At 35.9% G+C, this 72,089-nt stretch overlaps 1 long non-coding RNA gene across 1 annotated transcript; it reads right to left on the bottom strand.

Moving 5' to 3' along the window:
- Positions 1–41,469: 41,469 nt before the first annotated feature.
- On the bottom strand, positions 41,470–69,305 carry LOC144377606 (uncharacterized). Its single transcript, XR_013438598.1, has 3 exons — positions 67,465–69,305; positions 66,223–66,301; positions 41,470–41,673 (listed from the first exon to the last, which is right to left on the bottom strand). It is a non-coding gene; the product is annotated as an uncharacterized LOC144377606 (long non-coding RNA).
- Between the last annotated feature and the right edge of the window lie 2,784 nt (positions 69,306–72,089).

The raw sequence follows: 72,089 nt of genomic DNA, 5'->3' as shown, positions 1-72,089 counted from the left end.
TCATAAAAATATTAAAAACTATCAATTTTCTATGTCTTTCTGTTTTTATTATGTGTCTTTAGAGATTAGAGAGAGTCCAATCATGATTATCCATAAGAACAAATCAGTTTCCAATTCCTCTGGCAGATTTCTAAGCAACCTTGCTTGAAAAACACCTGGTTAAAACATGCTTTCATTCAATTTCAGACAATTCAAAAGCAGCTGAAAGTCACTTAAGTGGAAACCCAACCATGATGCTGCTTTTCAAATCAAAAGCAAGAACTCGGCTCCACAGGATATGGCAGAGTGCCAGGTGTTTAATATTTGAGGGACAAGCACAGTGTTCAGAGCTTCTTTACATAATTGACAAACCAAAGCCCAACACACCAAGGTTAGCAATTCACTTCTTTGGGACCACAGAACTGGTATTGTGATATTCCTGCACTGCACATAAATCACTTTTGTAAAACAAGTACGGGTTGTTTTGAGTCCCTAAAAAACTAGCAATAAGCCTCCGAGTAGCTGAGCAATGTCAGAACAAGGTACAGCGAGGATTCAGGGTCACTTTGGAATCACCATCATTTTTCTTCTTTCTTGCTCCTGAAACTGCCAAATTGTTTTTGGCCCAAGAGCTATGCATTTAAATTCTATGCAGATGATAGCACAGATGTACGGTCACTCCACAGGTCTTTGATGGATTGGATTGGGACATCAAACATCAGCACATCTCCAGATGTCACAGAAAGCTTTGCAGAGGGTTTTCAGATTATGTTTTGCCAAACCATTTGAGCTGGAAGACAGGAGATGTTATACAAGCTGATCAGTGTGATCACAAATCACTGGTGGTCAGAGTTTGATGTGCCTTATTCTTCCTTGTGTGTGTGGCAAAGGACACGTCATTGATCTGCTATCAGAGGAAGGAAAACATAGAAAACTAACTCGAAAGTGTAAAACAGTCTATGTGAAATTTCTAAAGAGAAGACTGAATTACTACAAGTTGTTTTATACTTTTTTTCTTCTCTTGATGGGAGAAAATAAATCACAAATTGATATTTCTGAATGCCTATCATGTCAGTTCCTCTACAAATTTATATATTGGCATATATTTAACATAAAATTTATATCATTTATGTATATAATTAAATGTCTCATTTGACTCTCACAATCAATGCATGAAAAAAGGAGGAAAATGAAGTCCTTAGGATGTCAATAACTTGCCTAGGTTTACACAAAAACTAAAGTGAAATTATCGGCATTTAAAGAAAAGTTGTGATGACTTCCAAAGTATGATACTCTCACCCTTGCACCCCATGTTATATGGATTGTGATCCAGACCCGAAGCACACAAATTTTTTTCTTTTTCCAGATTTTTTTTTCTTTTAACTCATAAAACTTCTTGGCAGAGCTGTCTATTCATAAAACGATCCATGCTATGTTCAAGATTCTATTTGTCCAAAGCACAAGTGGGTTCTAACGATATGAAAAAGACACTGATTCTGCTTTTGATTTATTGTTTAGTGTGGGTTATTGCAACCAATTACAAAAATATCCTACACAGTGAAAGTTCCATGTACTTGTTAATATTTCAGCCAGACATTAAAGGATTAGTGGGGATAGGTGAAAAGAGCACCCTAAGTGGAACAGTATGGACAATCATAGTGCATGTCTAGAAGTGCAAAAATAACTCAACATTGCCAGGAGACAGGCTGCATGGACAGAATTGTAAACAACCCCCCCCCAAAAAAAGACATTGTGATCATATCAAAGTCTTTCATAAACATAAACAGGAAGTCTAGAGAAGGAGAATCTTGAGATTTGCAGATTATCTTAGTTCTTCACACCTTTCTCTATCCATGACCTTTGACTCAAAATTTGGCTAGGTCCTCTGCCTGGAAAGGGAGTGTGCCTTGTCCTGTCCTTTTATTTGAATTCAGACAAACACTCCTACCCCTCTGTTTCCATAACCTACACAACCAGTGGCCCATTCTTCATTACTAAAATTTTGTCATTTCAAGTAACTTATATAAATTTGAATAATATAATACATAACTTTTGGGTTTGGCTTCTGTATTTTTCCACTCAGCTTAATTCTCTGGAGATTCATTTAGTTGCATATATCAATGTTTTGTACCCTTTTTTTTTTTCTGAATGCTATTCTGTGGTAAAGATGTACCACAGTTAACCATTCACACATCTGGGTTGTTTAAAGTTTGAGGTAATTGTGGATAAAACTTCTCATCTGAATACAAGTAAATGTAAGTTTTTATTTCTTTGGGATTAAGATCTAAGAGTGCAATTGTGAGGCCACATTGTAGCTACAAGTTTGATGCTTTAAGGAACTGCCAAACTGTTTCCCAGAGTGGCAATACTATTTTGTATCCCTGCTAGCAGTCTGGAAGTGATCCAGGACTCTATATTATCCCTATTTTCAATTTTAGCCAATCTAATAGGTGTTTAATGAAATCTTATTGAGGCTACCTGCCTATAGTTTGCATTTCTCTGGTGCCTAATGATGGTAAACACCTTTTCATGTGATTATTTGTCATGTGTTTATTTTCTTTGATGAAACATTATATGTTATATTTTGCCTATGATTTGGTTGGATTATAAATATATTTCTTTTTAGAGAGATTAAAAGTGCAATATTTTTAATTTTACTGTCTGTGTTTTCAGAACTAATATACAAACATGTAATTGATCTTTGTTTTTCTTAAGTTCTGTTAAATTTCTGTACATATTAACTCTAGAAATTTTTTGGAGATTTCTTGGGGTTCTCCACAAAATATAATTGAGCCATCTGCAAAAGGGAGCCCATTCCTTTCCAATCTGGATGTATATTATTATCTCTTCTTGCTCTGCTCCACTGGGAAACACTTCTATCACTATATTTAATTGGAGTGGATAAAAGTGAAACAGCTTACCTTGATCCTAATGTTGTGTTAAAGAATTCATTCTTTTTACCTTTAAGTATAATGTTACTGTAGATTTTTCATAGACATTCTTTATCAAACTGAGAAATTTCCCACCTCTTCTTATCTTTTTGAGAGGGTTCTTTTTTAAAAAAAATCATAAGTGAGTAACTTAGTCTGTTAATACAGTTGATACACTGATTTCTAAATTTTGAAACAGTTCTGCATCCCTGAAATAAATCCCACTTAGTCATGGAGTATATATATTTTTTCATTTGTTGTTGGATTCTGCTAGGAAATGCTTTGTTAATGACTTTTGCACCTATATTGATGATTATTATTGATTTACTTTTTCTGATTTAAATCTTTCCTAGTCTGTCTTTTTTAATTAGGATAAGATTAGTTTCATAAAGAGAACTATAAAGTATTCTTACTCTTTTTATTTTCTTGAAAAATATTACATAGAATTGATACTCATTTTGGTAAAATCTTCTATTGAAGATATCCACACCTGAAACATTTCTCTTGGGGGAAGTTTAAATTACAAATGTAATTTCCTTAAAAGTTATAGGGCTCTTTAAATTATGAGTTTTATAATGAAATATTTAGGGTAGTTTCTAGATCCTGAGTAATAATTATCTAATTATCAAATATGTATGTGTACAGTTGTATTGGTCAGTGTTTTGTCATTGTGACAAGAACAACTTAAAGGAAGAAGAGTTTATTTTGGCTTATGATTTCAGAGGTTCAATTCATGCCTGGCAGACTCCATTGCTCTGGACCAAGGTGAGGCAGAACATCATGGTGGAAGGGCATGGCCGAGGAAAGCCATCACTAAATGACAGTCAGGAAGCAGCAGAGCGCTTGAGTGCAAGGAGCCAGGAATAATATAATTCCCAAGGCCATACCCCCCAGTGTCCTAATTCCTCCAGACATGCCCTATCTGTCTATAGTTACCACCCATAATCCATTTAAATTATTAAAACAGCGCATGGATTAATCCACTAATTAAGCATAACTCTCATAATCTAATCATTTGACCTCTGAGCATTGCTACCTGGTCTCACAGATAAGCTTTTGGGAAACACTTCATATTCAAACTATAACATTAGACCCCTGGCCCCCAAAAGCTCATGCCCATCTCACAATGCAAAATGCATTTAGTCCATTTCCAAGAGTTCCCTAGTCTTAACAGTTCTAGTATTGCCCAAAAGTCCAAGTTCAAAATCTCTTCTGAGATTCAAGGAAAACTCATGGCTGTGAGCCATAAAGATTAAAAGCAAATGACATATATCCAATATATAATGGCACAGAGTAAATATTTCTATTCCAAAAGGAAGAAATTGGGTCATAGAAGGAAGTCATAGGACCCAAACAAGACTGAAATCCAGCTGGGTAAATAAGTCCTATAGCTCCAGCACCTGGGGCACATGGCATTGTGATCTTCTCTCCAAAGGGCTTGTGTAGCTCTGCCCCTGGGACCTCACTGATTACAGCTCACATGGCCTCTCTCTCTCTTGGCTTCTTTCTGCTTGATTCCTGTGACTTTCCTCTGCAGATGTTCCACATTACTGGCAACTTTTAATTGCTTGGGTTTCTACTGCTGCTTCAGCTTCATTCTCACATCTTCACACATTGCCTTCTCCAGGGATGCCTAGAGGGATTCTATCCCTACTACACTCTGCCTGGCCTCCCGGGTCTTTTTTTGACATGCTGTTGGAAGCCTTCATGACCTCCTCACTGCGGCATCCAACATTCCTGTAGAGTCAGCACCCCAAGAGTGATACCATATTCTGCCACCAACTTGAGCACTACACAGCCCTCCCAGGACCGTGACTACAGTCACATCTGAGTGCCACTGTAGTATTAAAACAACAACAACAACAATAACAAAATACTTCCCTGTGTAAGATAGGTGCCCCAATACCCTCATCTCAAAAGAATTTTTACTTTTACACCCTTGATCCTCTGATGGGTGTGGTCCTGCCTATTTCTGAGACGCCCACAAGCCATATTTCCAATTGTGCCTTTGTAATGTACTTAACATCCTTTTATTGGCCAAATTGAAAGTTTAAAAAATCTTTCCACTCTACTTTCTGTTCTTGATTATCATAGTAAATTTGGCTAAAAGCCACCAACAATATCCATGCCGCCATGTAAATGCCATGCACCTTGACATTTCCTCCCCCATATTAGTCCATCACCTCTACATTCAGCTTCACACAGTCTCATGACATGGCCAAAATTTAGACAAGTGTGTTTCCACAATGTAATGCAAATATCCTCTAGTCCGATTCCCAACAGAGTCCTCTTTCCACCTGAAATCTCATGAGCACAGTCTACTGTCCACATTTCTACCTGCAATCTGATCTTTGAGGCTCCCAAAAGAATTAATTATTAAGCTCTGCTTACAGAATTCTAAGGCCACTCCAGCCTGCATCTCCAAACTTCAAACTCTTCTCACAAACCAGTTCCAAATGCTTCTTTTGAACCACACGATCAGGTTAGTCACAGAAACAACTCCACTTCTCGGTACTAATTTCTGTGTTAGTCAGAATTTCATCACTGTGACCAAAAAAACCTGACAAGAACAACTTAGAGAAGGAAAAGTTTATTTTGACTCATGATTTCAGAGGTTCAGTCCACAGTTAGCAAACTGTGTTGCTCTGGGTCCAAGATGAGGAAGGTCATGGCAGAGGAAAGCAGCACATGACATGAGAGTCAGGAAATAACAGACAGCTTGAGTGCAAGGATCTAGGGAAATTATAAATCCCTAAGGGTATACCCACAGTGATCACTTCCTTCAGCCATGCCCTCCCCACCTACAGTTACTGCTTATTAATCTATTTGAATCATTAATCCATCAGATGGATTAATTAATGAAATGGATTAATCTACGGACTGGGTTACAGTCTTCACAATCTAATCATTTCACCTCTGAGCATTCTTCATTGTCTTATACATGAATTTTGGGGGACACCTCATATTCAAACCATAATAACATTTGTTCCCTAATTATGCCTTTGATTTCTTCAATGACTGCAATGATAACCATTTCCTGGCCTCTTATTGTAACTCACGACTAATTTCTATTTTTTATTGCTGTGTTGTTTAAAATGTGTCTATTTTATTATTCTTGTCAAAAACCATCTTGTCTTTTCTCAGTGTGTGCTTTTCCATTAGTTATGGTTTATAATCCATTGATTTCCATTCTTAATTTCCTTTTGTCTCTTGTTTGGGTTTTTTTTTTTTTTTAGTTATTTTCATAGGTTATTGAGATGGGAGCTTAGGTGACTGATTTGAAGATTTTACCCTTTTCTAAAGTATGCATTTAGTGCTATAAATTTCCTTCTCAAACTGCTTTAGCTATCACCCTCACATTTTGATAGGTCTACTTTACTTTTTATTACACTGAAATTTTTTTGTCCCTTGGAACTTCTTCTTTGACCTAGGTAATTTTGAAAGGCATGCAAGTTTACTTTCAAGTAAAATTACTGTTATTGATCTGCAACTTTATTCACTGTAATTGGTGACTACTCTATGATTTCAAATCTGCTCAGGTATGTTTTCTTTGTTTCTTTGTTGTTGTTGTTTTTGCTCCTAGATATAGTCTATCTGGGTTTATATCCTATGATCTCTTAAAAATAACATATATTTTGAATAAAATGTCCTATGAATGTCAATTATATACCACTTAGTGCTATTTAGTTCTTCTTTATCCTTTCTTAGTTCTCTGTAATTAGTTCTCTAAATTCTTTTTTTTTTTAGATATTTATCTTTAGTTGTAGTTGGACACAATACCTTTATTTTATTCACTTTTATGTGGTGCTGAGGAGCAAACCCAGGGCCTCGCACGTGCTAGGCAAGTTCTCTAGCACTGAGCCACAACCCCAGCCCCATAGTTCTCTGAATTCTGGAGGGGTAGATGTTGAAACCTTCTACTATAATTGTAGGTTTGATGATTTCTCCTTTTCATTCCTTTTCTTTTTTTTTTAACTTCACATATTTTGCAATTTTCTTGTTTAGTGTATGTATATTTAGAATTGCTATGCTATTTTGGTTCACTGACCTTTTATCATATTAGACGCTCCTTTCTGTCTCTATTACTATTTGCCCTAAGGTAGACTTAATCTGATATTGATTCAGCTATTCTTTCTTTCCTTTGGTAATAATGTTTGCATCATTTATCATTTTTGTTCTTTTACCTTCAGTCAGTCTATACAGTTTTATTGGAAATGAGTTTAATTTAGAGAGCATTTATTTAGTCTTTCTTTTATCGAATGTGTCAATCTTTGTCCTTTAATTTATATTTAAATATATTGCAGTTAGTGTAAGTGTTGATATAATAGAGTTAAAGTTTGTCACTTTTTTGTTTGTTTAGTTTCTCTTTTCCATTTTTCTGATTCATCCTATGAGTTGCTAGATCATTTACTGAAATTCTAACTTGATTCATCTATTGTGCTTTTGAGTTTATTTCTCTTTCGATAAAGCCATTTTGTGTCATATTCTATTGTTATTCTCATTTTGACAGTTTACATTAGCATAGACAACTTATCTTTCTTTACATCACTTATCCTTTCCCATTAATAGCATACTTGAAAATATATCCTATACATATATTCAGAACTGTATAAACAATGATGTAAGTGTTCAACTATAAGTCATAATTTAGAAAACCTCAGAGAAGAATGAAAGCCTAGTATACTTGTTCATTGTTTTGCTCACAGTGTTCTTCCTTCACTCCTACAGCTGCAGGATTGCTTCCTTGACAATCTCCTATTTAAAGAAATACCTTCTTTTGAGAAAGATCTTCCAGTGATAAATCTTAGTTTTTCTTTATCTGAGAATGTTTTGAATTTCAAACTCTGTGTACTTGCTGTTGAGATTTCTGCTGTCATCAAGATTCTTTTTCCCTTACAGAAAAATTTTATCTCTGGTTGCTTTTAATTTTGGGGTTTCTGTTTTGTTTTGTTTTCCTTTCCTTCATCTTTAGTTTCCAGAAGTTTAATTAAGCTATGCCTTGGCACAAATTTATTTATAATTATCTATTTGGAATGCATTACATTTCTTGAATCTATAGATCTTTCCTACCCTCTCCCATTTCTCCTTTTGGGAATTGCATGACACAAATTTTAGATTTTGGCCATAGCCCCATAGGTCTATGAGTTCTTTCCTTTTATTGCCCATGTTATTTTTTCCCCTATTATTCAGATTGGGTGATGACTATTGTTCTTTCTTCCATTTTTCTGATTCTTTGATCCATCCTTCATGCTATTGAACCAAGCATTGAGTTTTTGTTTGGACTATTGTATTTTCCAGTTCTTATTTGCTCATTTTTCTTTCTTTATTCCTTATATTTCTTTGCTGAGACTTTTCATTTATTCTCTTAAACGTTCCCTTTTTTCCTTTTGTTTCAGTCATGTTCATAATTGATTGCTTAACCACTTTTGATGTATGCTTTTAAATGTTTTATCATTAATCCTGGTATGTCTTGTCAACTCATTGTTGGTATCTCTAGATTTTTTTTGTTTCCATCAGTTTGAGATCCTACTTTAAAATATATATATATATATACATATATATACATATATATTTGTTGTTGTTGTAGATGAACACAATACCTTTATTTTATTTATTTTTATGTGGTTCTGAGGATTGAACCCAGTGCCTCACACAAGCTAGGCAATCAATCTACAACTGAGCCACAATCCCAGCCCCGGTATGGTTTTGACATAACAAATTATTTCTTTTTTAACTGAAAATTTAAAATTAATATTTTAGATGAAGCTTGATTTTTATTGAAACCTTCTGTTTTAATTGGCTTCCACTGACATTGTTCCAACAAAGAAGGTACCATTTCTTGCCATTGGGTGAAAGAAGAAATACAAGTTTCCTAGTCAGTCTACATTGATAAATGAGGGATGAGTGATGTTTATTATTACTACTGGTGATCAATGGACATCCTAGTCTCATTATTGGAGTTGGGAAGAAAGCATCAGTCTTTATCATGATGCACAGGAGGAAAAAGTGTTACATTGAAGTGGTAGTTCTGGCTCACCACAAGGTGTCCATTGACACTACTCTAGGAATGGCCTCATAACCACCAAACCAAGGGAAAAGACCTGAACCTGTATTCGGTCTCCAATGGCACCCCCACTAGTGGGGAGGGAAACAAGCGTCTTACTACTGCCAGACGAGGGTGGAAGTTTAAGCTCTGCACATGGTCTCTATTTATATCCAAGGAGAAGGGAGGGTGCCTCATTATCAGCTGCTGGTGATGGAAATCTCGGCTTCACTCTCATCTTTCTCTACCATCACTCTGGTTAGGGAGCACCTTTTTTCAACCTCATGAAGTTTGAATTTTAGGCAACCTAGGCAACCTTTGTTAGGCAGCCATGGCGAGAGCCACTTTATTTCTAGTGTTTGGCCCAAATAGAATGGTAATTGCCTGCAATCTTCTGTCTGGATAGTTGAACTTCTGCCTGATCCTTTGAATATAGAGAAGGATTTTCTGAGGGTTTCCTCTGTTGGTCCTGGTTATAAATTGGGGTTGCCAGGTTTTTCAGCACTAAGTCTTAGAAATATGAGAAAAAAAATGAAACCCAAGAGTCTCACCACCATGTCCTTCCTCAGATTCTGACATGCCAAACCACACTGCCTTCTCTCCATCTTTCAGAGTAGTATTTTGTTTGTTTTGTGTATTATGTCCACCGTTTTTAATTGCACTCAGCAAAAGAAATAAGGAATACCATGCCTACTCCATCTTCCTGAAAGCAACACCAAATAATGTTTTTTATAAAGCATTCTCCATCAAGTAGAAATTACATTAATAATTATGGAAACATTAAAATCTACCTATCCCTTGCCTAAAAGGACTGAGTATATTTCCTAATATATTTGACCAAGGAAATAAGCTTTACCGAAGGTGCATTACTATAATATGCAAACTTGATCATGTTCAAACAGTCCAATCAGAGTTGTTATGGTTAACTTGAAAAACAATGAAGCCATTTTTTTTTTAATGTTCTGGGCATGGATCTTGAAATATCTATAGAAAAAGTTAATTGAATATTATGGATGATTAAAAAGACAATTAAACTCCCCTGAAAAAAAGTGAAGATTTTTTTCTTATTAATATTGTTTGTTTGTTATCAAATAGCTCTCAAGTCAAAAAGGTAAGGCAAAGTTGAAATACATTGCCAAGGAAAACTTTCCCCTTTAACTCACCCCCAGGTAGAATAGAATATCAAAAAGCAAATTTGTTGTTGTCACTGTGAAATAGATCTTAATTTTTTTTCTAGAGGCATGGTAGCAGTCAAAAAGGAACTGAATGGATGCTTTTCAGTATTTTAAAACTTAACGAAATAATAGAATAAGTTATACAGTAAGAAAGCAGTAGAGCTGGGAAACATCACGTACGTTGCTCCTGGGTTTCCAGGCAGTAAGATGTTTTTTCACTTTTTTTTTTTTTTAAGTATCACTCACTGACAGTCTGCAGATGCTTGACTTTGCATTTTTAACCCCATTTTTTTTGTTTCCAATGGGGCTTTTGCAGAGGCTCTTCATGTTTCTAAAGAGCCTCATTGCAAAGCATTCATGTGTTCCATCTGGTAGTAGACCTGACTTCTCTTATGTTCCTTACACTTAATACAAAGCAAGAATACAATCTGTTTCTCAGATCTTACTCATTTGGTGAAGTTGTTCCCCCTGGAAATTTTTCAAAACATCTCCATAACATGTCAAAACTATATTCTGAGGGGGGTATAGTCTTCTTGTATCTCCCCATCGTGATTTTCCCCTATCACAATTTTGCAGTATCAGTATTTCAGTTGTTTTAAATTATGTTTCTAAGTTGTTCCTTTATTAATTTATTTACATTTGTCCATAAGTTAGTCACTAAACTTCAATATTCAGTAGAATTTTTAAAAATCACAAGAAAAAATGTTACATTAAAAAACACAAGAACAGAAGCCAAAAATAGATTAAATTCATAGGCAAAAGCACAAAACATAATGTTTAGAAAACTCAGTTCTTCAAAACGCACAACTTCAACACACCATCTAGGTTTTTGCAGCCTCATTTCCTGAACAGCCTATGGCATGTGCTTACTTGGTAATCCACTCCAAGTGGTGATGTTTTGATAAAAATGAAGAATTTCATTTTAAAGCACAGTCCTTCAAACTATACTTTGTTATCTTTTTTTTAAGCTGTGCAACCATTTACTATTTTTTGTTTTTCTTAGATATTCATGACAGAGGAGTGTATTATAATCAAGTATAACTTATTCTAATTAGAATTCCATTTCTTTGTGTGTGTGTGTGTGTGTGTGTGTGTGTGTGTGTGTGTGTGTGTGTTTTTGTACCAGGGATTGAAATCAGGGGGACTTAACCAATAAGCCACATCCCCAGTTCTTTTTTGTGTTTTAATTAGAGTCATAGTCTCACTGAGTTTCTTAGGGCCTCCCAAGGTTGCTAAGTCTGGCTTTGATCTTATGATCCTCCTGCCTCAGCCTTCTCAAGCCTCTGGGATTATAGGCAAGAGCCACCACACCCAACAGGACTCCATTCTTTTGGTTGTACATGATTTGGAGTTTCGGTGGTGGTGTCTTCATATAGGAATATAGGAAAGTTATATCTGATTTTAATAAATAAAATTTAATTGGAGTACTTTCATGTCAAAGCTACTGAAATTCTATGGCAGAATTACTTAGTAGTTGCTCTAGAGATCATGTATACCATCAAGACCAAAATACTGACAACATGCTCTTTCCAGAGAAAGTTTCTTGACATTTATCCTAAAAGATAACACAAGGTTCCTGTTCATTCTCTAATTAAAAAGTGTTCAGGGACAGTTATTCAGATACATATTTAAATATGGTATCACCTGCTTACAGAGTGGGGTATATGAATAAAATAAATAATTTAACCTTAAAAATAATTAAAATTTTAACACTCTTCCATGAATATAGAGAAAATTATTTTACATGTGACACACTCAGAACAAAACCAGTAACCCAAATTATGTTAGCTTTCATTTCATCCCCTAGGTAAGTTGTGTGTGATCTCAGCAAAAGAAAATGATTTAGCATCATTATCAAAAGCAAAGATTTACTATGTGAAATAAAGGCACATCAGCAAATAATATAATAATTTCTGCCACAGTATTCTGTAAAATCAATGCATTTGATATTTATTAAGCATGGGTATGCTAGGCACTATTCTCCATTTTGGAAATAAAGACTGTTCAAAATTTTACTCTCACTGGGCTTGGAGTCCCAGAACTGTAAGAGCTGCTCTTTATTCACAAACACCAAATGTTAAAAGAGAAACTTTGTTAAGAGAAATACATTCATTCGGTCAAAGACAGCTAAGAACTGAATAAGATCAAATAAACATGAACATGGCATTTGATAAATGAAGTTACTGGTGACCTAGATAAGGATTGTTTCAAGGGAACGAGAAGAATAGAATGAGTAGGAAAGAAGAGATGATAGCTGCTAGCCATGATTTTGAGAAATGTTTCTCAAAGAGGAAGAAGAGAAATAGTGTAGAATCAAGAATGAAATTTGTAAAGATGATTTCTAATATGAAAAGTATTTTATTAATTGCAAGTTATTTACAAAAGTACAAATTTGTAGATAAAAACGCAAGGTTATTTTCATTTTTTCCTGGCAAATTAGCATTCCCTAAGAGTTGGTTTCCCTCTCTACTATGAAAAACAAAACTACAAATGTCCTATCAAATGAACAATGAATAAGTAAATTTGCCAGGTGCATTTTGTTTTGTGAATAATCTGTCTGATTCTACCAACTTAATAAAAATAATTCTCACAGGGCTTTACAAAATCAAAGTTTTAAAAGCTTAAAAAATCATTTCATGAAGTTTTACAGCCCAGCATGTAAGCATTTGAGAGTCATCATCCTAACTATCACTCCATCTTAATGACCATCTTCTTAGATTCATCAGAAAAGTGAGGTAAAAGGCGAATAGTAGCCCCCAAAATTGAAGAGACAGACAAACACAGCAGACCATAAGTTACTAGGGCAGTAGCCCAGAAGCAGAAATAATTTGCAGTAACCAGTGAGAACCAGAATAGAGAACTTAAAATGTAATAGATGAACTTTTGTAGTCTCAATGTGAACAATTCTGGGAGTAAAGAGCTCCATGGTGACCCAACATAGGGATTCCTCCCAAATTTGTGAGTTTTTGCTCCAGGAACTTGACCACATTACCACAATGAACACTGGAGATATACCTTGTTGTGTTTCCAGAGAGGGGAAAGGAAAAGTAACCATTTTGAAATATTCCGGACCATCCTCATTTAATCAAGGCCAATCTTCAAGAGAAAATATTTTTACTAGATCTTAAATGATTAGTGTGTATTTCTTTCTTTATTTAGAGCTCACCAACCTGGAGAAGGGAAAGAGACGATTGTGGTCCCTGCCGCCTTTCACATGGGAGGAAGGAAAACCACACCTTCAGACCACTCTAGTCATCCTGTCTCCCTAAGATGTGGGACCAGAGAGAGCTAAGAAGCACTAAGAATAGTTTATAGTCAAGAAACACAGTTTTACTAAAAGACTGAGATATAATCATAGAATACAGATAACTGTAAGAGGAAGAGAACCATGCCTGTTTTGAGACCTGTCTGGGGAATATTTCACAAACTCATCATTCATTCTTGGGTCATTCCAAATCTACCACCATATTATTAAATCCCTGTTGGCCACAGTTGCTTCTACACAGTATCTCATGTCCAATAAGAATTACATGGCACAATAAAGAGAGGAGAAAATCCAGATTCAAGAAGCAGAGCAAGCTCCAGAACTAGACTCAGATAAGGCAGGAATATTTAAATCAAACTGGGAAGGTTTGAAAGCACACAAACGAAGCTACAATTAATATTCTAAGGACTCTAGTGGAGAAAGGAAACAGCATGCAAGAAGAGATGGGCCATATAAACACAGAAATGGACATTCTAAAAGTCAAAAAGAAATGGTAGATAACAAAAATACTATAATAGTGTCTAGTCTAAAGCTGAAAATTAGAAGGAGAAAAGGTAAACAAACTAGAATATCCTAGAATAGTGGGATAACCACATAAGGTATAACATATGTATGACAGGAATATTAGAAGGAAAAGAGAAAGATAAAGGAACAGAAGACATTGTTGAAATAATAATGAGTGAGAATTTCTTCTATATTTAATTCAGGCACTGAAATACAAATACAAGATATTCAAAAGACATCAGTCAGGATAAATTTTAAAAACAAAAAACTGTACATAGAGGAATAGTATATTCAAACTGTAGAAAATTAAAGATAAGAAAAAAGATCTTGGAAAAAAGCTATAGAGGGAAAATTACTTACTTACAGAGGAGTCAGAATTACATCAGATATATCCCAAAAATCAATGCAAACAAAAAGAGAATGGAGAAAGCTCTTAAAGTGCTGAGAGAGGGGCAATAATCATAAACATAGAATTCTATTGGAAATAATCCTTAAAACCAAAGGCAAAATAAAGAAATGGAGTCATTACAAAAGTTGAGGTGATTTCTTAACAATAAACTTGCTTTGCAAGAAATGAGTTATTTGGAGAAAAGGAGTATGATTGAGGTTAGAAATTTAGACCTACATAAAGAAAGGGAATCAAAGAAGGATAGTGCTAATGAAAAAAGAAAACCTTTTTCTCATTCTTAATGAAACTAATTAATAATACTATTTTCAAAATAATAACAATAAAAATGTATTTAATTATATATGCCCTGGTGTTTTGTGTGTGTATGTGTGTGTATGTGTATGTGTGTGTGTGTGTGTGTGTGTGTGGAGGGAAATGAATGGCAGAAATGATACAAGGGACAAGGAGAGGAACTGTAATTATTTTCTCACTATAAAGTATTTGTACTACCTGTGAGGTGGTGTACTTGTTTTTGAAAGTGGATTTTGATTTGTTGTAAATGTATCTGCCAAATAACAGGGTAACTACTTAACAAAGTAAAAATCAGCAGAAAATTTAATATTGCTGTTATACTAAGAAAGAAGAGAGGCAATAGAATGATATAAAATATTCTATTAAAAATATAAAAGGCATAACAGGAGTGGAAACAAAAATTAGAACAAAAGCAATGAATGAAAAACAGACGTTTATTCACCTCTATCCATAATCACTCTAAAAGTCAATGGTCCAAATACAACAATTAAATCAAAGTGTTTAAAAGAGATTATAAAATGAGTCAAAAAACAAGATTCACTTATGTAGTTTTATGGAAAATCCACTTCAAATATAAAAATGCATAAAGATTAAAAGAAAACAAATGGACAAAGTTATACCATACTAACTTTAATCAACAGAAATCCATAGCTATATTACATGCAAAGCCAACTTGCAAGAAATGTTATTAGGGATTGATCAGGGAATTAAATAATAATGAAAGATAATTTCTCCAAAAGTACACAACAACCTTAAGGAACACATGCCTAACCAGGGAACATCAAAATACCTGATGTAAAAATTGGTAGAAATACAAAGAGAAATAATTCAATTCTCTATTATAGTTGGAGGCTTCCACTTCCTTCTTTCAGAAAAGAAATAACCAGCAAGCAGAAAATCTGTAAGGGCATAGTTGAATTCAACAAAATGAACAATCAACTGAACATAATGAATCTGTAGATAGTTTCATCCAACAGAAGAAGAGTGCACATCCTTCTGAAGCTCAAGTGGAACATTTGCCAAGATAGAACACGTTCTGTACCATAAAACACTACCAAACTGAAAAGAAAGGAAAATCATGCAATATCTGTTCTCAGAATGCAATGGGATTAAGCTACAAATCATACAAGGAGGATACCTGGAAAATCTCCCAAATACTTGGAAATTAAACAACACACACTTAAAGTACACCTGAGGTCAAAGAAAAAATATCAAGAGAAAATTTTAAATATTTTGAACTAAATTAAAAAATAATACAATAGCAAAATTTATAAAATGTAGCTGAGTCAGTGCTTAATAGGCAATTTATAACGTAAAGTTAATGCATACATTAAAAAAGAAAGATCTGAAATCAATGATGCAAGCTTTTATTTTAGGAAACTAGAGGAGGGGAGTAAATTAATTCCAAGCTTAAAAAAAAAGTAAAGGAAAGAAAAAAAAATGAGCAGAATTCAATGAAATTGAAAACAGGAAATTGGTAAAGAATTTTTTAAAAAAATCTCATTCTTGGAAAAGATCAGTAAATTCAGGCAGCATCTAGCCAAGTTGCCTAAAACAAAAGAAAGAAAACATCTTATTAACATCAGAAATAAAAGTGAGGACCTTTTAACAGACACCATGGCCATAAAAATGACAATAAAGGAATATTATAAACAATTCTATGACCATCAATTGGCTAATCTAGATTCAAGGGACCAATTTCTTAAAACACACAATCTGCCCAAATAGGTAGAAATAATTAAAATATTATATCTATATTTATTAAAGAAATTGAATCGATAATTAATAGCTTTCTTAAATAGAATGTACCAACCCCAGATGGGTATACCAGTGAATTCTACCAAACATTTAAGGAAGAAACTAAACTACTTTTCTATATCTCTCCAGAAGTTAGAAGCAGAGGAAATACATTCTAAATCATTCTGTAAGGTTAGGTTTACTCTGGTAAATAAAAAATCAGAAAAAAATACATTATAAGAAAAGAAAACTACAGAATAATATCTCTCATGACATAGATTTTAAAAATCCTTTAAAAAATATGTCAAAAGAAATCCAGAAATACATGAAAAGAATTACACATGACAACCAACTGTGATTTAACCCAGATATGTACAAGTTTGGTATTCAAAAGTTAGTCAATGTAATCCATCACATCAACAGGCCAAAGAAAAAGTAATATGATTATATCAACAGATACAGAAAATCTTTGACAAAATCCAAGGTCTATTCATGGTAAAAGAAAAAAATATTCCTCAACTTGATAAATAACATCCATAAAAAATTTTTCAACTGACATTATTCTTAACAGTGACAAACTAGAAACTTTCCCACCAAGATAACTAAAAGCAAAGATGACCTCTCTTGCCTCTCCTTTTCAATGTAGAACTAAAAGTCCTACAGAAAACAATACAAAAAAAATTAAAGGAGTATTAATTAGGAAGAAATAAAACATTTTGCTCACCTATGACATGATAAGTTATGTAGAAAAGCTGAAAGAATTAGCAAATGATTTCTGAAGTTAACAAGCAATTATAAGTAAAGTTTCAGGATGCAAGTTAATAGAAAATTATATGATTAATGACAAGATATAAGTTATATTAACACATTAAAAATGAAATACTTCAGTATAAATCTCAATATATTCATAATGTCAGTGTGAAGAAAGCCACAAAACTGATGAAATAAATTGAAGAAGGACTAAATAAATGGAGAAGTATTGCATGTTTGGGGATACACAATATTATCCTGATATCATTTATTCCCATTCTAATGTACAGAATTCACTTCAATCACAAAGTCTTAGCATGCTATTTTGTGGATATTGACAAACTGATTCTAAAGTTATGTATAGACATGAATGACACTGAATAGCCAACATATATTAAAGGAGAAGAACAAACTGGAAGGTGGATTTTGAGATATACTCAAAGCTACAGTAATCAAAATAGCACTGTATTGGAAAAAAGATAAGTAGATCAATGGAACAGAATAGAAAGCTCAGACATAGACTCTTGTGAACCCTGTCAGCTGATTTTTTTCCAAAGGAGCAAAGATGACAGAGTAGAACAGGAACAACATTTTCAACAAATGGTGCTGAAGTGACTGAATTGAACAAGCCAGAGGAGGAGGACAAAGAGGAGGGGAGGATGACATAGATTTATACCCTTCACAAGAATTAACTCAAAATAGATCATTGACCTAAATGGGAAATCATAACTCTCCCAGATGATAACATAGAAGAACACCTACATGAAGTCAGGTAAGATAATGACTTCCTGGAGGACACCAAAGGGACAATTCATGAAAGAAAAAATTGATAAGCTGGACTTCATTGAAACTGAAAACTTCTGCTCTACAAAGTCACTGTCAAGAAAACGAGAAGAAAAACAAAACATACTGGGGTAAAATATTTGCAAAAGGCATATCAGATATAGGACAGCTGCTTAACATAAGAAAATCTTGAAACTCAGCAATTAGAAAACAGATTTGAAAATAGGTAAATGAACTGAGCAGACATCTTAACCAAGAAAATGCACAAACAATAGCATATAAAAAGACATTCAATAACACATCATCAGGAAACTGTGAAACAACGTGTCAGTGGGCTACCACTGTACACCAGTTAGAATGGCCAAGGTCCAAAATGCTGATAACACTGAATGCTGGTGAGGATGTGGAAAATAGGATTTCTTATTCACTTTTGGGTAATGCAAAAATGGTATAAACACTTTAGGAGATAATTTGACAGTTTCTTACAAAACTCAATGAACTTTTGCCGTATGATGCAGCAATTTCACTCTTTAGTATCTCCCAAATGAGTTAAAAACATGCTCTCACACACAAAACTTTCACATGCATGTATATCAGTTTTTGACATAATTGCCAAAACTTGGATGCAACCAAGATGCACTTTTGTAGATGGATGAATAAATTAACTGTGGTATATTCAGACAATGAAAGAGTATTCAGCCTTAAAAATAACCAAGCTATGAAACTGAAATGTATATTGATAAGCGAAAGAAGCCAATCTGAAAGGCCACATGCTCTATGGTTCCAATCATTTGACATTCTGGAATAGGCATGTCTATGGACAGTAAAATTAGGAGTAGTTGATTTGGGGAGAAGAAGTGATTAGTGGGCAGAGCTTAGGGGAGTTTTAAGACAGTGAAATTATTCTGCAGGATACTGTAATATTGAACACAAACCACTACACATTTGTCAATAGAATGTGAAGCATTATGAGTGAAACCTAATGTAAATATAGACTTTGGGTGATAATAATGTGTCCATGTAGGTTCATGTGTTATAATGAATGTACCACTCCAGTGTGAGAGAGGCTTTGCCTGTGTCAGGGCAGCCCATGTGTAGAAACTCTTTGTACCACCTGCTCAATTTTGCTGTGAATCTAAAACTGCTCTCAAGAATAAAATGCATCTTTCAAAAGGACAAACCAAGATGACCTTCATTTTAAGAGAGAATTCAGCCCTTAGAAAACAAAGTGCCACTGGATAAGACCAGTGTGCTTGGGAGGTCAGGCCTTTCAGCTTTTCTCTCATATAGTCAATTCCCCCAGTTCTGCCATTTTTCCTTCATCCAAATTGAACTTGCTGGTGCTGGGTGCAAGAGGAATCTCACATTGACTGACTGTATGGCTGGATTATGATGTAAAGCCCAGGTTTCCATGAGTTATCAATGGACAGGATTAGTCTGCAGAACTAAATGATTCAGTTCATCCTAAACCTCACACAAAACAGTCATTGCACCCATCTCTTCCTCCTCCCAAGTGTTTTGCCCTAAATAGCGGCTTCCTTTGTGAACCAAAGTATCAGTTACTAAAATTTCTAAAGGCCTACTACTCATGTACAACTTCTAAGACTAAGGCAGTACCAACTCACATTTGTGGAGCAATTCATATGGGCCACATTTTGGACTAAGCAATTTACCTTAATATACAGTTTTCCATTATCATACAAATGGAACAGTATAAGGTTCATGTTAATGTTTATACTTTATAGATAAGAAAACTGAAATTCAGTGCTTTACAATTTTGTCTGGATCACACTGCCTGATGTTTACATTTCTTATTTCAAAACCCATTCTCCTGCTAGGATGCCATGAGAGGAACTCAGCATCACTTCTTTGTATTCCTGGCATGAACACACAGACTGGATCTCATGATGAGACCGAATACCTGAGCTGCAGGCACTTTGCATGGTGACCTCTCTGTGCTCCTCTGAGACATCAGAGTCACGGAAGACTAGGAAGAACTCGAAATAATCCCAGAAAAAAACTGTCAGCACAGCAATATGCTAGTATAGGATCCTGAACTGGATCCTAGGCTAGAAAAATAACACCAGGGGCAATTGGCAAGAACTGAAGAAGTCTGTGGATTACATAATCTTGTGAAAATATTGATTTCCCAGATTTGGCTCATTATATTGTAACCCTATAACAGAATGTTCTTGTTTTAGGAAACACAGTGAAATGTTTAGAAGTGAGACAAAATCATGTCTACAACTTACAAACATTTCAGAAGATAAACATGTACATTAACTCTCACACACACTACGCACACACTCATGGTGGGGGAAGGGGGTCATGGTATCTATCTCCTTTGTCTTTGAAGAATCCTAAAATAGGAAGAGTAACATTTAGCCTTCAACTTACATGTTAAAAGTGAAAAATTAAAAAACAGAGTCAGAGAAGTCATCTTTAAAGATCCACTTTATTTACTATTTATTCAGCACCTTCCAGTATCATATTAGAAGTCTAAAAGGATACAGAACCCTGAAATTCAAAACTTCTAGCCTTGATAAATATCTCTGTCTCTAGACATCTATATATCTATATTGTCTTAATCTTGATTGACTATGACTATGAGACACACAGGTTGTGTCCAAAGCTATATGATGCTGTAAAACTCGAGTAGGATTAACTACCTTATAGTAAAAGACCAAAATGATAAAATAACAAAGAATTTTAATATGGCCATTTTATTCATAAGTATATTATTTTTCAATGCTTCTTAACATTTTACTAACTAAAGCTTACAGTGTTTTTGTCACTAGGCCAATTATTTAACTTATAGACACCATCTTCATTTTCAAGTCATGCCCATCTTTTGTGTTGGTTGTCATATCCTCAATACTTAACTTAGAAGGCAGAATATAAAAACCTTGAGATAAACACATTGAGTATATATGTGAAGATTGGAACAAGGGACATCTCATTAGGGCATCCAAACAGGCAAGAGGGTTAATGTTTCTGATCATAGAAAGTCAATTTGCACTTATTACAGTCCAGAGCCAGTCAATTCTTATTTCCTGCCTCCTTCGTCCTTGGGTAAATGATGTAGGAACAAAGCACTTACCAACATGATTTCATAGGTCAAGCTTAATTAGGCAGAAATAGCACCTGCCCCCCACCCCCGACACTTGCCTCCGCAGCACTCTGGTAGCATTCAGTCTTTGTTTAATTCTTTATGTGAGAATTGACTGCATTCCTTTTGCTCCTGAATGAAAGACTACTATTTTAGTTGTAAAGTTTGCCTCTATTATCTTCTAGGACAGAACACAAAATAATTCTATGTTAAATATTTCTCATTTCTGAAATCCCTTTTCTGAACCAATCAGCAGTCATCTGGAGGCTGTAAGGATACAGAACCCTGAAATTCAAAACAGGCTGCACTGCCTGTGAAGTAACCCATGAAGAAATCAGTGCAGCAGGTTTATCTTTATGTAAGCAATATTTCCATCACCTGGCATTTCAGATTGTTAGTGTTATGTGATTCTGTTGGTGCTGGAAGGAGGTTTGGAAGCAACTGTGTAGATCCTGTTAGTCATGTGTTTCTATGGTTATTTATAAATATTATGACCAACCTTAGTCAATATATGATGATTATAAATTATTGTTTTGTTTTTTTTAATTGCCAGGAGCTGTTTCCTTCCAGAGATCATTTAGAAGGACTTTGAAATTCAGTTGACTCTGATGAATGGGACTTACCAGACAGAAAATACTAATGGGGCCAAGATTTTGGCAATTAGGTTGAGATTCAGACACCAGTTTGCTGTGAGAATTGAGAAAAGGATGAGTAATAACAAAAAAGCAGCCTTGTTTGACTATGCGTTAGAAGGAGTACTTATTTACAAGCATGGGAACAATAACTCTCAGGGGAAAATCACCTACACCTTGTGGGTCCAGGGAAATACTGCTGTAATATAATTCTGTTTCAGGGGAGTGGGGGCTGAAGCTACATGAGATAGAATTGGAAAGTTTCTTTCATCCTTACAGACCACATCATTAATAAAGAGCACTCACAGCATAGGTTCAGTAATGGATTATCCCAGATAAAATTCAAACATCAGAGGCTGAGGCTGTAGCTCAGTGGTAGAGCACTTGCCTAGCACAGGTGAAGGTGCTAGGTTCAATCCTCAGCACCACGTAAAAACAAATGAACAAAATAAAAGTTGAATTCTTTTTAAAGAATGCAAACATCAAATGCGAAGGGAATCTAGCAATGAGTACTTAGAAACCCAGCTGATGCTTTGTATAGAATCTGCAAAATGAGGTTAAGATCATTCATCAGGCTCAAATGAAGACAAGACCTTCAGAAAACACATTGGAGCTTTAAGGATGCTAACCAATTGGCTAAGTAGTCGTGAACTACATCTTTATATTTCAGTCAACAGTGGGATATATAGGACCATATATCACCTAAGGATCCCAAAGCCATCTTTGAGTATGCTATATGTTGTTTGTTAATAACACATTTCTCAGTACACATTCCTGTATTTTAGCAACATGTGAATGTATTAGGTGTCAGGCTTGTTTGCATCATAAATATCCAGCAGAGAGAAATAGTCAATCAAAATGAGCCAGAGAGTAATTCTCATGTCTATTCTGCATTTATTTGTGAAAATTATCCCCCTTGTCATTAAATATGACAAGTGCAACCCCACTGCATGTTAATCACTTGAATAAGCTCCTCTTGTAAATAGCCACAGTGACTATGTAGAATTTTACGATTACAATTGTTGCTTTTCACATTAAGGTTTTGATGAATCCCCTTGTTCTTTTTGAATATTTTATTTTTTCCCAGTAGGTGTGGTGGGATTTAAGAAAAGAAGGGTGGCAGGCAATGAGTTGCTCAATGCCAGGCAAGGAAAAACCCTAAGAACATAAGAAAGAAGTAAAATTTATTCCAATCCCCCCAACTTGGATTTGAAAGAGCTGGGATTTGAACCCAAGTATTTGACTTTTAAAATATATTTTTCTATTATACTATGGGTTAAAAGAAAAGTTACTACTAGAGATACACAAATAAATACTATATTTAATTATATTTTTTAAAATTTAAATTCTAGGTATGATCTTATTCATTTTGTGCAGTTATAACAGAATACCTGAGACTGGGTAACTAACAATGCACAGAAATTTATTGGCTTACAGTCCTAGAGGCTAGAAAGTCCAATCAATGCGCCAGCAACTGGAGAAGACTTCATGCCATATGATCACATGGAGAATGTGAGAGTTTGAGAGAGAGAGAAAGGAGATCAACTCATCATTTTATAAAATCACTACTCCCACCCCTGAGGTCAGCCTCTCATGGTCTATCCACCTCTTAAAGGCCCACATCTTATTGCTGTAATATCAGCAGGATTTGCCTGTCACAATTGATCTATAATCTATTTCAATCAGCAGATGCTATATGGTAGAGAACTGATAATTGTCAGCTAAACTCTCCAAAAATTTAGAGAACATACACAATTGAGAATGATGTTCAAAGTAGTCATTTCAGAATATATTCTCCTCTTTTCATGGTCAATAATATATTTAGATGTCTTATATGTTGAGGCCCAAGCCCACACATATTTATTTGTGTCTTAAACAAAGACTTATCAAATAATTACCATGAGCCAGGTATTTGTAGAGAGACTGTATATCCCACAAAGAAGAAAAAATTCTTGTCTACTGATAGCTTTTTCGCAAGTTGAGGAAACAGGCTCTTCGTGATAAACTAATATATAATAACTGACACAGAGCTCAAGAAGCACAGGATATTATGATACAGAATGACAGTAAGGTCCAGTTTCCAGTAGGCAGATGATAGACAGGTCATACTGACGGAGTGAAACTTAATCAGTAGACTGATAGAAGAGAGTGGATCCATGGAAAAACATTCGAGGTAAAGAAAGAGTAGAGAAAATCCTTGTGGCCTAAGTGAGTATGTTTTGAGACTTACAAAGAAATTGGACATCCTAGGAATTAAAACAAAATGGTAGCTGGAGATGAAGAGGAGAATAAGTCAGAGTATGTAAGCAAATGTGATCCACAGGTAGAAGCATGGTTTGAAATCTATATGCTAGTTAGCTTCCCATTACTATAACAAACACCTGAGATCATCAATTTATGAGGACAAAGGAGCTTGGGGGGCTCACAGTTTCGAGCCATGTTCAATTGGCTCCCTCGTTTTTTGAGACTGTAGGAGGCAGTGCATCATGATAGTAATTTGGGAAAGCAAGCCCCTCACCCCATGTGACCAGGAAGAAGAAAAGGTCCAGGTCATGATATCTCCTCTAAGGGCATTGACCTACCAATCAAAAGACCTCCCCTCTATGTCCCACTTCCTAAAGGTTCTACCAGCTCCCAGTAGCACCATGCACTGGGGACAAGCCTTTACTACATGAGCCTTTGGAGAACATTTGTCCTAGCTATAACATTATAACAACAGTGAGTGTAAATGGAGAAGCAACATAAACTTCATTTGAATTTTTTAAAAATCCCTGTGGCAGCACTCTGGAAAAAAAACAGTAGGAGCTATTGTAGGAAATGAAAGAAACAATCTGGAGAGTTTTCCAGAAGTCCAGGTAAACACGGTCATGATTTAGATAGAACAGGGGTTCTCAAAATAAAGAAAAAATAAATGGGCATGAGGTACATGTTGGAGAGAGAATTGACAGGATCTGCTGATGAATTGGATGTGGAATATGAGGGAAAAGAAGAAGTCAAGAATGACTCTCAGGCTTCTGGATGTGGTAACTAGGTCGATGGTAGTGCCATTTGCAGAGATGGAAAAGGCTGAGGAGAGCCAGGCATAAAGGGAGAAACTAAGGGCTCTGTTTTGACCACATTAAGCTTTAGCTGTCTCATAAGACATCCAAGTGGGGTGGCTAAATAAATAATTCAGTGTTTGCATCTCAGATTTATAAGAAATATATGGTCTGAAGCCTCTAGATAGGATTAAATTCTGGGAGACAAGGTAGATATGTCTTTCTGAAGCCATCTCTGTGCATAGGGTTTTCCATTTGATTCTTAAGACTTTGGATCATGAACACCTCAACCCTGGTTGATCTCCACCCATTTACCTCCTGGTTTCCTCTCCTCTACAGAGCAGTGTCTTCTGAAAATTTCCACTTGTCCTTTCAAGTTGACCAGGAAGTAGTCATGCAGGCTCTTCTCATTTTAGGTGTTTTTAACTAGAGTGGAAAAACCCCATTGCAAACAATAATAAAAACCACTAAGTGCAGTTTTCAGTAAAAACTGAAAAGTTTTCCTCTTACTGTAAATGGAGCAACCCTTGGGACTCTTTGTTCCTGATCTGCCTCTTGATGGTTAAAGAGAAGCTTCTTATTTATTCTTCACCTACAACTCTTATCCCTCTAGGTACTTTTAGACATGTTATATCATGGAATTCATATTGACTCAAAATCCCCAAAAACTACCATCTGGAGAAATTCTGAAATACTTGTCCAACCTACTCATGGTACATGTAATGGAACAAAAATAAAAAATAATCAACATTATTCTCTCCCACAGTTGTCTTATTCTTTGTAATTATTGCATCTACACATGCTCAACTAAGGAAGTTTTGAAAATTGAAAAAGTATGAAGGAAACAAAAATATCTTTAATACCATAAATCTTTGATAATCACAATATATATTTTGGTACATCTTACAGATTTTATTATGTGATATAATATGGAATATATGTGTGTATATAGAAATTGTTTATCAATATTTATGTATGTGGATCTATATGTGTATATATGTATTATATACACCCATGCATATGTGTACAGATATATGTTTTACATTATACATCCTCTTATTTCTCTCATATATATATATATATATACATATATATATATTTATGGATAAATACAAACATATTCTCTTTGTTATTGATTATTCTTTCTTGTTCCCTAGACTATGTGGATGTGGCTAACTTTCTTAAGTTTGTGAGTTCCTGGACAAGGAAAATGTGTGATTTAATTTTTTTCTCAAATAAACTTTAGAAAAAGCTCAAGGTGCCATGCCAGATGCCCTTCAGTGGGCCAATGTATCAATCCCTTGATCTAAGAGTTAACGACTCAAAGCTCCTTCTGCTAAAGGTTAGAAGCCACACACACACACACACACACACACACACACACACTAACACACAGACACACACACCCCACTCACTCCCATGGACACCTTCATAGGGTAGACAAGTCATTTGCCTCAAAGTGGAACCAACAGTGTGGTACAATTCATGATCTGGAGCTTCCCATAAGATCGGGCTGCAATTCATGTTGAACCAGATAACATATTTGCTTAGCTTCTTCCTATGTCTTGTTGTGCTTTCCTTATTCATATCCCCCAAATGTTCTTCCTCAATATGTTATTTTCAAAAGTAATTTCTATCTCAGGCTCTGCTTTTAAGGAGCCCAATGAAACCACTGTTTTCCTATTTTGGTAGGAATGGAGAAGCACACATCGCAACTCCTGAAAAATTCACTTCTCCAAATTTTTATTTTCTATTTCTGTTATAACATAAGGACCAAATAGATCATGTAAGAGTAACACATTTTATATTATTATAAAGCTAGAAGCAAATAATCCATCAACTTTATCTAAATCAGTCATAAAGACATAATTTTTATGAAGAGTCTTGTTCACTACTTCAGTATAATGAAATAAACAATTTAAATATTTAGTACATCAGCAATGCACAGAGGATGAAGATAAAGAATTTAGCCTCCAAAAACTTTCATTGTAGCAAAGACAAGATATATAAATAATAAATATGACATTCAAATGTATACAATTCAAGGCATTTGAAAGATCAGTAATTTCATGAAGGTCTTCCTTGAGATTTGGATTACAGAGATCTGCTGGATTTAAACCCAGCCCTACAGTTTTGATTCAGTGTAGTATTAGTATACTTAATATAAATAATTTTATGTAATGCCCAACTGTAATTTTGTAGTACTTAGGATCAAACCCAGGGCCTCAGGCATGCTAGGCAAATACTATACCACTGAGCCACAGTCCTGCAAGAAGTTGTATAGGAATAAAAATAATGGCATTGCCTTGAGCTTGCACTACTTCAAATAATTGAAGTTTTAAATCCTTGATTATCAATAATAATTTATGAAATGACAAATTTCAAAAAAAAACAAGTTAGTAATAAAAATTAAAGGAAAAAGACATGACGGGCAGGATCACTTCTATGTGGAGGGATAGAGAAAAATTACATGGGAGATTAAGCATCTGACTTGATTTCAAAAATGATGTACCATTCACTGGGTTATACAAGAAATTCTCCAAAACTCAATGGTTTAAAACAATAATGACTCATTAATATCCTCAAGTCGTTTGGAGACAATTCTTGTGGTCTCTTTCAGGCTCACTTATGCACCTGTTGTCACCTGCAGATTAGTAAGAGTCTACTGATCTAGGCTGGGTTCTCCCATGGAGAGCTGCAGGCTGAGCTAGGAAACCCTTGGATGAGACAGCTGGGATTCCTCCCACCAGTTATCACAGTCTCCAGCTGGCTAACTGGGGCTTGTTCACACAGCAACACAATTCTGAGGGAAATAGCAGAAAAGCCCAATACCTCTGAAACCCTGGACTTAAAACTGCCACACTGTGGATTCTGCTCCATTCTCAAGGCTGGAGGAATAGAGGATCAAATCCCATCTGTTAAAGAGAAAAATCTATAGTATAATATTTCAAATGATCTGAATATAGAGAAGAGTAAAAATTGCAACAATTTTTTATATTAACATTTTTTAAATTTTTTCTAACTTGTCATACATAACAGTAGAATGCCTTTTGTTTCATTGTACACAAATGGAGCACAACTTTTCATTTCTCTGGTTGAACACCATGTAGAATCACATCATTTTTGCAATCATACATGTACCTAGGATAATGAAGTCCATCTCATTCTACCATCTTACTTCCCTCATGGCCTCTCCTCTCCCCCCACTTTGCCCAATCCAAAATTCATCCATTCTTCCCATGCTCCCTCCCCCCATTATGGATCAGCATCTACTTATCAGGGAGAACATTCAGCATTTGGTGTTTGGGGATTGGCTTACTTCACTTAGCACAATATTCTCCAACTCCATCCATTTGCCTTCAAATGCCATAATTTTATTCTCTTTTAATGCTGAGTAATATTTCATTGTGTATATATACCACAGTTTCTTTATCCATTCACCTATTGAAGGACATCTAGGTTGGTTTCACAGTTTATGTACTGGGAATTAAGCTGCTATAAACATTGATGTGGCTGTATCATGGTATTCTGATAGACCAAGGCTTGGGATAGCTGTGTTGAATGGTGGTTTCATTCCAAGCTTTCTAAAGAATCTCCATACTGCTTTCCAGATTAATTGCACCAATTTGCAGTGCCACCAGCTACATATGAGTGTGCCTTTCCCCCCACATCCTCGCCAACACTTATTGTTGTTTGTATTCTTGGTAATTGCCATTCTGACTGGAGTGAAATGAAATCTTAGCGAAGTTTTGATTTGCATTTCTCTAATTGCTAGAGATACAACAATTTTTTTTACAATGAATCTACCACAAACAGGAAAGATTTCAACAAGCAGAAAAAAAGAGAAGGTAATGCACTTATTTTATGGATTAAAAACACAGCTTTGTCAAGAAACATGGTGTAAAGAGATGGACATCATTACCCTACGTACATGTATGACTACACATATGGTATGACACTACATCGTGCACAACCAGAGAAATGAAAAGTTGTGCTGCAATTTTGTACAAGGAATCAAAATGTATTCTGCTGTCATATATGCCTAATTAGAATAAATAAATAAATAATTTTTTAAAAACCCACAGCCTTGTGAATATTTCGGTATTGACAATGGGAAAGTTACCTTATTTTCTATGTCTCGATGTTCTCATCATTAAAATGTATAGGAGAACAAGACCCACCTGTTAACACTGTCGAGAGATTTAAATTATGTGATTTATATAAGGCCCTTTGCAAAATGCACTTCACATTAGAATCTCCCAGCGGAGCCTACTCTGCTAGTTTTATAAATAAAGGCACAGAGAGGGTGTTTAAGGAGGTGAGGAGTGTTGTCTTTGACCACATTTGAAGGGTTCACACATCAGAGCCAGCAGATTTTATCACTGTTAATATTTTGTGCTGGTACTAACAGTGGATCACCATAATGATTAGTGTTTGCATGACCAAAACCCCTGAGACAAGACCAGGAGTGACCACAAACTCAACTATGTTTATACTCCTGCTTACGGAAGGACAGGCGGTGTAGCACATGCCCTCCTGAGTGGCATGGGAAACACTGCCTAGTTTTCATTCTCACTCTGAAGTCTTAAAAATAATAAAATAATTTGCTTTTCTCCTAACTGCCCTCTTTTTCCAAATAACCACACTTCTCTAAACCCTGACCTTTCTAAAGTTTGCATTTTAGAAATGCTAGGAGTTGTGCTAGAGGTTCAAGGGGAAGTTTATAGAGGTGAGAAAGAAAGAACATCAGCTTGTGCATAAAGACATCTAATTTCTCATGGGTATTTGGCCTCCAATTAAACTCCTTTTTCAATACTAAAGCTTTGTCTTACAAAACTGTAATATGTTCAAGATTTCTGATATATACATACACACATTTATATATACACACATACATATATACATGTATATATATCTTATATATACACACACATATATACACATGACTATTTATGTATGCACACATATATACACACATGTGTATATGTATATAATACACATATACAATATATTTCTGAGATAGATTGATAATCTCAAGAACATGAAAGCACCTGAGACTATTTTGTAAACCAGAGGGGGAAAAAGTTAAAGGGGTTAAATGGCCATGATTATTTGATAATTAGTTTTTGCTAATCTTTACTGGAAGGTAACAGTGAAAGCAGGCTTAGCCTAAAACCTCAGGGAATAGACACAAGAAAGAATTCCTTAATGAGGGCAAGACTCTTGACACAAGAATGAATGATGAGTTTGTGAAATATTCCCCAGAGAGGTCTCAAAACAGGCATGGTTCTCTTCTTCTTTCAGCTGACCAGGGAGATGTGGCCCCACTCTGCAGTGGAAAGCCAGGATTCACTAGCTGATGCCCAGCTCCTCCAGAACTCTGACTCAGTAAAGCAGACAGCAGTCCATGGACACTGGAAAAACTCAGTAATGTTTCCTGAATCTGTACCTCCCAGAAACTGCATTTGGGGCCAAGATTGTGACAAGTGCCTAGCATTGTCCAGACTGGATACAAACCCATAGCTGTTAATTTTTCCAGTGCTCCATGTGAGCACTGGACATGCTCACAAATCATCTGTGGGAATTCTCAAAGTATGATGTATGGTGCACCCACACTCCTTGGAAACACTTTACTATACAAACACTAAGCTATGTAAAAACTTTGCAAGTGAGTCTTTAATTCCCTTCTTTTAATTGTATGAAGGAATACATATTCACATTCACAGTCTATATTCAGTATTGCAGTAGGACTTATTTTGACATAAAAATATCCTCACATCACATGAAGATAATTGATATCTCAGGATTCCTTCAATTCACCTGCTGGCATTACTGCCGTTAAGATGACACCTAATGATCAGGAACAGGAGCCGACACATCTAATCCCAGTAACTGGAGAGGCTGAGGCAGGAGGATCACAAGTTCAAGGTGAGCCTAGGGAACTTAGTGAGACCCTCTCATAAAATAAAAAGGGCTGGGGATGTAACATGATGATAAAACTACCCGGAGTTCAATCCCCAGTACTGCCAAAAAAAAAAAAAAAAAGGATCACAATTCAAAAAAATCAAAATAGTCACTGTTAATACAGTTGATATTTTCTTCATATTGGCATACTTGAATCATTTTATTACTTTTCTCTTTGTATGTTTTTTATACTGAACAAAAATATGTAATTAACCTTGATATGTACTCATAAGCAGTATTTAGTAATAAATGTTGTGCAAAAACCAAATGCACTAGAATTGAAATATTATAAGCAATGACATAAAAACTTGGTGGTATTTAAAAATTAATTAAAAAGTGAATTACTGCCCTAAGATCCACTTATTTGATAAAAATTTGGGACTTAAATGGCCATACACACAACAGTGATAAAGTAGTTAAAATGCAAAGGTATGCTCAAATTACATTAATGGAAATAGTCTCTTCCACTCAATTCTAAACAAGTTATGTGCATATCATATTACCTAACTTGTTCTTCACATTCAACATTAAATTGTTCAGAATTAGTTTACATAATCCTCCCTCTCCACTAAACTACAACTTCCATGAGAGTGGGTCCAACTTCAATTTTTTCAAAGTGTTATCCTGCAAAACACTAACACAGCACATTAGAATGACAGTAAATAATCAATAGAAAGAAAGCTCCTACAAATGCATTTATTAGAGATATGAATCTCGAAGGTAAATCTTTTGTTACAGTGATTTAATAAACAGATGAGAGCCAGGTGTGGTGGCACATACCTATAATTCCAGTGGCTCTCTCTGGAGGCTGAGACAGAAGTATCAAAAGTTCAAAGCCAGCCTCAGCAGTTTGGTGAGGCTCTAAGCAACTCAGTGAGACCCTGTAAATAAAAGACAAAATAGGGCTGGGATGTGGCTCAGTGGTCGAGTGCCTCTGAGTTTAATCCCCAGCACCCACCACCACCCCTCAAAAAAGAAGAAGATGAGGAGAGCCAGGAAACAAAATGATCAGGTGAAAACTTTAGGAGACAAGATGAAGAGTCCTAGGAAGTCAATTATCGCTATTTGAGGAAATGAGGAAAATGAAACTTAGAACTTATTAACTTGCCAATCTATTCAATTAGCAAGTGGTCAGGAATATACCAGGTCCTCAACAATTACTTGAAAATGAATAAAAAAGGTTACATGTTCACAAATTACCCACTAATTTTTGGGCTTTTCTACTTACAACTATATTTTTCTTTTTCCTTCTCCTTCTCCTTCTCCTGTGTGTGTGTGGTGCTAGGGACCAAACCCAGGGCCTTGTGAGGTGAGGCAAGCATTCTCCCAACTGAGCTATATCCCCAAACCTTTTCTTTTATTTTTCACAAAGTCACATTCAGTAAACTCAATATATCAGTCCAAGTTCTTCATTTATGAAACTCAAAGTGATTCTATTTATTCTGTAATATCTCTTTAATTCTTTATTTCATTCATTCATAATAAACACTTATTGACTATACCATATGTCATGTTATTTTTCTTCCCATATTTTTTTATTTTTCCCATATTTTAATTTGCATATTGTAGGTGAACATAATGGTGGGATTCATTTTTATATATTCAGGAAGGCACACAATATAATTATATAATACGACAGCTATCATTCCCCAACTTTATCTAGGCCTGCCCATCATTCCCAAATAATTGTACAGTACAGTCTGACCACTTGTGTGATATTTCAACTCTTGAGTTCTCTTTTACATTACAATTAGGAATGCTAGTGATTGTAAGTTTTGGGGTTTGTTTTTTGTTTGTTTGTTTTGTTTTGTTTTGTTTTGTTTTTGCAATTTCTAACAAGGCAATGTCCTAATAATCCAAGGGTTCTAATTCAACAGAAGATAATCTCAACTTTGTCAAACAAGGTTAAATATTATAATTATTATTCTAAATGATTGAAATTTTCTTTAACACTATCCAACTAATTATATTCAGGATCTTGTTCCAATGCAAATTCTTGGGGTGGACCCAAGATTTTTCAATTTTAATAAGCTTCCAGGTGATAATTTAGTAGCTCTTTGCTAAACCACATATTGAATAGCAAGATTCTAGATTATCACATAGGTTTAGTATCTTTTATGGATGGTCAGGAGATAGATAAGTGAATATGTATAGCCCCTATTATAGTAAGACTAGGAAGTAAACAAGTAAGTTTCCTATAGCACACAGAAATATACTTTTGTTTATAATAGAGACATGTATTGTTATCATTTTATTGTAATCATTTTATTATCAGGACAGACAACCTAGTCTGATACAGTTCATTCATTTATTCATTCATCTTGTATGCTTTCTCTAAGCAGCCATCATATGTGAGGAATTATATAGTCCCTTTCTTCAAGTTTTCTACAATGCAGTGTGAGATAGAAACCAATAAAATCTAGGGTACACTGTGGACTTTCCTCAGATGCTTCATCAGCAGCCCCAAATTAATAGTCCTGACCCAACCTAATTCTTATCCAGGAAGTATTTATTTCTTGCTTCATCTCCATGGAAAAGACTCATCCTGTGGCATTTATTTTTCTTTCTGAAGGAGAAAATCAGGAGTGCAAAAACCCAAGTCTTTGTGCTGTCCTCTCTCCTAACAACCCAAAGGCCAGTGCAAATCAATCCACTTACCACCAAGCCAGAACATGATGAAACTAAGCCAAAGATGATAGGAAACTATCTCAGGTAGAGGATGGGGATGGCAGAATAAATAATTTCTAAAAAATAACTTACCTCACTCTGAGTATATTTTTAACTAATTCACCAAAACAATGGTTGGTTGAAGTCAAGAGAGAAAAAAATATATATATATATATAATTTATAATAAGAAGATCACACAAATTTTATTAATTATATAAACCTTTCTCAACATGATCATCACCAAATTGAGATATTGAAATCTTCTAATTAAAATACTTGAAGACTAAAGCAGAATAATGTAATAACGTTAGCTCTTGGGAAATAAGTTATTGTAAAGAGGTAATACAACAGTGTCTCTATATAATGTATCTTTTAATGTAACATGAATGAAGAAATTATAGAAGTGTTCTTGGTTTGAAAATGGAATACCAATCCAACTGTCCTTCTGTATACCTTTTAGAAATAAATACAACTTTTAGAAAAACAGACCACCTGATTTCTAATCCAAAATGGTAATATTCTAATCATCAGATCACAAAAGTAGTTTTATAATAAGCAACATAAATTTCAGAATCTTTTCTAATGAACATTTATTTTCTAATAAACTATGACATCCCATCCCATGCCACTTCCCATCTGTCAACAAATTATGTTTTCTCCTCTCATAGTTTTATAACAATATTTTTTTATTTCACAATTCTTTAATTCACCTTTTATAAATAAAATGTTTCTAGTTTAAATGGTAGCCTATTATATATTTCATATGAGGATTACTAAAGATTTAAATTTTAAGTAGTTTTATAAAATTTGATTAGTAGTACAAGTTACTACTTAAAAGAAATACATCGTCAGTGCTGGAGATGTTGTTCAGTGGTAGAGTGCTAACCTAGCATGCTATGAGGCTCTCAGTTCAATCCCCAGCACTGAAAATTTAAAAATCGAGAGAGAGGGACAGGGAGATAGAGAAATACATAATAACCTAATATTGATGCTATTGGCATCACAGTGCTTTTTGAATATGTAAATGTGACTACACATTTATATGAAGATTATTTTTGCAATCTCAGGACTGCTATAACAGATTACCAAAACTTGGTGGGTTAAAGCAACAGAAACTTCTCTCACAGTTCTGGAAGCCAGAAGTCTAAAAGTAAGATGTCAACAGGGTTTGGCTCCTTCTAGAATTTCTGAGGTAGCATCCATTCCCAGATTTCTGAGTTTCTGGTAGTGATAGCAATCTTTGATGTTCATTGCAGTCTGTACTTTTGTCTTCATATAGCTTTTCTCTATGTCTCTTTGTGTGTTCTCCTATTTTGTCTGATATTGGTCATGGGATATTTCTGAAAGTTTGGTACTCTATTAGGGTTTTCTAGAAAAAAAGAATCAATAGAACCTATCAGTGTGCGCTCGCTCTCTCTCTCTCTCTCTCTCTCTCTCTCTCTCTCTCTCTCTCCATCCCTCCCAATCTCTTGGAAATTTCTTTTAAGAAATTGGCTGACATGATTAAGATGTTGATAAGTCTGATGGTTGGTAAATCCATTAAGCAACTGAGTCGGCTGGAAACTCAGGCAGAATTGCTACTTCAGGCTACAAACAACTTTCCTTCTTCCTGGGGAAACCTCCATCCTGGTCCTTAATGATCACTCATTAGAAGTGACATTGTCTGATACTAAGGAGGAAGAAAGGTTAGGCCTTGAGAAGAGTGGAGATGATTTTAAATGGTCATCACAAAAAGTACGACCATGGGACCACGAGCTGACCATGAACTGGAACCTACTTTATGGAGGGTAATGTGCCACACATAAAGTCAGTTGATTGTCAATCTTAATCACATCTACAAAATGCTTTTATAGCAACATCTATGCTAATGTTTAATCAAACAACTAATTAGTGTACCCTAGCCAAGTTAACCCATAAAATCAACTCTTGGAAACAGGAAAGGGAAAGAAAGTGATAGGGTTACAGCTAGAGGATAGTGGATTACTTAATTAATATTTAACACAGAAAATTCAAGTCTACTTAAGGACAATGGGGAAAAGCCACAATAAATATTCAAGGGAGAAAGGACTAAAAATTAAATGTTAGTGAGAGTAAAAGAAGGATTAAGATACAAAAGACAGGTGGAAGTATGGGACTACTTGGAAGGTACACCATTTGATACTAAGGATGAGGAGAGCTTAGACACTGAAGAATAGTGGACATGTATTTAAGTGATGATCATGAGTAATATAACTCTGAGCAGATTATAAACTGAAACAGAAACTATTGAGACTGGTGATCAGAAATGTAAAACTTAAGAGATGACGTATCTGCAATGTTATCTTGATGTAAGCACAAAAAAGGTAAGGAAGAGGGCTTAGCAAGAACTGAGATATTACCAGGTAAGTCTGAATAACAGAAGAACAAGTAGATTGGCTATATGCAAGAAAGAATTGTAATAAACATGAGAACATAAACTGTAAATGGAAAGAGATAAAGAAAAAAATCGGTGGGATTATAAAAAAAAAGAATAGACAGAAGTCTAGGAAGATAGAGAATAATGACAGCGAGTCATGCTTCAGGTTGAACAAAAAAAATCTGAAACTGGACAACATTATGCTTTACTGCATAACTGAGAGGAAAAGAAATCATAGTTGTTCTAGGTTTGGCAACATCCAAAGGGTGACTACAGGGAGGGGCAGCTAAGGCAATTTGGAAGAAAAGATGTGGATGATGCTGAGGCATAAAATCAGAGCAGGAATTGTGATGAAGACGATGTGTCAGGCCAGTTGCCAAATTCTTTTGGAAGTAGCAAGATGGACACCACTACCAACTCCCAACTCTGAGATACACAGGGCCTGAGAAGAGACTTTCCTGGCATTGGAAGATTCCAGGAAAAGAGATGCTCTCTGAGGATTCTGGGTTACATCCAAGGCAATTTTTTTAAAAAGTGAAAGAAACTTCATGGAGATTGTCCTTCCCTAACAAAGTAATGTTCTTCTCACTGTTTCTAAGAGCCCGTCTTCCTGTTCATCTTTTTCCTATCTACCTTAGTCCTTAGTTACCTTCTCTCACTCAGTCACATATCCACCAATCACATATCAATCTTAGTGCATGTATTTCATAATCGCTTTGCCCAAAAGCGATTTGACATCTTCCTACCATGACCCCATCTGAGGACATTGTCTTCTCTCTTGTCATATTTCCCACCAAACATGGTATTATGTCTTCAACAAGTGATTTCACTAGAAATGATACTGCTGATTGGACTGCTTTCCACTGACCAATAAAAAAATAAAATAAGTCAAATAAATACTGAGTCCTAATAAAAAGCAAAAAAGAAAGCCAGATTCCACTCTGACTTATACAGCTATTAGCATGACTCCCCAAAGGATCTATTTTAACCAAATACCAAAACCCTGACTTCTTTTGCACAGCTTGTAAGCAAATGTTAGCATGTGGACTAGATTTACATCTTACCCACAAAGAAAGAGAAAGGGCTGTGGGGCTGAGGAGAAGGCAACACAAAGGTTGATTTTGTCGCAGTGGAATCCCCACTGCCTGGTTAGAGATGAACTTGAGTGATGGGTTTCCCATGATAGTCTCCCAGCACTTCATCTTAGCCAAATATTAATGTGCTGAATTTATTACAGTTGAGTTCTGAAATTAAAAATGGCCATCTGTGGCACATATGTGTGGTACATGGACCAGTAATATATTGTAGACCAGCCCGACATGAGGCAAAGGATACTGTGATTGTGACAAGGCAGGTGAACTCAGGCATACACCAAGACAGTGAAATGAATTTGCTAAACACTGGTCTTGGTCCTCTCCGCAGGTATCTGCTTTCTGACACAATATATAATATATATGAGAGACATTTATTAATAATCCCTTCAACATACCTCTGTAACAGACAGAATAGTCTAAATGTGAAAATGCAGTTAACTGACATAGAGTAATGAATTGAACAAAACCAAATTTTGGAGGGAAAACATCACAAGTATCAGAGAAAAGAATAATATTTCGTTTTGTATGGAGAGAAAGACTGCAATGAGGTTCACTACTGCCAAAGTTGTTCCACTGGGACTGTTAGGTAGATGTCATAATCAAATTAGAAAGGTATGTGCATACACATTTTGTGATCATAAAAGAAAAAAACAGCTTTTTTTCATTAAGAAATCAAATATACCTGAAATTAACATTCATTATCTATCCAAAGAGAACAGGATATATTTTATAAGGCTGAAGATTATTTTTTGTGAATATTTCAGAAGGCCCCCCGATAGAAAGCCAGAATATAAATTGATGAGATATGGGAACCATGGAGCATGGATAAATGAGTTTTTTCACATTTTGAATTGTTTGAGTCCAGAATGTAGAAAACAAATAAGACCAGTTCTTGGAATGTCATATCATAAATATCATAGCACAAGATGGGGCCATTCTTTCCATTGCTTTGGTTTGTGCTTACATGACTGAGTTTAGTTAGTTTGGTTAAACCACAGCTAGACAAGATGTTTGTATCAGGGTTCTAAGAAATTAGTGACTTAATTATTTTGCTCAACCAAAAACCATGCAATGTCCAAATATTGTCCTGTCAGTCACATGGATCTTTTCAGGGATTTCTGAAGATATGATACAGAAGAAAAATTAGCAGAGTAGGAGTCAACCTTATTACTACATTAAATAACTTTAATATTCTGTAGTTACCTTATTACTACATTAAATAACTTTAATATTCTGAAGTTCAGTGATGTTGGCATTCTGAGAATGTTCTAGAGATTATCAGAAAAAGACAGAAATCCAGGGAGAAAACACAATGTCTACAGGGAAGGACAAACCTTCATTTACCCACTGTCTTAAATCACTCAGTACTTTTTGATTATAAGCAGTAGAAACACAATGCAAATTGAGCAAAGAATATGAATAAGCCACTAGAGATACAAATGTTAGATGAGACAATATAAATATTTTATCCTTTTAGAAGAAGTTAAAAGCAAAACAATGAGCAATGGGATATTTTTGTCTCTAAAATGTGTAAGCTATTGATAAAGAAGAATGGCCACTGTGTCATCACTGTGACCAAAACATCCAACAAGAGCAACTTAAAGGAGGAAAAGTTTATTTTGACTCATGGTTCAGAAGTTTAGTCCATGGTTGGTGGAATCCATTGCTTTTGGCCTGAATGGAGGCAGAATATCATGGCGGAAAAGAGTAATGGAGGAAAGCTGCTCAGAGCATAGTTTCTAGAAAACTGAGAGAGAGAGAGAGAGAGAGAGAGAGAGAGAGAGAGAGAGAGAAAGAGAGAGAGAGAGAGAGAGAGAGATGGAGGAAGCAGGGAGAACATGGAACCACTGAGAAAAGAGAAATCCAAGGGCACACCCCAGTGGCATACTTCCTCCAGCCACAACCCAACTGCCTATAGTTACAAGCCAGATAGTCCATTCTACTTATTAATCTATTAAATGGCTTAATCCTCTGATTAATTACAGCAATTTATAATTTTATTATTTACCTCTGAAAACTCCTAGAATAACAGGACCTTTGGGGTTCACCTCATATCCAAACCATAACAGCCACTTTGATGCAATATGGTAACAGGCTTTTTCAGAGATCAGTGTGGAAAAAAAAAATTTAGAAATATGCCTCTACATTTTTTCATTCACTAAACAATTTATTGAGTGCCTGTTATGTATGAAGCACTTTACAGATGTCCCTCTGACAGTAGTTATGATCTATAAGACAAGATACAAGTATATACAAGTATTTTTTACCTAGAAGACCAAAAAATAGGCAGACTAATAAACAATGTTGTTATAATTTTAGGTATGAGTTATCCCCCCAAATCTCATGTGTGAGTCAATACATTAATTCTCAAAAGTGATTCAGTTAAGAGAGTTGTAACCTAATCAGTGGATTAATCCTCTGATATGGATTAACTGATTTGTAACTATAGGAATATAGAGTGTGAATGGAGGAGGTAGGTCACTAGATATGTGCCTTTGGGGTTTATATTTTGTCCCTGATGAACAGAAATCTCTCTGCTTCCTGATTGCCATGTCCTGAGCACTTTGTTCCTCCACACCCTTCCACCATAATGTTTTGCCTCATCTTGAGCCCAGAACAATGAAGTTGGCTATCTATGGACTGAGATCTCTGAAATAGTAAGCACCAAATAAACTTTTCTTCCTTTAAAATCTTTCTTGTCAGGTCTTTTGGTCACTGTGTCAAAAAAGCTAACTAAAACAAATGTAAAACCATAATTTTAGTAAGCACCAGAAGTTATTTATATAGAGTTGAAATGCCTGTAGGAGTAAGCTGAATTGTAACAAAATTTTGGCAAAACTTCTTAGGTTTCACTGAGCCCTAAGCAATTGAGTAAGTAAACATTTACAAGGGGAAAAAAAAAAAAAAAAAAGACCGAGAATTGTAATGATGTGTACAGATAACATAATAAAGAAAAGGAATGTAGAAAATAAAGGACAGTGCATCAGTCAGGACAGGCTATGCTATGCTACAGTAACAAGTAATTCTAATATCTCAAAGGTTTAAACCACTGAGTTATTGCTGCCTCACACTTCATAGACATTTGAGTTGATTTTGCTCCAGATAGTTCTACTGCTATTCTTCTTACTCTGAAAGACAGTTTAGGTAAAGCAGTCAACTATCTGAAAGTTAAAAATTATCATGGTAAGCAAAACAGGGTAAAAGGTCAAAACCAGTCACATGACCTCAAAAAGGAGGCCCAGGAACTATACTCCTACAAGGTGTCCAGATGGAAGAAAGCTGAAATAACAGATTGACTACTCAGCTGAGACATTGGGGGAATTATGAGCTATAGTGAAAACAATCCTATAGGCAATTTGAAATCCTGTAGTTACTTAAAGCTCAATGTATGATCTTGTTTAACAAAAAACTATCCATTAATTTTTTAAAATGGTAGAAAAAATCTAAGTATTTAATAATACATTCTAGCTTAAAATGTAGTCACTGAATATTTAAAATTAAATATCATATAACTAATAGAAATAATGTGCTTAGAAAATTGTAACATGAAAAATAGATAGGTAGAAAAATACATATTAGATACAGTATAAAATGAGACCCATTTAACTTTTTTAAGTAGTATATATTTATTATACTTACATTAAAACTCTTAGAAATAGATACAGATATATTTTATCAGAATTTAATCCAGGACCATGTTTTTATTCTTTTTTTTTTAACTTTTACTATTGTTGCTATGTTATTTATTGTGTGCTTTATTTGTGTGTTTTATTTTTCTGGAAAAAAAATAAGTACACCCTATCAACAAAACATTTTTTAATTGACCAAGACTTTGCCACCACTTGAAAATTAACATTTTTCTTTATTTTTTCGTAATAAACATGGCTACGTTTTTTGCAATCTTCTGTAAAGTGCACAAAAGTTATTGACACACTGTTTTCATCTTTTAAAGTTACTTCTTGTCATGTGCAACCCCATGACTCAGATCTAAATCCATAACTTGCTTCCCTGAGGCAATGAAATGACAGGCTTTGGTCAAGAACAAAGTGAGCAAATATTTTTCAGGTGGAAATTCTATAGTCTAGTTAAGCACCCCAAACTTATGGAGCTAGAATGATCCATGAGACTCTGCTCTGCATCTTCTTTTGACATCCCCTTGGCTATGGTGGCAGAATGGTCATAACTAGTAGTAATAAGTCAAGAATCATGCAATGATGTATCATTGATGCTATCCTAAGAGTATACCTTTGGCTGTGAAATAAGACGACCTTATTTTGCTTTCTTCCTTCATCACTGAATATTTGACAACAGAAAAGTCTCCAATTTAAAAAAAAATGGCACAAAAACTCAAACCTTATTTCAGCTCTGCTTCAGCTTCCAACAAAATAAATAATCTTTTGGACTTTGCAGACATTGGCCAAATGTTGGCCTTTTAACTCTGGACTAATACCTGGATGGATTGATACATCTGACACAATTGGGTTACTGCAAACTGGGCCTTATGTGAAAGGCCTGGAAAAGTTAAAAAATCAGTCTGGGGTGGAGATCCTCCACAGAGAAGAACATGGGTGAAGAAGCGGATTTGTACTTCTTGCAGGCATTGTTGTGTAGCATTTTATGAGTGAATTTTTTGATGTTGTTTAAAGAGGAGAAAAGAATGAGGAATGAGATATGAGCCTCATTACAAAATCAGAAAACCAGTATTTTGTTTATCCATGTTACCATTTATTGATAGTTTCCACTTTGTACTCTCATGACTCTTCACAGCCCTTGAGATACCAATGGGCAGTCTTGATTGAGCTAATATTTTATGGGAAATGATTTGTTCTGAATTTTGTTTTTTAATGTTGCTGCAGTCAGTGCTTCATGAAGGTCTCCTATTTTGGTTCAGTGAATAGAAGTAGAATCTGAAATGAAAGTGAGGCCAAAATGTGAAAACATGAAGACTGTTTACTGAACAGGCAGCAGATTACATGTTTTAAAGGAAATTTTCTTTGAAAGTTATGTCTGAATTCCCTTTGGGAACAACAATCAGGAATTCTGCATCATATTCTGCAAATATCTTTTAAAAGCACTAATAGATGAGAAAGAAGATAACGAATTTTTAGAATCAAATGGGGAAAAAAAACACTGGAAAAGACAAGTTGTTAGTTTGTATTATTCATAGAAAAGGAGTAAAGGAAATGGGAAACATCAAGAAAAGATTCAGGTCTAATTCCATCAGAATTTGGTTCCTTAAGGATTGTTCAATGAAAACATACATGCTTTTCTCCAGGGAGGATAAAGCTATGAGAAGCAAAGCCCCACACTAAAATTTTGGAAGGATAATTTATGATAGGTGGATCTAAGCAATATGATGAGGGTGGGTAGACCTGTCAGCACCTTTTTGGAACGCAAAAACAAATCCAGGTTGGGTCAAGGGTCAGATACCATTAGAAAATAGGAAAAAATGCTAAAAACTAGTTATAGAAGCAGAAGTCATGCCCAGGGTCAGATATCAGGAGGACCCAAAGGGCAAGATAAATTCTAGTGGACTAATGAAAGCAATAGTTAGACCTAGATCAAGTCCTTTAGAAATTAAGAAAAAGATGAGTAACAAGAGCCAGTTCATATACTCTGTTTTAGTAGTTTCTAGAATGGAGATTCTTCTGAGGGTTAAGTCTCTGTCTAGATGAGCATAACTTCATATGCCTATAAGGCACAACACTCCAAGTTTAATCTGTTACCTAAGACAGTAGGCAAATTTAATATTCAGAAGATATTTCTATCCAACAAGACAAGTGTAGACATCCAAGATTGTCTACACCTGTCAACTGCATGCAAATCGAATCATGGCCTCTCTCCTGGCCTACACCAGATGAATTCTCCTGATTTGTCAAAATGCTTTAGAGTCTTATTTATGCATTTATAGTCATAATTTTCATTAAATTACTTGACAGAGCTCAATTTTAATTGTGTATTTCTCACAATATCAAATATGTGTTTGTGTGTAAGTCAAACTAAAAATCCTTTATGATAGTGTCAATAAATAATTTCAAGAAACTCCAGTTATAAATATCAAATGTTTAGAATGCAGCAAATTCCTAGCCAATAAATTTCATAAAATCAGGGCTGGGGTTATGGCTCAGCGGTAGAGCACCCCCCGCCTCACACGTGTGAGACCCTGGGTTCGATCCTCAGCACCACATAAAAATAAATAAACAAAATAAAGATATTGTGCCCATGTATAACTAAAAAAAATATAAATAAATAAATAAATAAATTTCATAAAATCAGAGACTTCAAGTTGGAAGTTACTTAAGAAGTCATCTGTGGTAGTTTTTATAAATGTCCAGAAATTTTGGACATTCCTTCCATCAAAATGGATATGCCTCCTCTAAGCATCTATATGGATACTGATTCACTTGGAAAAGCAATAATATAGAGGAAATGAGTAGCATGGGTTCTAAGGCTATACCATTAGGATAACACAGCTTCTGCCAGGTGCACTGAGACACATGATTTTAAATCTCTGAGCTGCCATGCAAGAATCCCAGCTACTCTGAAGCAAACATGCTATAAGGAATTTGAGGGCAAAGAAAGAGGCCACAGGTACATGCCTTAGTTGGCAACACTAACTAAGCTCTCAGCCAAATGCCAGAAAAACCTTTCAGTCAGGTAAGAGAGCCACCTTAGGCATCCAACCCAGTAAATTCTTCATGTGGGTCTAGCTCCATTATGTATATTACTGCCAAAATGAAAAAATAATCTGAGGTCCTGAGCCATAAAAGCATGAGCAAAATAAAAATGTTTTAACCCTAGAAATTTCAGAGCAATTTTTTAATGTAGGATATAAAAATGATAAGCTAATTGATCTGAATTTTCACTCTGGATGAATCTTTTGGACTAAAAGATTTTAGTACAAGGGATCCCCTCTCACATGTTAGCCATGTGTTGGGAAACACTACTTTTTTCTTCATGTTAGGGTAAGTTTCTCATTCTAACTTCAAACTTATAGTCCAGATGAACCCCCTCTGATTTCTTAAACACCAACGAAGGCACCCTGAAAATATCTGTTTGATCTTTTCTCCTGTAGGAAAACAATGGTTTGTATACAGATTTGCCTGAAAAGATAAATTTTATTTTCAGAATTCTTTGTGCCTTCCTCCAAACACATTTCAGTTAGAGAAGTCCTAAAATATAATGCAAGGAATTTGACACTTTATTCCATAAGTCAGCTTACTAGAATAGAATTTGGTGAAATGTTCTTTTCTACTGCTTCCATTGTGCTAGACACAATATTTCACTAATGCAACCTAAGATTGTGCTAGTCTATTTTCCTAACAGCCACATCATACTATTGGCTTATTTTATGGTTGTCATCAAATGGAAATCCCAGAACTTTGCCATCTGTACTAAGGCCAAGCCAGCTCACTCTCATGTGGCTGACTTGCTGAACCTAAACAGAACTTGAAATTGTTTCTGCTTAATCTCATTTCACTAGTTTTGGACCAGTGTGTCTCTGTTAGTTGACATCACCTTTGTGTTGTGTCAATCACTTATTGGTTTGGCTAGGCATCCCACCTAGACATTCTCCCTTTTAAAACTTTATCAAAATTATCAATAGGAATATTGAGCCCAAAGAACTAAAACTATACTCAAATTCCATTAGAAAACTACACAGCTTTTCACTAACACACAGCAAGCATATGTTCAAGTCACTAAAATCAATAGTTCTGTCACTCAATTCACTGCTTAACCATGAAATTCTCAACAAAAATATTGTCAGATGCATTGATGTAATTAAAACGCATTTTATCCTTGGGATTTCCTGTTCTCTGGAGGTTATAATGAAATGGAAAATCATGTGAATTTGGCATCATTTTTTTTGAATGAATATATGCTAGCTCCTAGAGATTATAGTATTTTTCAAAGTTGTATAAATTACAAGCATGATAATTCATTCTAGAAAATTGTATTAAACTGAAAAAAAGACAACAATTCTTTTGTTCAATTTTTATCACCATTTTTGAAAGCCAATATATAATATTCATCTTTTAAACTTCTATTAGAAATCATATGGTTCGATGTTTCTTAGAAATTGGAGTTTATCTTATACTGGTAGGTTATAAATATGCACTAGAGGAATTTATAAATCAATTAATAATTAATAAACTATGTAGTTATTCTTTTCTATTTTTTCCATATAACAACTGCTCTACAAGTTCATTGACTGTTCACTTTACTTGCAATTTTCTGTCTGTCTCCTGCGTATGTGGATAGACTTTGCCTACCTTGCTCAATGTTGTATCTGCAATATCTAAATTCAAGCCAACTGCATAGAAATATGTTGAACAAGGAATAAGATTTTTTATTTTACTTTAAAATTGACATATATTTGTACTTATTTATTGAGTTGTAATTTGATACATGTATACAATGTGTAAGGATCAAATTAGTTAATTAACATGTCCATCTCCTTGAATGGTATCATTCCCATGCATTGGGAATCTTCTATCTCTTCTAGTATTCTTCAACATGTAATTAACTGTCATAGACTATAGTTGCCATATTTATTATGCCATATAACATTTAGAACTACTTCCTTCACAATGATGTTTTGGCACCCATTATCCACCCAATTACCATGTTCCTTCCATTTCCCTCCCTGTCTTCTAGTGACCTCTATCTACTCTCTACTTCTATGTGATCAACACTTTTAACTTCCAAAAATGAGGACATGTAGCATTGGTATTTCTGTGACTGGTTTATTATATTTAACAAAATGTCCTCTAGTTTCATTCATTTTGCTACAAATGATGATCCCATCCTTTGTATCACTGAGTAATATCCCATTATGTGTGTGTGTGTATATATATATATATATATATATATATATATATATATATATATATATAATTTTTACCCATTCCTACATTGATGAACATCTTGATTGATTCTCTATGTTGGTTTTTTGGAATAGTCCACAATAAATATGAATGGACAGGTAGCTCTTAGACATAATGACATCAATTCCTTTGAATATTACATTAGTATTGAGATGAGCATTTTCCTCTTGTGGTTTTGGTTGGCATTTCTCTGACAACTAATGATGTTGAGCATTTTTTCATATACTTTCTGGCCACTTGTATGTCTTCTTTTGAGAAATACGTCTGTTCAAATCATTTGCTTATTTGTTAATTGCATTATTTGGTTAGTTGCTATTTAGGTGTCTGAGTGAGGAATGAGATTTAATTTAGGTAGACCTCAGGTCTCAAACTCACTCAATTACTCAACACTTCCTACAGACTCAGTTTATTCATCCCAGTTTAAAAACAAAAAAACAAAAAAACTTTTCCATAATAAAGGATACTAACACAATTCTTCAGTTTTCTCTTTATAAATTGTTAATGTATTTCCAAGAAACACTTATGGTAAATGTCTTTTAAAACTTAAGATTTTAACTTAGATTCCCCCAGAAATAGCATTCAAACACATTGAAGGTGAACCCAGGTAGTAAACAGGGTAGGAGGAATCTGGGGAAGTAAGACAAGGAAAAGGAATAACAAAGAGTTCATCTCTTCCTCTAGAACCTTTAAGAACACGTCCTTCAATCTTCAATATTAGAATGATCTTCAGACAGACCTCGAGAGGTTGGTGGAATAATGTCTGTTTTACTGACTTTGCATTTCAAACATTATCCTCACTTTTCTAAAGTTACATTTTCTTCTCTGGTGCTCTACAGGAGACTATCTTCTCAGCAGGTTAATGGAGATTTAAATGAAATATCAGTGTACATCTGACTCTTGCTTCAAAGAGAAAGAGATCTTCATTGAAATTTTTTTTACATCTATCATTTCCCCATTTTTTCATTGTCTCACAATTCTTTGAAGTAAAAGACATGCTTGTAGAAGGAGCATATTAAAATTGGAATGTTAATACATTCACAAATATCTAATAAACACTCAAAAAACCCTGTTAATTATAAATATATATCCATTTCAAGATTTTATAAAATAACTATAGGATATTTAATTGCATGAAAATATGACTCCTGGTGCTTGGTTTTAAAATAATTGATGCTATTAATAGATGATATTTTTGGTATATAACGTAGAACTCTTCCTGAGATGATTTTGTAGTATGTAATCACTTGATAAGATTGAGCAAACAGAAAAGATGGCGGTTGGCTAGGCCAGATACATTCTGGAAAGCAGCTCATTGGGAACCATGGGGACCACTGGGCTTTCACAACATCTCAAAATCTTTTTCAAATCCTCATACAAGCTTCTTTGATGTTAGAGAATCTTAGTTCAAGTACATCTTGGATTTCACAGTCCTTTATGATCCATTGCCTTGTGGGCTGAGCATGGTAGCCAACCTCCAAGATGAGATGATTTAACAAAATGTCTAGTTTCATTCATTTTGCTTCAAATGACCAGATTCTATCATTCCACTCAAAAGACACATATTTGGTAATAAGAATAATTTTAATTGACTACATCATAGATAAACTGCTCCCCTTATTTAATTTCTACCCTTTCTCAATTCAAAGCTTACAAAACAGGATATTTTTTGTCCTCTCTCTATGCTTCCCAGAAATTGAATAGATCTATCAATATGGTAGACAAAACTTAAAGCTAAATAAAATTAAAAATTCAGTCCTTCAGGTATACTAGGTATAAGACAAGGACCCAATAGCCAACTATGATTAGTGGCCACCATACTGGACAATGCACATAGGGAACATTGTCAAATGCTGTCAAGTTACTTGTTAAGACATAATGAAAAACTAAAGTTTTAAAAGACATTACAGTCTTGTCTTGACCTTTAATACTTAGCTTACATGGTAGCCAATGTAATTTAGGGTAGAAACAAATGCAGCTCTCTCACTGTGCTCTGGAATCACCTATAAATATGCCCCAAACTGATTGCTTTACCAAAAAAACAGGGTTTAAAAGAGCCCTGCTGTAGTAATTGTTACTGTGTACCAAATCATTACAAAATTAAAAATTAAATGGCTTAAAATTAACAATAAGCATTAGTTATCACTTAGAGTTTCTATAGGCCAGGAATTCAAGAACAACTAACTTGAGTAGTTCTGATTCAGAATCTCTCGTGAGGTTGTAGTCAGATGTTAGTAGGGGCTAGGGCCATTTGAAAACTCAATCTTATTGATTAATCCATTTTAAGGTTCATGCAAATGACTGGCAGATTGATCCCTCTCCTTGGGAGTGGTTGAGTCTTCCTACCATGAATAGCTGAACTCTGGCAGAATAGAGATACAAGACATTAAGGCGAAAGTTGTAATAACTTTATGACCTAGCCTTAGATGTCTTGCACTGTCACTTCTACCATATTATATTGGACACCTGGGTGAGCCCTGAATGATTCAGCATGGAGAGAATTATACAAGATCATAAATATTAGAAGAAAGAGTCATTGGGGGCCATTGGAGGCTGGCACACAGTGTTTCTTCTACAGTACAGAGGTTAAAGAGGAGTGGAGAGCATTGTAAATGACTTTAGTCACAGTGTCTCAGGTGTCTGCCAAAAATCTGCTTAGTAATTCCTCAAAAAAATCCATGTCCCATCTACCTTTTAAACTTAAAAGAATTCTAAAATTTCACTTTCATCACAAAACTCTTTTAACTACATAAAAGATACCAATCTTAAATGACTCAGCATCAAGTGCATTCTATCATTCTTGAAACCATGTTGTGTTAGTATTATTCCAAAATGTTTCCAAATAATATTTCTTTGGATGATTCATGTTTAAATGAGAAGAACAAAATTTACCCAAAAGTTGCCATAAGTTTTGTACACTCTGTATCAAAGAAGAAAGAGGAGAAAAGAATGAAAAAATAGGAAAAAATTAAGGCTGTTTCTTTTACCTCCATGGTATCAGCCAGTCTAATCATATGATATTTTCATTTAGCCCAAAATAAATAAATGTATGAGATGACTTTGCAACTTTGATGCCCAGAGTTCACAGAAGCTTACTTCTTGAGAGGAGTCATCCTTACCGCAATCTTTACCTTGGAGTTGCATCTGAAGTGGTTGGGTCAATTCCCTCCAAGAGCATATGTTGAAATTTTAGTCTAACTCCATGGTAACCATGGCACTGCTTATTCTTTACTTAATATTATAATGAACATAAAGAACTTTGAACATAAATATTTGGCCAAAAGAAAGAAATTGCCTAACTCTTGTGCTGATGTTCTATTGGCTCCTAGGAGACCATCAGGAAACATAAAAATTAAGTAGCTGAGTTTTCAATTACACTCTAACTAGTTTTCAATTACCATGGTTGAATAGGATGACTTCCCTCTGCCTGGGAGTTAAAGGAGGTAGATTACAGCCCTGTTTTGTCTCTGATCAATTCTTTGATTTGAATGGGGTAAGTCAACCTTGGTGAGCCTTGAATTAGTTATAAAATAAGAAAGGATTTGTTTAACAGATCTGAAGTTTCTTTGATTAACTCAAATATATTTTTAAATGAATAATTTTAAAAAAAAAACCCTGTGTGTACCTTACCACTTACCTATAGCTCTCTCTCCAACAATCTTATTCTTGACCTGAAACATTGAAAAATTTTAGCCATCAACTCTCAACTCCTGACTACGTATCCTGGACAAAGTAAAATACAACTGTCTACAAACATAGTAGACTAATTATTAACCATAAAATATTTACTGAGAAGCTGTAGAGACAAAATACTATATAAAACTTTTAGGCATCAGAGTCTTGTAAAAAAACCCAACTATGGGCTTGTGGATGGTTTTTCTTATAACTGGGTACCTCATTAAACAGTGAAATTCACCCATAATGAGTTACAGAAGATCTCCCCATAAGTTAGTGTGAGTGTCCTAGAGAAGAGATAGCAGTGTGTCTGCTTTAGAACCTCACAGCTTTAACCTTGAGAACCTGTCTCTAGTACAATTTAGATCCATATGCACCCAATGAGAAATGTGCTCAAAAAAGGCACACTCATTCTTTGCTGGTGGGACTGCAAATTGGTGCCACCAATCTAGAAAGCAGTAAGAAGATTCCTCAGAAAACTTGGAATGGAACCACCATTTGATCCAGCTATCCCACTCCTCTGTCTCACCCAAAGGACTTAAAAATAGCATACTACAGGGAGGCAGCCACATCAATGTTTATAGCAGGACAATTCACAATAGCTTAATTGTGGAACCAACCCAGATGCCCTTCAGTAGATGAATGGATTGGGAAACACACACACTCACACACACACACACACACACACACACACACACACATACATACAATACAACTTTACTCAGCATTAAAAAAGAATAAAATCATGGCATTTGCAGGTAAATGGATGGAGCTGGAAAATATAATGCTAAGTGAAGTAAGCCAACACCAAAAAAACAAAGGCCAAATGTTTTCTTTGAAATGAAGATGCTGACTCATAAGGGGGAGGGGGCATGGGAGGAATGAAGGAACTTAGAGATAGGGCAAAGTGGAGGGAGGGGAAGGGAGGGGGCAATGGGGTAGGAATGATGGTGGAATGAGTTAGACATCATTACCCTAAGTGCATGTATGAAGACATAAAGGTGCGAAATGCTTTGTGTACAATCAGTGACTTGAAAAATTGTGCTCTCTCTATATAATATGAAATGAATTGCATTCTGCCATAGTGTATAACAAATTAGAATAAATAAATAATTTAATAATAAAAAAGTAAAGTGCCACCTTGCTTGGAGTGGGCAAGGCCAAACACAAATGTAGGGTATAACTAGAGATACTTAGCAAATAATAGCAACAAAACACATTTATCCCAGAGCTAAACCATTCATAAACTTATGATATTCATTACATAACTCAGGGACAATTTTAATAAATAACACTGATATATAACCTTAATATCATTGTACTTCTTTTTTAATATACCTTCAAAATTTTTTTTCTGAAATGGTAAATGGATAAAGTTAGAGAATTTAATGCTAAGTGAAATAGAAATGGAATTTTTTTTATCAGGCAATATGCAATTTCATAAAGCTTTTAACTGTTATACTGTTAAATTTCTCTCCACTAAAGCATAATGTATTTCCTCAAAAACAATTCTGCCACCACTTTTATTGACTGCATAGTATTCTGTCACCACAAGGTGGAAATATGCTTGTGTCAAACTTGAAGAAGAAGAAGGATGAGGATGAGGATGAGGATGAGGATGAGGATAAGGAGGAGGAGGAGGAGGAGAAGGAGAAGGAGAAGGAGAAGGAGAAGGAGAAGGAGAAGGAGAAGGAGAAGGAGAAGGAGAAGAATAGGGGAGATACAACTATCAGTCTCATCTGTAACCGGCATCTAGTTCTGCAAACTTACCCACATTGCCTTCTATCCATGCCCACTAAATCACCGTCTTATCTGAATTTTACTTCCCAAATAGCCATCAGTATAAAAAATATAATCACAATCCAGAATGAAGGTAATATTATTTTTGACAGCACTTGGTACACTCATAACTCATATTTGAGCTTCTCAAAATGCATAAGGGAGGAGGGTGTTCATAAACAACTTCTCTGATAATGCTAGACTTTTGTAAGGAACATTAAATCACATTTGAGATTCCTGTCAACACATTTATTTTTCTGTCTTCTTATTCCATCTTAATCTTGTCTTCCTCCTTCTTCTTCTTTTTCCTCCAATAAAGGTAATTTATTGACTTGGCCTTGGATTTCAACAATCGTTGGGATTCAACAGATGTTAGAAGAAGGATTTAAAATAGAACAGTGATCTGGTTGAACTGGGTGATAAAGTAGATCAGTCCATCCAATGGACAGAGGAGTGGTACCAAAGAGGTGAGACAAGAGACTTGAGCTGGACCCAGATCAGTAATATTTCCAAAGGGTGTTAAGGTATTTGGTCCTATGCCGTTGACTATGAGAGCCTGTAGGATTTCTTAACATTAGTGACATGGATAAAGTTTAAATTTTAGGAAGATCATGCATATTATATATTCTCATGCATGAAGGAGTTATACTAAATGCCATCTAACCACAATGCCTATAGTACTGTATTAGCCAGCTTCCCATTGCTATTTTAAAAATATGTGAGATAAATTAACTTAAAATGAGGGGGAAAAAAAGTTTATTTTGGTTCATCATTTTGGTGTTTCCAGCCCATGATCTTTTAATCCTATCATTTGGGGTCTATGACAAGGCAGCACATCCAGGTAGCAGCATGTGGTGGAGTCAAACTGCTCATCTTATGACAAGGACACAAGAAGAGAACAACTGGGGTCCCACAGTCCTCTTAAAGGGCACACCTCCAATCCCACTAGGACCCACCTCTAAAATTTCTGTCTCCTCCGAATAGTGCCAAGCAGGATGCTCCAGCCTTTAACATAGAGGTCCTTGGACGAAATTTAAGATCTAAGCTATAATGAGTACTTTGAACTTCTATCCAAGACACCACACATTCCTTTTCAGTACATGGGGATAAGGCGCTTAGAGGGAAATGACTAATGTTTACTCACAGAAGATAACTGAAAAGAGATGAGGGGTGGGCCTGTCCGTGAGTAATGGAAGGAGGAAGGAAATGAAAGACTCTCGATCTCTCCACTCATCCAGGACCTTTCCTCAGGGGTAGAGTTTGGCTTTCCGATGACCAGCAAGTCAACATTGGCAGCGACTCAGCCACCAGAGCAATATCCAGGAAGCTACTGAAACCACAGAGGACTTTGAAACACATGCGTCTGGGTTTCGTGCTATTCCCAAGAAATGTCGGTAGTCTTCCCCGGACACCTCCCTCTGTGAGCATTGGAAACAAGGCTGACAGGAGGCAAAGAGGGACAACTGGACACATCAGCTGAATCACAACATCTGGCGGGGACTTTTCTGCTATCACAGAATGGGAGAGAGGCTTAATAATAATCACACTAGCCTCTCAGAGAAGCTGTTCCTGCAGGAGGGTAAAGCAGCCTAGAACTCCAGCTCAGGAAGAAATGTGTGAGTGTGAGCAAGAGGAAAAGGCAGTTTGTGTCTGTGCACAGGTGTGTGTTTTCAGATCAGAGAACAAGTACAAAAAATCAGAGATCCCTCTGGTGCGATGGGTTCCCCCCGAGTTGAATGTTTCAGTGATGCAGTTTGGTCCCGGAGCCTTCATCTAAGCTGAGGTTCCCTCCCTCTTCTTTTGCTTCAGTCCAGTGTTTGGCTTGAATCTGAGTCATAAGCTCCTTAAGCTGGCAGGAAACGGATAGTCGGGCTGGCAGCTCCCTCTCCCTCAAGCAGAGGGAGTGTCTTGGCTGACACCTAAGCAACCTTTTCCATCCCCGATTCCTAACTGAACCAATGAGCAAGAGCAGAATGGAGGCTGGGCTGCACTCTCAGAGCAGGCGAAAAGAAAAATGCACCCGGGAACAGTTCATTAGCTGAACCCTGGTTTTGAAAAGTGGCTTACAAAGTTACCCTCAGCCATTCACCAAGTCCTTCAAACATATTGTGTCTGTCACTCCAAACTGGCGTATGAACCCCAAACCTTCTCATCTAGCTCCCACCCCACACCTACAGGTTCTCCATCTCTGTCAAGCTTCCAGTTGACTCTTCACTCCAGCAGTCTTCTTCCTCCCTTCAATTTCCCCTAAACCACAGCTACTCTTAATAGCTAAGTTCACACATTCAGGATTGCTCCTTATTCATGAGCGAAGTCATAAACTGCAACCTGAAGGAATCAGGGAAAGAACTCTCTCCTACCCAATGCCACTAGAATCTGCATTTAACTGTGTTAAGAAGAGCTCTGATGTGATCCAGAGAGGGAGGAAAACATTATCAGTCATTGATACCCCAGTTCCAATCAGTTGTCAAATTAACTCCAGCAAGGATCAAGGGTACCAGCAAAGAGGGAACCAGATTTGGAGAAAGGAGAAAAAAATTGGGAGAGAAAAGTTTGGCCTGTGAAAATTGTGCCGTGATTACTACAATGTGGGTGACCCTGCAGTTCAGGGGATGGGAGGGTGGTTGTCTGCACACCTGGATGGAGAGAATCTGCCAAAAGAGCTAAGGGGTGTTGAAAAGTAATGGCAGAATGTTGGAAGCAATCCTTACCTTCGTAGTTTTTTTCTCTAACCAACCTGGTTACTTGAGTTTAGAAATGAGCCTTGGCAGGTTTTCTGCATGCCAGACCCCAAAGAAAAAGTCTGTCTCGCTCAAAACAGTTCCAACATTCTTTGTGCCCTCTCCCGATTTCCTCTACCTCCTTCTCAACATCCTGCCATCATTTGCCTTCCCTGGCTCTCATCCATTCACTTCATCCCCAGCCTCCTCAAACTCCACTTCTGACATGCAACAAGACTCCCAAGTCCAGAGCCCCTGGCCTGTTTTCCCACCCAGCATTCCTCTGTCTCCTCCTGTCTGTACCATTGACTGATACCTTCTGATTGCTCAGACCAGACCTCTGCTGTCAATCAAGTGCTTGACCTCCAGAAGGCAGTCTTCAGCCATTCAGTTTCAGGAAAGTAAAAACAAAACAGAAATCTCTAATATATTAGAAACAAGCTCTGTTTGAATAGTTAAATCTGTTGAATGCTGAGTGTGTAAAATAACATCTTCCACTGTCCTAGAGAGAACTTTGCAAAGCAGCTATGTTTCGTATATTAGAAATATAGGCAGTTTTGTTATGAATTGAGCTCTTTCTTTTCATAGACACTAGCTCTTTGTTTATTTCAGATATGAACAGCTACACAGCTGCTCCCCAGCTTAATATTTGCAGCATATTAGTTATGAGAGATAACATTGAATTATTAATATAAATAACGTGTTAATACTGCTCCACCTGTATGTGTAAGGGCCCTTGGAAAATAGTCTCTATACTTAGTATGAAATGACTTTAAATCCAAATTTCCATGGAGGAGAAGAAAGAACACTCATAACCATCAGGTTAAGCCCATTTCTCTCTTTCTAATGGGTTCAGATGGCCATGTGCCCTCCACTCTTGCTCCAAGTATCCATTCTGAATGCTCATACAACAACCTTCCTGAAGACAGAATGATTGTAGAGTAGCTCATCCAATATAAAGAACTTGTGACTTGATGTTCAAGTATTGCAGTTCTAATTTGACAGTTTGGGCTTAGGAATATAAAGGGATTGAAGCAGTCATCCAGAAAATATTTTCACAAATTCTGGTAGGGAAAGAGAGAACCTGAAGAAGAATTTTCTTAATTCAAAACATGAGGGAAAGTCCAACTTGATGAAATGTGACTTACAGTAGAAAGATAAAGAGAAAAATCCCCTGAACATCTATGTTTTCCTCATAAATCTCTCTCACCTGAAGCAGAATTAAATGTTTGGAAAGTCCCATCACATGATATACTACTGTATTCCATGGAGGACATACTATCATATGGACATTTCTGAGTTCATCCTTAGAGAAGTGTGGCAACCAAATGAATATCCTTCATGCAAAAATAAGTACCCATGAACAAATTCTTTATTTGCATTTTTTAACTCTTTGAAGAAGACAGAGAATCTCCAATAATAAATAGTTTAAAAATTCCTCTCCTGCTGTCATCCACTGACAAGCGTGGAAGCCAATCTCTAGGCACTTTCTTGAGAATAACCAAGGAATATTTGCCTCTCGGGCTTCTGCCTTTCAAATATTTTCTCCTCATTCTTACTCTTTATCACTTCCTTATGATGATTGATTGTCTTTTCTCCTCTCGCCTCACCTGTCCTTCTGAAGTCATATTCTAGTTCTTCGTTTAAATACCAGAAGAACTGGCCAAACCCTCCTCAAGTGGCAGAACTGAAGGTCTAGAGTCCTATGTATCCTAAGACATATGTGAGAGACTGGACACACGTGTCGTCTCTCTTTTTTACCTAACAATCTGCATACTTTATTGAAGTCACATGAATGGGCCCCAGGATCTCATTTTTTTCTTATTTCTCACATATATTGCACATGGACAATCTTTTGACACCTCTTTCAATGTCCTTGGCATCAAGTGCCCTGTGAAAGGGAAAGTTTTTCTCCACTGAAAATCTCTTTTCAGCTTATCTCACTTCTCTGCATTTTTTATTGTTTCTGAGCTTTTAATGTATCAAAGATACTTATCTGTAGCTACTTTAAGAATAGTATCATTGATCTACATTCTCTAACAAAGGAATGGTTCTTATATACTACAAAATGGCTTGAATGTGCTCTTAAGTAAAAATAAAAGAAAAACACATAGTGTATTCCAAAGGCTTTCCCGGATAGAAATGCTAAACTTTAATGAATTACTGTAAGATATGATATACTGCAAAGGAATTCAGTGAAAAATTAATGCATTAGTTCTGTATTCATCAATGTGAATAATCATAATAGTCATATTCTTCTCTTCCCCAGTACGCAACCCTTTTCACACCTGTCTCTTCTACTCGGCATGTCCCTTAAGCTCTGCCGGAGCTCTCCCTCCCTGAATTGCAGCTTGAACATTCTCCAAGGTACTAAGTAATGTGGGGCACCTACTGCGTTCTCCACACTTGTTTTCCATCTCTTGGGTATCATTGTCCTGTGTAACCTGACAATTAATGTCTTAAAAACCCTTTTGCCCATGTATTTTGTCTTATTATTTTTGTTGTCTCAGAGAAGCAGATAAACATAAATTGTCTTAACTCCATCTTAGCCAGTAGTCCTGCCAGTAGAAGCAATTGAATTGCCAATTGTTACTCAATTTATATTGGGTGAATTCAATTGCTTAAAGTTCACAGTCTCTTGCCACAAAACACAGATGAAAAAAAAATCCAACATACCTCATTATGCTTTGTGGTTGATATTCCAAATTCATAAGGAATTCAAATGACCACACACTAAGGCCATATAGTGAAAAAAATTTTAAAAATAGTCCTGAATAAATATTTCTCAAAAGAAGACATACAAATGACCAATAGGCATATGAAAAATTCTCAATAACACCAATAATCCAAGGGAACTGCAAATCAAAACCACAACAGGATGCCATCTCACCCCAGATTTAATTGCTATTGTTTAAAAAATACAAGGAGAACAAATGTAGGCAGGGAGGTGGAACAAAGGGGACCTCTATCCATTGTTGGTGGGAACAAAAAATAGTACAGCCATTATGGAAAACAATGTGTAGGATCCTCAAAAATTTAAAAATCAAACCTCCATATAACTCATCAATGCCATGAGAGGGATAGAGACACATTGATAAAAGGATAGATAATTATAGGTAGGAAGAATAAATTTCTAGAAATCTATTATACAGCAAGGTAACTATAGTTAATGCCAATATACAGATGGCCCTCAGTTTTCGATGATTCCCCTTGCAATTTCTCAACTTCATGATGGAGCACAAGTGATACAAATTCAGTAGAAACTGTACTTAGATGTATAGTATTCAATAACTTACATGAAATATCACAAAATATTCAACACTTTATTATAAAGCAGGCTTGTATTAGGAAATTTTGCCCAAATGTTGACTGATATAACTATTCTCAGCACACTTAAGGTTGGCTAGGCTAGCTATCATATTCTATAAGTTAGTATTACCTACATTTTATATAAGATTTTATCAACTTACAATTCATTTACCTGGATACAACACTATCCTGTATCATGAAACCACTCTGTCATCTTCCTGAAAAAATTGGTAACTATGTGAGGTTATCATTTGTTAATTAGGTAACTTTAACCACTACATATTCATAATGTGTATGTATTTCAAAAAATCATGCTGCACAGGGTCAAAACACCCAATTTATCTGTCAATTTAAAAATCCATTAATAAATAATCTTTACAAACATAAAAATAAAATGGCAAGCAACCTTCCCAGCCTACATTAGATACTAGGGAGTGCAAGAAAGTACCTTAAACATAGTGGTAAAACAGACCTATTTCTTTCACAGTTCTGAAGACATGACATTAAAAATCGTGATGTTAATTTGTCCTTATGATAGTTAGAATGCCTTCCTTTTATTCTAACCATCAGCCCCTAGTATCATGTATTGCTTTTAAAGTAAACACTGAGGTGTTTGTATGGCATTTAATTTAATTGCAATGGCTAAGATGCTTTTCTATAAAGGTAATTTCAGGCATCAGTTTCAGTTTAGAGATTCCTAAAAATGGTGCCAGGTTAAAAAAAGAAAGAAAGAAAGAAAGAAAGAAAGAAAGAAAGAAAGAAAGAAAGAAAGAAAGAAAGAAAGAAAGAAAGAAAGAAAGAAAGAAAAAACAGAAGTGATGCCAGGTATATAATTCTAATAGGCCCACAAGTGACATTTGACTGATGAACCAATACTGTTATTCCCACCTATGCAGAAGTCACTGGAGAGTTTCACTACTTAGATGCCAAAGAAAAAGAAAGAAGGTGCATGTCTGAATCTATAGATATCATCACTTATAAAGTGTGTACTTGACTTAAGACATAATTAAAACGTGAAAGGTGTTTGACTCAAAATCATATAAATGTGGTTTAGTTTGTTTTTGCTTTTGTTTGTTTTGTTGTTTGGTTTTGGTTTTGATACATGAATAAAAAGACATACTTGTGCACAATAAAAGAGATTGTTGTCCTAAAAGTAACCATTTATCTTGGCTAGAGAATTACCCCACCTTCTACCCTATGAAATTGGCCCATCTCTTTAGTCCTCCATCCCCCCTATCCAGCCAGACTACAGCCCACTGATCCACATTAGTTAGGGCGATGATCTCTGGAATTAACTCAGAAATATCTGAGGCTAGGCATCTTTGTAGCCAAGTCACATTAATGGCATCATCTGACACATGGCGCTGAGATGTCTCATAGCTTTCATTTAGCTTCCCCTTTCCAAAGACTATGGGGTTTAATCCTGCTTCAGTTCCGCAAAATGCCCCAGCATCTTTCCAGTAAGCTCTTTTTTGTGGCTTAAGTCAGCCGGAGTTTATTTTTGTGGCCTGAAACCAAGAGAACCTTAACTAGCACGATGTCCTAAGAACATTTTCTTTCGGAAAGATAGACAAGAAATTAATCTTAATTACCTCCTAGGAGCAAAGGGCCCTATGGGTCCTGAAGCTACACAGGGAACTTTCTTTATTACCTTGTAATATTCTGTACCATTGAACTTTGTGTTGTTATGCTTGGTTTAATTTAGGATGTGCATTTTGGCACCATGAATATCTATCAATTGCATACTTTACCAGCTAGGTTTAAAGTAGTTTTTTTTTTTCCCATGGCTCACCATCATTCCTACTCTAGTCTGGCCCCCTTATTTCAGCATCATGCAACTGAGTCTAGACCAGTTATGATATGGTCAATGATTTCATAGGTACCAAGAGTTCATTGTCTTAGACTAGCCGAGAATTACTCTCATCATAAAGTGAATAATGATTTTATTTTTTTGGTGTAGTAGATTGGAAGTGATCAAACATATTCCTGTTAAGTTGCCTATGCTATTGACAATAATACTTCTACTTTTTTTTCAATTTGGGAATCATTCTGGTTAACAATCTCCCATTTTTAAAAGAACATCAAACTTAGATTACTTAGTTATTAATCATTTCACATATTAAGGTGAATTTTTCTAAATTGGATTATCCAGACACTTAGGTTACATAACCCTAACTGAACAAATTGGGTGTTTGAATGGAACTGTGAAAATTAAGACAAGTGGGAGTTACCTAAAAACAGTACCCCAGTTCTTTCCTCTACTTCTCCCCTACCTCTACTACCTAGAAAGAAAAAAACTGATATAGTAAAAAAATATATATATATATATCATCCCCTTGGAAAGAAATTAGCACAAAACAAGACAAATGGGCCAAATTAGCCATCTGTGGAATTATCCCATCCTGGGAGGTGACCTGTAAATGCCTTGTCAATGGAAGCAAAGGATTTCCAGTCCAGAGAAGGAGGAGGAAAACTAGACGGGTGTCTCATAATTATAAAGCCGTAAACTGTGCAGTTGTATTTTACCTTGCTTCAGATGATGTCATGGTGCTTTAGTAACTGATTTTAAAATAAGAATCAGAGAATAGGAATGCACCACTGTTTGTCCAGGACCGTCTGGAAAATCAGAACACCACCCAGGATCACTCTGATGCTACACAAGGGATCACAGTGTTTTACACATGCAACAGGTGTTTCCTAGACCAATGCACTTCATGGAAACGGGGTCAGGAAGAGAGAAAGAAAGGAGGGAGGAGGAAAGAAAACAAAGGACAAATAAAGGAGAGAAGAGAAAAGGAAGAGAGTAGGGACAAAGAAAAGGGAAGCCAAGGAGGGAGAAGTGTTTACTTTGAATGTCATAATTTGGCCACTTAAAGTGTTAAAATATCAAGGGGGCGTGATCCTCCCCCCTCCCCTGTCTGTTTTAATGGCATTTTAACTAATTTTCTTGTTAAAGAGTTTACATTGTTTCCTGGTGTGAAGTAGGAAAGTTAAGTACGGAAGTTATTAGCTCACCCCTGCTTAAAATTCAGAACGTAGTCCTCGACCTCCTTTAGCATAATGTGGTTTATCAGTTTAGGCTGCATTCCCTACTTCAGGGGCTTCACCTCCCAAACACAATTCTCCCCTGTGCCCTGGATTATGCTGATACTCCGAGTTCCCATAAAAACACCTTGCTTTTTCATATCCTAGAGTTTTTACATACTTGATTTTATCTCAGCAGAATACATGCCTGCCTGTCAACTCCCAATCATTGTTCCCTTTGTGTTGCTGGTGGGCTCAACCAGCAAGAAAGGTTCCAGCAAAATTTCTTTTCTAGAATGACTCATAACCTTCCATAAGAGAATGATTTATGAAGATCCTATTGATATTTATCAAAAGAAATTTAATTATCAAAGTACCTTCCTCTTCCCCATCTAAATACTTAGCTCCAAAGAATAGGCAACATCTAACATTCACCTGACTGTAACACTCTCTCATACATGTTCATGATAGACCCTCAAAGTCACTAGAATAAATGAATGAAGCAAGACAAACTACTGTCAGGAGAATTTACCCAAAACTTGAAAATAATTACTTTCTTCCCATTTTAGAATTCTGTAGGGATGGCTGTTAATTTACAAAGGATTAGCAGCACTGAGGATGATTCCTGTCCATAGTAACACAGATGAATTATATAAATTCCTATAGGTTGAATTCTCTTTTGAACCACTATTAACATCTTTTCACTTCTCTCTCTTGAATAAAATCATTTACATGTGCTCATTTTATATTTGCATGAGTCGTGATTTTACTATTTTTGAAAATTGTGCTTCAACACTAGAACACCTTCTTTTATTGTGTCTGTGCATAAACTATCAAATAGCATAGATCGAGTGAGTTCCAATAGAATACAGGAAGTGTTTTCTGTTAAATAACCTAATGTGACCACTGTATGTTAATACAGAAGTCAAATTAATATAAATGTTAAAAATCATAACAGAAAACATAACAGAAAAATATAATAGAGTCTTCTGAAGTAGGTAGTTGCCAAGTTCAAATATGTGAATATACATATATATATGTATGTATTATATAATATACATACACATGTGTTTTAAAATGTAACCTGTACATTGTAGTCAATATATTTTCCATATAAGTGATTTCAAGTTTAAAGGTTTCCACATCACAAGTATGTATCACACTCTATTAAACATGTAGTCATAAAGGCACAATGTTAACTCTGTTACTTAACTCTTCTAATCACTGTTACTCACTCTTGCCTGTTATTTGCTTTTCTATCATTCTTCCTAGCTAAAGCCTATGTCTCATCCCCCTGCCAGACATGGTCCCAACTCATTCAAGGGGAAATAAGAAACTTTCCCAATAAAAGCAGCTGAAAAGACCACATAAAACAAAACAAAACTCCAAATTTAATGGCCCATTACTCATATAGTGAGCTGATGATCCACAGAGATGACTGACCAGGTAACTGGGTTAACTCGCTGAAGGGAGAGGTTTGCTAAGTTGATGAAATATTCCAATGAACCCTTTCTTCCCCCCATACAGACTCAGGCCCAGCCAAGACCTTTGCATTTAGTAGGGCTGCTCATAATGTTCTCAACAAATTTCACTTTCCCAAAGCCAGTAACCATGGATTCAGCATCCATTCACATGGTCCCTGGAGCCATGTGATTCATTACCTGTACAATGTGAGTTTCTCATGGAAACATGCAATTTCAGAGAACTGGGAGTACACACTCTCCCTAAGACTGAAGTTCAGATTCCCTTTAAGAGAAGGACATTGCCAGGTCACCCATTTGCACACAAGGTTTTTTTTAGTTTTTTTTTTTTTTTAAGCATATCACTTCTTAAAACACATATTATATGTGATTAGAACTTTATCCTATTTTTCTCCCTTTCTTAACTGGCATTCCATATGAATGGGGAAAAAAATCAAAGTCATTCTCTCACAAAAGTCCACATTGAAGTATATTTAAGTGTCAGATTAAAACTAACAAAAGACAGGAAGCTGGGAGTTAAGACCTTAACTCAGTCCTGAACTCACCCTATTGTGCCTAGGTAAGAAGGGGTCAGGAAAGAACTCAGGGTCAGAATTGACTGCTTCTGTTTCCTTTCACTGCTGAGATATTAAACTTCAAAAAAATATTAAATTGACAAGAATTCCCCAAGTGCCCATAACCCATACAGGGTGGTAATCTGTGCATATCTCTAGCTTTGAAAGGCATGTTTCAACCTTACACCTTTCCAAAATTAGAAAAACATCTGTTACTTTTGGTAAATTCCCTTTTCTATGTGTCTGTTTTCTGGCTGTACTGAGACCTTTCCCTTTCATGAAATTAAATAAATAAGAAACAGGAAACATCTCAGAAGTAGAAAAAGCAGGGATTCCTTATCAGATAACAAACAGCAACTTATTTTGTTTTAGCATTCTCTTATAAGGAAACCATTACACACATATTTGAGCTTAATTTTCTAATCTAGCATGACCTCCAATATAAAGTATGATTCTGTTTCCTCTTGGTCATGTTCTAAACTCATCCTTCAGCAACAGTTGCAAATGTCTTTAGGGGATTTGCAGAGAGTGAACCTCCTCTGCAGAGACAGCCTACCATTGGGATCCAATGCAAGTTTATCTAGGTTCTTTCACCCAAGTGAGGAGATAGATATTACTTAGGTATATATGTGAATCCTCCGTTTACAACAAAGAATATATTTTATTTTTTGTACAATGGTAATTGATAGTTGGCTTCTGTGATCCATAATATTGCTAAGGAAATTGACAACAGTTATTAAGATGCATGTATCTAGATGCCCAGGGATAGGGGAATAGCAAATAAGACTTGGTAGTGCAGGGGCTGTGTGGGGGTGACATCTAAATAATATCTCAAGGGTATGGAGTTAATTTCTGAGGTGATGAGAATGTTGTAAATTTGACTCTGGTGATGGTTGCACCTATATCTGAAATATATAATCAAAACCATTATCTATAAGTTGTATGTTTAAATGAGTAAGTTGTATTATGTGTGAACTTATCTCAATAAAGCGGGTACTTAAAACTTGAGAGAGAGAGAGAGAGAGAGAGAGAGAGAGAGAGAGAGGGAGGGAGAAAGAAAGAGAGGGAGAGAGATATTACAAGCACCACATACAACAAGCAGTGTTATGGGAGAAACACTCAGAGCTCTGACAACTGGTAGCCAATAACTAGGATACTCGTAATGTTCTGCGACTTAAGGCAGATGTTCCAGCAGATTCCTATTTTCACATATGAGAATCTGTGGTTGACTAACCGTGCCTGCTAGCCCAAATCTTGTGAATTTCAGAGCAAGCCTGCAACCACCCTCAAAGGGGAACTGATCCTCCTTTCACATTGTATTCTTATGAAATACTCACTTACTTCTTACTGAAACTTTCTGATTATCCTGATATTTGTCATTTTTATCCCACATTGTCACTCCTACTGCTAGCTATAAAGAAGGGCTTTGCATTACTAGAACCTATTTCAATAAGAAATAAGTTTTGTCTCCCTCAGTGAGATTTAAAAAAAAAGAAAGAAAAAGAAAACTAGCTCAATAGATGAAGAGAAAGACAAAGACAAGAAGGAAAAAAGGCATAGAAAGTGATCATTTCATTTATCATCCAACTGGTTGAGTTTTAAGAGCAAAAAAAGGACAGGACAAATGAGAAACTGGACTGAGAACAAGGACAAGAAGTGCACACTGGGGCCATCACATGGATGTAGGAGTTTTCCCTTAAGGTAAAGTTATAAAACTTTCTGGCTTGACTTTGAGGCATCTGTATTTAAGGAAGCAGTGGGGATATAGATGGTTTTGAGCTGGATAGTGCCTGGAAGCATTGTGCTTTAGAAAGAGCTGTGCAGAATTCAGATGCAGGATGGATTTGAGAAGTCCCAAGGAAACAGATATTTAGATTATTACACTAGATCTTTGAGAGGTGTTTGGGGCTTAGCCTGAAGATAGAACAGAAGGAATGTGAGGATTTATTGATGTACAATGAACAGACTTCTACAACTTAACAGATGTGGGAAACCTCATATTCATAGACAGGGGTGTTTTAAAATTTTTTTTAGTAACTGATTGATGCTTTTAGAAGTATTTTTAGGGAAATGTGAAGTTAAAAGTCAATGTGTGCAAGTTCATTAACTAATCACAATATATTCTTCAGACCTTCCCTTTAAGAAACAGACAACTATATTTCAATGTAATAAGTACCAAAAATGGGATGGGCAAGAAACTGAATCATAAGAATTTCTTCTGATCAGATCTGGATCTGTTTTTGAGTCTTGCTCACTCCATATGTGGCTGTGTTATTCATAGAAAATATCTGACCTTTTATGGGTTACATTATGGATTTTGAGTCTCTGAAATAGGTGTGTTCCTTCCTCACTATGCCCCTTAGTATTTGCAGTTCCCCTCATAATGCTCTTCCTGTCCAGTTTACGTGAGCAGCTCTTTCTCATTACCTCTGTAAAGCTCTCTCAGAGAAGAGGCATACCCTACCAATAAGCACTTGTCTGTTTATTCCTTGAAGCAGGAATAACCTTGTCTGTTTATTCCTTTATTCCTTGTCAGCCAAGGTGTAACCATGTATCCTGGTTCATCCAACAACACATAAGCAGAAATTCATTGAAATGGGAATTCAACAAAAGATTTTACATCTCTGGTGTTGTTTAAAAAAAAAAACTGATACATTCTTTTTCTGCTTTCTTTTTCAACCCACCTTGAATACCATTATAGTTTTGAAAATGAACAATGAACAAGTCATTTTGCAGCCATGTAGTACCAATGAGAGAAGGAAAGCCAGCACACTAAGCTGTGAAAGATGTGATAAGTAGGTCATTTTTAGCACTACCTCAGCCCTGTAACTAATTTTATCCTTCCTAGCATAAAAGATAAATAAATGCCTTCTTTCCAAGCCCCTATGACCATGTTTTTGTAGTTATTGTTTTTGTGTTTTTTTAATGATCAAAGTCACATTGACACATTCTCAGTTATCTATTGCTGACTAACACACAATCCTGCAAAACTACAGGTCACCTGGGCAGTTCTACTGCTCAGAGCCAGCCTTCTGCTGGGCTCTGCAGGCACTTTGGGGTCACTGGCAGGCACATTTGTCTGGGAGGGTATCAGCAGGGGCATCTTGTACCTGCGTAGTCTATTCTTTAATACATGGATACAGCAGAATTTTTTTTTTTAAGTAGAGGGTGTGAGTTTCCAACATCACTTCCACGATATCTTATAAGGCAAAACAAATGACTAGGCCAAATCCAGTATAGAATGGAGTTGAGAACTGGAGTCCTTATTGTGCAAAATCTATCACATAATCATAGAATATGAGAGATGCAAGACTGGGAATATGTGTTTACTTGTACCTCTTATATTGGAAGACTTCTCTAAACTTATTTTTACCTAAATGTTTTCTCTGTTTAATTCACAGGGCTGTTGGAAGAAACTTTTATTTCTAAGTCCACAGTAGATTAAATGGGAGGTCTTTAGAGGTGCAAGAAAACAGATGCTATATCACAAGCTGAATTGATGCTGGTATTATTAGATCTTTGGATGCACACGTGTGGGAGCAAATTTTTCAACCATCTTCAGGGATTTTGGAAGAAGACAAGGAAGGAAACTGATCATGGAAGAGCTTCATTTTTGCCAGCTGATGTTTGAAAGCTGAATTAACACAAGGTGATCCCTATTCTTGCCACCCAGTAATGGCTGTGTATTCTCAGTGGATAGTACACTGCATTTCAGTCATCTAATTGGGGTAATACTTGTCTTTTCTTGGAAGCAAAGCCTTTCTCCTGATCTGTATAGGATTTTCCAGGACCAATTTAGATAAACCACCTGCATTGTTACACAGAATAATAGTTACAGAAGCTTAGGAAACATGTGAAATGTGAGATGACATGTTACCTTCCCACCCCCAGAAAAAAAAAACAAAAAAAAAACATTGCTCACATTAAGCAAGTTGGAATTAGACAGCAGTATATCCACTGTCTCAGGAAAAAAAAACAATGAACACTCTACTCCTGATCCATGATGTCAGGGACCTGATAGATGCTCACCAGTTATTTTTGTTTTATTTTGCCTTGTTTTTCTCTTCTTGGATGCACAGCCAAACTAAATCCCTGGGCCACCCGGCATCTAGGGAAAGACAAGTGATAGGGTTTTGCCATTGGAATGTGAATGGAAGACATCCCAAAGCAGAGCCTATAGGTTGAATTTGGCCACAGTTGCCTGACTTTGTAAATACAGTTATGCTGGATGACAGCCACCCAGATTAATTTATATATTATCTATGGCTCCCAGTGCAGTGTAGCAGCAGAACTGAGTAGTTTTAATAGAGCTAAAAATATTTACTATTTTTCCCATTAGAAGTGGTCCAAAAAGCTTAAAATATTTACTACTTGTCCCATTACAGAAAATATGTTGACCTTTTTTTAAATCATATTAGAATTAGATGCTGATTCACTTTTTCTTTTTCTTATCTGCCACCTGTCAAACCAATTTTGAAGCCTTGCAGAGGCCTGTAATAAAAACACTTAGATTTCTGAAAAAAACGTTTGACATAGAGGTCCCCATCCATATATAACAGGCCTGCTTCCAACTCCACATTGGGGAAAAGAAAAAGCAAATAAATAAATAAATACTGTATTATATTACAGTAGTGAGATTTGGGGATTGTTTGTCAGAGTAGCTAACATCACTTACCCTGATAGATATAAATGGGTAAAACAGAGTATTTTATATAAACTCTAAATTTAAAAATTGAATAACTATAGCCCAGAAAAATGACCACCCAAGCTTGGAAGAGACAAAAGTAGGTATTTCCTCTGATATCATTTCCTCTGATATTGAGATGAATTGGCAGAGTTACCAGAGAGAAATTCCATCACCCGCTTCAAGGTTTTCTTCATGTGACATGACTTAAGGACAATTAAACTTGTGAGTCCAAAAGGACATTCACTTGCTGCCTCGTCACTAATGTCTGCCTGATTGTTTACAATATTAAAGTCTGCCTTATCTTGTTCAAATGTGAGCATTCTGGATATTCATTAGATACTCTACATTAGGAAGGACTTTTTATACCCTTTTCAAAAGAAGACTAGATAAATAAGCCAAAGGTATATTGTTATTCTCTCAAGACAACTAGAATCCCAGGCACCTGTAAGAGAAGGCTATGAAAAATAAAATAAAGGTAGGTAGTTTTTTGGAAAAGTGAGCAACTACCTAAATTTGCCCCCATCATTGAGTATTTGATATGAAACTGAGATATTCTAATGAAACATTAGGAACCTAGCAATTACCTTTAACACAGAGGACAAGATATGCTTCCCATCTGCACTGTCCTTTCTCCTTCCTCTGTCTTCTCACTTCCTCTTCACCATGAGTCACTTCCCCTGAGAATCCTTCAGATCCATCCCAGGTCCATCCTTTGGTCTTCTGTAACCCCTGTAAGTAATAAATGGCTCAGGAAATCTTTTACTATAGTGCATTGCAAGTATAATTTTACACATCTGTCTCTCTGACCAGGCTCCAGGCCAAGGCCATTCCCTGGCACCATTTCTGGAATACAGAACATGCTCACTAAATATTTGTAGAATTAATGGGAAACCGCTCTCTAGGCCAGTGGGCTTCCAAACCTGGTTAAGACTTAAAATGACTTCAGGAACACATAAAAATATGGATTCCCAGAACTCCTGAATCAGAGTCCCCAAGGGGTAGGACTATGAAACTACATTTTTAACAAACTGATTGTGGAACATTGAGTCCTATGCGCCAGTCATCCTAACCAGGAAATCTTCCCAATCCCAGGGACCTAGTCCAGTGTTAGTCCTTTCTTTTATGCTTCTGCCAGAGTCTCGGAGGTGCCAGGGGAGTGAGGCGGATAATATTGTTCATTCGTTCATTTAGTAACAATGATTAAGTAGCTCCATGTATCAAGCACAGCTGGGGGCCTGGGGGGGGGGGACTAGGAAAGAATCCAAGGGAAGAGAATTCCTGCCCTCATGGAGCTTGTACTTCAGGAAGTTAAAGGAAGATAAATAAGTACACATTATAATGTGTTTCAAATAAGTTCTCGCAGGAAAAAATTGAACCAGGCAAGGGTTAGGAAGAGTTTAGGGAGAGGGTCCAGTTTTGAGTACAGCAGCCAAAGAAGGTCATGGTGAGATGACATGGTGGCAAGATCTGAAGGAAATGAACCTGAGAACCAAATCTGGGAAAAAGGCATTCAAGGAAAAGAGGAAGTGAATAGATCCTAAGTTAGGAATGTTCCTGGCAGGTTTGAGAAGCAGGCAATTGATCAGCATAGCTGAGGTAGAACGAGTGAGGACACCAGTGACATAAAAGAGAACCCCAAAGGCTAGAGAGATCCCATCACACAGGGCTTTGGAGGCCATCGTTAGGTCTTTACTCTTCCCTGTATGAGGAAAGCCGCTGGAAGTTCCTAGGCAAAGCTTCTGGCTCAGCTTTTAACATCATCATTATATGTCATGGTTTGGATATGAAGTGTTGATATGAAGTTTCCTGTGTTGATGTAGTAATGTTCATAGGTGAAGTGGGAGTAGGAGAGCTATAACCTAACATCGATCCATCCCAGTTTGGACTCACTCGGTGGTAACTGTGGGCAGGTCTGGGGCCCAGAGCAATGAACTCAGCTGATTATGCACTGTCCTCTAGAATCATGAACCAATATATACTATTCCTCCTGAAGTTGTTCTTGTCGGGTGTTTTGGTTACAGCAAAGCAAAACTGATTTGAACATACTTATGGGGTCTATGCTAAAATTAGATAGAACTGAGGAAAAGGTTGAAGCAGGGGGAACTGTTAGAAAACTGTTGTCCTAATTCCCACATGAGATGACAGTGGATGAGACCAGGTGCTGCAAGAGAGGTGGTGCTTCAGATTCTAGTTGAAAGGCAGAACCAACCGTTTATGCTTATCATTCAGATATACAGGAATAGAGAAAGGAAGAGAAGAGTCAGAGACAACTCTAAAGTTTGCGGCTGAGCCACTAAAAGGATGGCATTGCCATTTATCCAGATATGGAAAATAGAAAATTGAGAAGATAGGGTTGACACACCCAAGGGAAGATATCATCAATCCATATATTTCTTCCTCTCTGATCTTCTCTGGTTTTTATCCACAGAGATCTAACTCAAACCTCAGTTTTCTAAGGAAAGGGATAATTGCACATGTTTGTAAAATTACACATGAAACCATAAGACTATCAAGTGAACATTATCGTTAGGTAAATGTAAAAATCCAGGGATGATGCCCATTGACCTCAAGAAAGGCCTTTCATTAGACCTTGAAAAAGCAATTAAAGGAAACATGAGTCCTCAGTACCCGTAGGGTTCTTGGACCACAGGAGTACAGGTTAGATATTTTGCAAGTAAATACAGGGCCCTTTCTGGAAAGCTTCTGTTTGCTAAACTTTTGAAAATGAAACATCAGTCATTAAATCATAACTTAAAGGAACATGAAGTAACAACTGACCATGCATACCTACCTATTCTTATCCAGGAAGTAAAAGCATTACGTGCAGCTAGAGAAACTATGGGTTTCAGAATATCTGAAACCAAATAGATTTCCTTTTTAAAGAAACCAGAATCCGTTCTCCCAACCCATCTCCCACTTCCATCCCATCTTGCAACCACCAGCTCTGCCCTCCTTCCCACTGGTCAAATCTTGGTAGAAACAGCTGTCACCACAAAAGTCATACCGGTAGGACAGCCAGCTGGCTCTGTGACTCACAAACAAACTAACCTTTGGACTTTATTTTGAGCAAAGGGGCTTCCTAGCCTGTGTTCTTTGCGGCCATCTATATTTTTGCTCTTGGGTAAATAAACACCAACTCAAATGTCATATTGAACCATATTGTGGGTGTTCAAGGTCATTACCTATCATTGCTTTTTAACATTTTTTCTCTCTTAATCAAAGTCTTTTATCTCTTGATAGCTTTGCTAATGAAGGTGCAGATCTTCATTAAGTTTAAGTAGCAAAGTCCTGTTTGAGATTTTGCTTCTCTTAGAGGAAGAGGTGTGAACACTGTTTTTTTTTCATTAACAATTTAATGACCCTTTCTCAAAGGGTAGGCAGAAGTCACAGAATTAACAGATGACATAATATGGTATTTATAAATTTTAAGAAACCATCCAATATATGTGTTGCAGCATAGCACCATCTACTGACTAAATAGGGAAAGAATGTAAAGAGAGGGAGGGAGACAGAGGCTGTGAAGGCTATGGGGGAAGGAGACAGGGAAAGGAAAATAAAAAGGAAGAGAAGAAAATGACTTTGGATTTCTTCTGGTTCAATTCCTCATTCCAAAGATAAAGAAACTGATCTCAGAAAGTTTGTTTGAATTCATCAAGAGCACAACAATTCTCAAGTCTTCAATTTATAAGAAAAAAAATCACTGTCACATTTACAAAGCTTAAAAATTAAGTAGCCTCTGTAATATTTGAGAATAGACATATAGATCAAGGGAACAGAACCAAGACTTTACATATACGTGGAACTGCATGCTGAGTCCATTATTTTTTCAGCAAGGCCCAAAGCCAATTCCATAGAGAAATAAATGATAACTCTCAATAAGTTGTGTTGGGCCAGTTATGCAAAACAAATGCAATCTCAATTCATACTTTATACCTATATGAAAACAAATATCATAAGCCCAAATAAAAATCATAAACTACAAAGTTTCCAGAAGAATACATAGGAGAAATTCTTTGGGACTTGTATTCAAAAAAAAAAAATCATACACTATTGCTTATAATGCAATATCACCACACTTAGTCTCTGAATAGGCAAGTGATAAACTATGGCCTAAAGAATACCACTCAACAATGGACATAAAGAAACTACTGATTCAACTAATCACAAGGATGAATTGAACTTGAATGTATCATGCTAAGTGAAAGAAGTCATTCTCCAAGGAGACCTACATTCTGCACTATTCTATTTAATGGCATGTTGGAAAAGTGAAAACCATATCCTAAAGACAGAAAAGAGACCAGTGGTTGCTGGGACAGAGGAGATGCTCACTACCAAGGAACAAAGAATAATGTAGCGGGAAATAGGAAATGGTTCGGCATTGCGACTGAAATGGTGATTATAGGACTCTATGCATTTATCTAAACTGTCAGAACTATACAATGGAAAGAATGGATCTTACTGTACATGAGTATAACAATAAACACTATAAAGTATAATTACCCTGTCCAGAATACAACACACACACACACACACACACACACACACACTTTAAAGATGGGATTAAAAGTTTTCTACATTGGCGCACACCTGTAATTACAGCAGCTCAGGAGCCTTGAGGTAGGAGGATCAAAAATAAGCCAGCTTCAGAAACTTAGAGAGGCCCTAAGCAACTTAGTGAGACCTTTTCCCTAAACAAAATATATAAAGGGCTGGAGATGTGCCTCAATGGTTAATCACCCTGGGTTCTATCCCTGGTACCAAGTTAAAAAAAAAAAAAAAAAACACCTAATCTTACACATGATTTGTTTACACTAATCAATGTTCTTAAAAGGAAGTGCTTGCTAAATAAAATGGTCACTGACTTCTGCTTCAAGTATTCCCTATTCTAAAATATTAAACTCTCCACTGGCAAATTTTAGTGTAATAAGAATATTTTTGTTATTTGTGTTTGAATGACCAAAATAGATGGCAGAGAATACATTTAATGCATTTAAATTTATATAAAGTCAACTTTCAATGTGAATTTTCATCTTTATTAAATGTCTTTAGAAATTTTTCTGGTAGCTGATATAATAGAAATAAGTAAATACATATCTCTTTCTTTTGAAGCTACAAATTACACTCTCATCTGCCTTTATGGATCCATACACTTGTACTAACACCTCAAGTGACATCTCTTCCCCAAAGAGAGGAAGTCTAATGTCACAAC

The sequence above is a fragment of the Ictidomys tridecemlineatus genome, chromosome 5 (assembly GCF_052094955.1).
Source record: "Ictidomys tridecemlineatus isolate mIctTri1 chromosome 5, mIctTri1.hap1, whole genome shotgun sequence".
In the NCBI taxonomy this organism is placed as follows: domain Eukaryota; kingdom Metazoa; phylum Chordata; class Mammalia; order Rodentia; family Sciuridae; genus Ictidomys; species Ictidomys tridecemlineatus.
The sequence above is the reverse complement of the archived record's forward strand: the minus strand, read 5'-3'. Positions and strand labels throughout refer to the sequence as shown.